General features: G+C 42.2%; 2 protein-coding genes across 2 annotated transcripts; one reads left to right on the top strand and one right to left on the bottom strand.

Moving 5' to 3' along the window:
* Positions 1–16031: 16031 nt before the first annotated feature.
* On the bottom strand, positions 16032–27128 carry NDUFB8 (NADH:ubiquinone oxidoreductase subunit B8). The gene is made up of 5 exons (XM_081953796.1): positions 26956–27128; positions 24534–24660; positions 22941–23040; positions 18859–19014; positions 16032–16355 (listed from the first exon to the last, which is right to left on the bottom strand). Exons 1-5 carry the CDS (start codon positions 27044–27046, stop codon positions 16263–16265), a joined length of 567 nt encoding a protein of 188 aa, XP_081809922.1. The 5' UTR covers positions 27047–27128; the 3' UTR covers positions 16032–16262.
* A 1921-nt stretch (positions 27129–29049) lies between these two features.
* On the top strand, positions 29050–51619 carry HIF1AN (hypoxia inducible factor 1 subunit alpha inhibitor). Its single transcript, XM_081953795.1, has 8 exons — positions 29050–29309; positions 30024–30274; positions 34270–34418; positions 36344–36489; positions 40113–40219; positions 42812–42875; positions 45308–45418; positions 48899–51619. Exons 1-8 carry the CDS (start codon positions 29115–29117, stop codon positions 48941–48943), a joined length of 1068 nt encoding a protein of 355 aa, XP_081809921.1. The 5' UTR covers positions 29050–29114; the 3' UTR covers positions 48944–51619.
* The last annotated feature ends 10883 nt before the right edge of the window (positions 51620–62502 follow it).

Here is a 62502-nt window from a genome sequence, read left to right as displayed (position 1 = left end):
ATCAAGTAAGTACTTAAGTCTCAGATACTTCCTATTTGTTACCTTAAAATATGTTTGTGCATCTTCTATATTTTCAGTATATTCCAGGTATTGTTTGAATTCATATTTATTGGAAGAAATAAACTTGAGTTGATTTAGATATCACTCTGAATTTATCTTGGGAAATTTTTTGACGTACTTGATTTGTTCACCCATTTCTTCTGGGATTACTATATTTGAATTTATATTTGTTTCCTCCCTTTTTTTGTAAACCAGGTTGGTAAATTGTGTAACCATGTTCATTCTTTCAACCTATGATTGTTTGTTGACTGCTGGCTTAAGGCATTTGATTTAATTTCCTCTGTTGTGCATCCTTTCCGTACCTCTTTGCCATATATTATGAGCAGGGGGTGGGTTTCAAAATGTTTAGTAACAGGTTCTCTGTCCAGTTGCTGGGTGGGCATGGCCATGATGGTTGTGGCTTAGTCGCCTCCTGCAACATGGCGGGGTGGGGTGGGGACGGATGGTGTTTTTGCCCTCTCCGGGCTCCGGAGGGTTTTTTTGAGCCTCCGGGAGGGAGAAAACGGCCTCCCCTGGGCTCATCTGGGAAAACCCAAATCTGAAAGATTCCAGGTTTTCCCCACCCAAAAGAAAGTCCAACACCCACATGTCCGTCACATGGTCCAATTAAACCACCATCCCAACTGGAGATGCCTCCCAGTCACACCCCTCCAGGTGCAGGGCAGAATATCCTTGACTCTTGGAGAAAGGAATGTTGTTATGACTATACATCTCCCCAGCTCCATACAATCCCCCCTCCCAGTTTTCCTGAAGATCCAGTGCCCAAGATGGCTTCCAGGCCTGACACTATCAACTATTCATTAAAGCAATCTGTTGATTTTTCAGACTTCTGAGATGATAGTCTGGTGATGTGGCTGCTTTAAGAATTGCATTAAATATAACCAGTCAAGGCTTAACATCAGTGGCAGATTTCTTCAGGCCTAAAAATGGACTGGCTGCTTTAGTGGGTAGCTGAGGGGGTACTGTATTCAAGGATGAACTAAAATACTTCTAAATCATTTTCAATGTGTGAAAATACTATGCTACAAGAGTGCCATGAAATGAAATAAGAGTGAGGTCAACGCTTTCAGCACCTCAATCTAAATTGTAGTGGACAAATTCATGCAGCCATAGCTGGCATCAGAGATTTCTGAGAAAGAGACCAAACTTCAATTGGTAATATTCATTCCTGTTGGATCTTTTCTGTTTCTCAGATCAGGAGGCAAAGGTGAAATCCTCCCGGTTCAGCCCGGTGCGGCTGAACCGGTAGGGATGATTATCATTGGTTCTACAAACCAGTAGTGGGGGGAAAAGTTTCCGAATATCGCGCGGCCTCACAGCTGATCTTTGGAAGCTCCCCCCCCACTTTTTAAAGCATTTTATTCCTGTCAATGTGGGCGAATAGGCAGGAAGAAAAATGCTTTAAAAAGCAGGGGGGGGGGGGGGTTTCCAGGACAATCAGCTGTGCTGTGCGATCGTGGGAAAATTTTCCCCCACTTTTAAAAGAATTTGTTTACTACCTATTCACCTGAACCGGTAGTAAAAAAATGCTTTAAAAATGGAAAAAAAGGTTCCCATGATTGCACGGCAGAATTGAACCTCCCCCCCCCCCCCTTCTTAAAGCATTCTTCACTACCGGTTCAGGCGAATAGGTAGTAAAAAAAGCTTTAAAATTTTAAAAAAGTTGGCCACGCCCACCCAGTCACAAACCACGCCCAGAGAACCGGTGGCAAAATTGTTTACATTTCACCACTGCTAAGAGGTCTCCTTTAATATGAGACCATACCATACATTTCAGAACAGCATTGATCTTGATCTTGACAAGGGAATCACCTAGAAAAAGGAATGTCAAACTTTTGGCGCGCAGGACAGATGCATCATGTGCTGGCCTCACCCACCCCCGGTTTTAGCAAAGGGGGAAAAAGTTGCGCTACGTCACATGACAACGTATCGTCATGAGTTTGACACCCCTGACATAGAAGCAGATAGAAAATGTAGCACATGATGAGGTTGCCAGATCTAAGCTTCAAAAACGTGGATAATCACTGCAAAAAAGGCAGATATAACTTTAAGCTGTACCAATATGCCCCCCACTCCCCCAGTCAGAGAAATAATAATTCCACTCTATTCTGCATTGATCAAATTCTGCTGTCTAGTTCTGGGTATTTGACTTCAAGAAAGTTTCTGACAAACTGGTTGCAAAGGGAGACAACAAGGGTGAGAGTAATGGAGCATTGAGAAAAGACAACGGTAGGGAGAATATGATAGCTGCACCCAGTGCCTGACGAGGTATAGAACAACAACAACAACAAAGAAGATGTTTTTATAAAAGGACGCGGTGGTTCAGTGACTAAGACGCTGAGCTTGTCGATCAGAAAGGTCAGCAGTTCGAACTGCTCCAACTATCATCCTACAGGTACTCCTTGACTTACAACCATTCGTTTAGTAACCGTTTGAAGTTACAATGATACTGGAAAAAGTCTCTTGAGACTGGTCTTTGAATTTACAATACGTTACAGCATTTTCATGGTCATATGATCAAAATTTGGGCATTTGGCAATCAATATATATTTACAATAGCTGCAGCATCCCAGGCAGGGGTGGGATTCAAATAATTTAACAACCAGTTCTCTGCCCTAATGATTTCTTCCAACAACCAGTTCACCAAACTGCTCAGAAAGTTAACAATCGGTTCTCCCGAAGTGGTGCAAACTGGCTGCATCCCACCACTGATCCCAGGGTCATCTGATTGACTCTGTCAAGGCACGCAGAGGCCAGACAAGGAATAATGGATGGAGACTGAGCAAGGAGAGATTCAACCTAGAAATCAGGAGAAATTTTCTGACAGTGAGAACAATCAACCCATGGAACAGAAGTTGCCTTCAGAAGTTGTGGGAGCTTCATCACTGGAAGCTTTCAGGAAGAAATTGGACTGCCATTTGTCAGAAATGGTGTAGAGTCGTCTGCTTGGGTGGGGGTTGGACTAGATGACCTACAAGGCCCCTTCCAACTCTGTTAATCTGTTAAACCTGATCACTATTTGTGACCTTCCCCACCAGCTTCCAACAAGCAAAGTCAATAGTGGAAGCCAGAATTCCATTATGACATCATGATTCAGTTCACAATTCGAGTGATTTATTTAACAATCATGGAGAAAAGTTTGTAAAATCCACTGTGACACACTTAGCAACTACCTTGCTTAGCAATAGAAATTCTGGTCCCAATCATGGTTGGAAGTTGGGGATTACCTGTATATCTTAATGAATGTAATACTGTAGTAGAGTTTAAAAAATTGCCCTCAAAATTTGTATGAAGGGAAAGATGGGTCTGATGATTCCAGGGCATCCAGGGTTCCTTTCAACTTGAGGATCTTGTGAAGGGAAGATCACGAGAGGTCTTTTCTCCCACGTGAGCTCTTTTCAGCTAGAAGCCTAATTTGGAGTTATGGCCCTGAGAGATCCACTTTCTAGATTTCTGGTCCGCAAAAAAACAATAGGCACAATACTCTATGATACTGCTCCATTCAGATGTGTTGTGGCTCGCCAGCTGCCAGTGGAGCTGGCAGCAGAGTCAGACAGTGAGGAGGTTGGTGAGGAACATGGGCCAGTCCTGGAAGCTGGGAAAGGCTCAGACGAGGGCTCTGCATTGGAGGCAAAGATGGCGCCAAGGCCGTGTGGCAGTTCTCAGCTGCCCTCGGAGCTAGACAGCAGTGAGGCAGAGGAACAGCTGGAGCCTGTTCCCAGTGTGCGCATGCGCAGAGCTGCCATAAGAAAAGAACAGCTGAGAATTCAGGAACGACTTGGGAGTAAAGTGACAGATGGACGGCGAATGGCTCCTCCCATAGGAAATAAAAGAGGAGTGAAAGGGGAGTGGGCTTTTGCAGGAAACAATTCATTCGTTCATTCGTTTCAGGAGTGTGAAGATCTGTCCAAGAATCTCAGAGACTCTGTGCCAAGTCTTTCCTTGCACAGCACTGCGTTTGGAGAATATTGACATGGCAGCTTTCCAAGCTAGGTAAGGTCTGTGTGTGGTCATAAATTCACCTTTGAAAGACTGCTTACCAGGCTTTTGCTGAATGTGAATGAGAGGAATTCACATTCGTTTAATAAAAGGGGTTTTGTCGGGACCAGGAATCTGCTTCGTGCTTTTTGGGGAAGCCTAGGGGCAGAACAAGATGCTCAAATGCAGAAAGGGTTGGTTGCTACCTGTGTCTTCCACCTATGTGGGGAAGAGTCTTGGCTTAGCCCAGTTAACAGGTCTTAAAGCAACAAGTCCAACCAAAAACAAGTGACATGGCAATACATTAAGAAAGGCCCCAAATATTAGGGAACATGAGAGTATCTCCCTCTTCAGAAAGCAGGCCGGCCGAGTCCTGGACCTTTCAGGGCCCACATTCTTCTCCCCGCCATTGTGGCCTCAGTCCCATTCATACAGTGCCATCTGCTGGTAAGGGGCAACCTCTCCCCTCGGGGCTAATGCCAGAGGGACGAGATGCTGCGGGGCTGCCCTTTCCCTTTTCCCTAAAGCGGAGCAGAATAGCTGCACCCCAGGTTGACCCGCGCAGCAGGCTGGGGCCAGCCTGGGGTCGCCTGGAGCAACAACTTTCCCAGTGGCCGAGGCAGTGGCCCATTGTGCTCCCATATTGGTTGTTTCCACGTATTCATCGCTTAATGAAGGTGGATTCCTCTGAGGAGAAATATTTACGTTGGCCTCCCCAGGTGGTCACGCTCATAGCCAGCAAACACAGAACCAGCTGCTCCCAATCAAAACCTCTTTAACTGGCTTTGAGGGGCAAGAGAGAGAGAGACAACCAAGACTTTTTCCCCTCCCCTCAGTGGAGTCGGTGGAAAGTCCATTTCTCATGCTAATCCCCTGGCCTTTCTTCAGAACACCTTCTCCAAAAGTGTTTGGGAAAAGTCCCTGTGGCAAGTACACAGCGTCCTGCTGTTTAGATTCTTCCTTGTTTAGTCCTGTGGGTCTCTGACTCCAGCAGGGCCATTTATAAGGGGGAAGGAATTAAACAAAGCTTCAGGAGTTCATCAGCCTCCCACTGAAATTCACAGCTGCTGAATAAACTAATCCCCTCTTCAGGGCTTTCTCTCTTTCAATGGGGCTCTTGCTTCAAAGACACTTTGGGAAAGGACTTTGCAGGAACTCACACTGTTCCCTCAATAGAAGTTAGTGCAAGTATTGTGCCCAGAGCAAGTGCCTTTACAAACCCAAATGGTCGGAACAATTCAGCCCCTTCTGCCTTTATCCGGCTGAAAAGCCTCAATCTACTCTTAAGACATCATCTTATTTTCAGACACTGTTGAGTGTGACGATAGGCTCACATCCCCAGCTGGCTTAATGGAGGCAGAGACACCCACACCGGCCTTGGGCTACTTATTGAGAGCCTACTGTTACAGGCAGAAGGGAGGTCCACGCGCGTCTAGCTATTAGTCAGCAGCATTACCTCAATGTGAAGTAATGAAGAAAGGATCATGGAATCCGGCCCTGTCAATTCTTGGCAAATAGATGGGGAAGACATGGAGGTAGTGACAGATTTTACTTTCCTGGGCTCCAAGGTCACCGCAGACGGGGAGTGCAGCCAAGAAATTAAAAGATGCTTGTTCCTGGGGAGGAAAGCTATGGCAAATCTAGACAGCATACTAAAAAGCAGAGACATCACATTGCCATCAAAAGTGTGTATAGCCAAGGCTATGGTTTTCCCAGTTACAGATTCTCTTTTTTGCCCAGGACCTAAAACCCATGTGATCCTGTCCACCATTAAACCATCTTTCCAAGCAACCTTCATGTTTCCAGTGTCTTTTCCCCCAGATGGACATTTCTTCCAACACAGGTATTCAAAGAATGGTCATTTCTGTAAAAGGGAGGAGAGTTTGGGATCTTGAATAGGAACAGGAAATCAAGAGCAGAGATGGGCAGCATCAAACACTTCATTCAATGCCTTTCTTGCTCAAACTCTCGTACCCATGTTCTTAGAAGGTCAAGAGTTATGCCAGTGCCATTCACAAAATCCCAAGATGTGAAGACTCTAGAAAGAGTGCAGAGAAGAGCAACCAAGAGGATTAGGGGACCGGAGGTTAAAACATATGAAGAACGGTTGCAGGAACTAGGTATTCCTAGTTTAATGAAAAGAAGGACTAGGGGAGACATGATAGCAGTGTTCCAATATCTCAGGGGTTGTCACGAAGAAGAGGGAGTCAAGCTATTCTCTAAAGCACCTAAGCAATGGGTGGAAACTAATCAAGGAGAGAGGCAACTAAGGAGAAATTTCCTGACAGTTAGAACAATTAATCAGTGGGACAACTTGCCTCCAGAAGTTGTGAATGCTCCAACACTGGAAGTTTTTAAGAAGATGTTGGATAACCATTTGTCTGAAATGGTGCAGGGTTTCCTGCCTAGGCAGGGGGTTGGACTAGAAGACCTCCAGGGTCCCTTCCAACTCTATTCTATTTTAATCCCTACTTCCCTGTGTGTGTGTGTGTGTGTTATTATTTCTCCCCCTCCTGCAGATCAGTCCTTACAGCCATGAGGAGTACAGTTCAGTAATCTTCATTACTGACCAACAGAAAATATATTGCAATATAGACACTCCAAGAACAGTTATTCTCAAGTACACAATTATTTTTAATATTAAAACTATAATCTGCAAGAGTAGAGCACAATATACCAAAAACCATCACCAAAGAGCTCTTAAGCCCACAAATGTAACATTTTAACATAACCATAATTGGTAATGCAGCCACACAATGAAACTGAAGGGGGGGGGGGGGGAAAGATCAATTAAGTTTTCCCTGCACTGCCTTTTGTCTAATTTTCATTGCTGCAGAACAAACCAAGCACAAGCCATCAGCTGACATAGGGACAATTTCTAAGCCACCTGGGAACACTAATCCTTCTATCTGGATGCCAGGATGCAGGGGACAAACCCAGGACACATTTGAGACAAGTCGCCCACTTGTAGTAGGCCCACATTTCTCCACAGAGGCCACTTTCTTTAGCCAAAACTCCTTATTAACATCTATCTCAAAGCAGGCAATTGACTCTTTTCAAATGCCTATTCAATCTCTTTGCTATCACGGAGCAAATTGCAGGCTGGGTAGGATACTCAAAAGATCAATCCTTTTTTCTTTTTTTTTGAGCACTTTTCAAAATGTGATATCCTTTTGTAACAGGAGACTGGGGACCACATCTGATTTAGAATTGGATGGATTTGGGGTTAATTCAAGTCTGGCAATTTGAAGCAAAGACTGGAGGGAGGATGAAAGGAGGATTAGCAATCCTGGCTAGGACAATCCTTTATCTGAAACATGCTTCTTTGCTATCTTTAATTGGTTTTAACGTCTCAGTGGAATCTCAAACTATCATCTATTTTATCCTCTCTCTGTCTCTCTCTTTCTGTCTGTCTGTCTGTCTCTCTCTCTCTCTCTCTTTCTTTCTTTCTTTCTCTCTCTCTCTGTCTATCCTGTCTCTGTCTCTCTCTTTCTCTCTCTCTCTCTCTCTGTCTGTCTGTCTCTGTGTCTCTCTGTCTCCCTCTCTGTCTCTCTCTTTCTGCAACTCTGTCTCTCTCTGTCTCTCTCTTTCTGCATCTCTGTCTCTGTCTTTCTCTGCCTCTCTCTTTCTACATCTCTGTTTCTCTCTCTCTCTCTCTCTGTCTCTTGTCTCTGTCTGTCTGTGTCTCTCTCTTTCTGCCTCTCTCTCTGTCTGCCTCTCTCTTTCTGCCTCTCTCTCTGTCTCTCTGTCTCTGCCTCTCTCTCTCTCTCTCTCTCTCTGTCTCTCTCTGTGTGTGTCTCTCTGTCTCTCTCTTCTCCCTCTCCCTCCCTCCTTCTCCTCATCATGCACCTAATCTATCATCTATCCATATTCCACACCCTTTTAGGACACATGCGCAGATTGACTAGAGGTAGGAGAACATAAAAATCTTGTAAAATGCGTTGATATCTATCAATCACCAAAGGAGGGGGCTTATATGCTATAATGAAGCCAAACAATCACTCCCTCTTTCAGGGAGGGAGAATTTGAGAAGGAATTGCTAGAATCTTTATATATGGAAACAAAGGCCATAAGAAGCAATTTAGCAGGTTTTTTTTTAAAAAAACAACAACACACAATTGGCTATGAGCTTGGATTTATAGCTATGGAGAAATCTGAAACTTAGGTTCAGTCTTCTCCTTATGGCACTGGTGCCTACCTAGCTTAACCTTGGGGCTCTCTTTGAAAAAAAATGCCAGGAAGGCAACTGCTCTGTCCTTATAAGCGTTCGCAACTGTCATGCCAGTCCAAGTAGACATGACATCATCATGGGAAGACATGACTAGAGTTTTTTCAAAGTTGGCAGTTGCGTTAGCAAAGCAATAGGTGTTTAGTGCTGAGTGACTGCTGGCTTCCAGGGAAATGAGAGGGGTGGCGTTTTTCTCAGGTGCCCCCCCCCCAGTTACCTTCCCTGCTAAAGTCTTGTTTTCCCTCCTGATTACTTAAACCGCCGATTCTCAAACTACGGCCCGCCAATGCAAAGTATCTGGCCCATGGAGTGGTGGGATTCAGCCCTGCCCCTCACCCTGCCCCACCCTTCACCGTTGGCCTTATCTTCCAGCGAGCATCCACTCCAGCTGCACTTCTGGTTAGTTATTTCACTGGTTGAGCTGCACTTCTGATCACACCGCTGCTGCTGAAGTAAGGCTGAAGGTGCTGGGAAGACCAGCTGACTGAAGGGTGATCTCGCCAGTGCAGCCACGTGATCCAGGGCGATTAGGGGAGGGGCTGCTGCTGGCTTGCTCTGATGTTAGCTTGTAAAGTAGAGCTTTAAAGGTCTTTAAAAACGCTTTAAAAACAGCCTTTCAGGGTGTTTTTCACAGCCATATGATCCAGGGCCAGTGGATGAGTAGGGGCAGGGCAAATACAGCAAGGACAAAGGCAAAATGGACTGCTAAATTGGCCATGCCCACCCAGTCACATGACCACCTAGCCACGCCCACGCAGCTTCTCCGGCCTCCCAACAGTCTGAGGGACCGTGAATCGGCCCCCTGTTTAAAAGGTTTGAGGACCCCAGACTTAAACAATGTCTCTGATTGAATCTACTCCCTTTTTCTTTCACTATCTTCATTCATCTCTTTTCCATATCCAATCACCAATTCCCAACTCTCATCGCTATTCCCTTCATTGTGGGAACAGAGAACGTTAGTCCTTTAGTCTGTCATCTGCACCTCTATAAATGTCTGTTTTGGCTCTGTAACCCAACAAGGCAGCCACAGGCTTCAATGGATAATTAGAACTGCAGAAAAAACAATTGCTACCAACCTGCCTTCCATTGAGGACCTGTCTACTGCACGAGTCAAAAAGAGGGCTGTGAAAATATTTACAGACCCGTCACATCAATTCCTACTCTCAAAACGACGCTATAGAGCACTGCACACCAGAACAATTAGAGACAAGGACAGTTTTTTCCTAAATGCCATCACTCTGCTAAAGAAAGAATTCCCTCAACACTGTCAAGCTATTCACTAAGTCTGCATTATTATTAATCTTTTCATTGTTCCTATTACCTATCTCCTCCCACTTATGACTATAACCATGTTGCTTGCATTTTTATGATTTATATTGTTTTATTTGCTTCCTAGTATGATTTGATTGCTTATTTGTACCTTATGACTGTCCCTAAGTGTTGTACCTTATGATTCTTGACAAACGTATCTTGTCTTTTTATGTACACTGAGAGCATGTGCACCAAAGACAAATTCCTTCTGTGCCCAATCACACTTGGCCAATAAAGAATTCTATTCTATTCTATTTAGTGCTGATTTGTCACAATCAAAGTCAAAATTAGCCCAGTGCAGGGCACATTTAGTTTCAATACCTTGTTTCCCTGAAAATAAGACCTCCCCGTATAATAAGCCCAATCAGGCCTTTGAATGCATGCACTAAAATAAGCCCTCCCCGAAAATATTGCAATACAGCAGCAGCCATGAGGTGACCACGCTCGCCACCTCCTGCACCTCAAAAATAATAGACCTTCCCAAAAATAAGGCCAAGCGCTTATTTCAGGGGTCAAAAGAAAATAAGACCCTGTCTTAATTTTAGGGAAATACAATAGCTTGTACTGGTTCTGGACTTTGTTATAAGCAGGCCTACTTCAGTCTTCTGGCTAAAGGGATGGTTGATCAGTTTGCCCTGAAGTGAAAAGAAAGAACTAGAGAATTTCTGTACTGACAATTACTTGGTATTAATGGGTACAGATTTCAGGCTTCATGAAAATGCCCAGTTTCTGTTATACCTCTTTAGGAAATGTGCCAGATAGGGGCAGATAAAAAACATAAAACTGCAATAGTTTCTGAGACTCCTGGATGAAGGGAATTATCTGAACGACTTCCAATCTTGATTTAGGACTTGATATGGGACCAAAATTGCACTTGTATCTTTTGGTTGATCTTTTGGTATTTTAACTTACTGCACCTGTGTATGGTTTGCCAATTGCACAATGGCAGATAGGACAGTGCTCCAGAGGGTCAACGTCTTGCCCAAAGGATCATGGATTGCCCTCTCCCCCGTTTGGGAGACCTTTATAGCTCTTGCTGCCTTAAGAAAGTTCAAAACATTCTTAAAGATCCATCTCATCCTGGGCACCCCCCCTTTTTTGAACTATTACCATCTGACAATAAAAACAAGGACAAATAGGCTGAAAAACAACTTCTATCCCAGGGCAGTAACTATATTGAATTCTATGGTATAGTGCAGTGATGGCAAACCTTTTTTGGCTGCCACGCCAAAAGCGGAGGTAGCACAGGGGGGACGTGCACTGGTGTACTGCATCCATAATGCTATGTGCGTGACCCACCCCCATGCATGCGCATGCATGCAATCAGTGACCCCCCCATTTTTGCTTCAGTTTTTTTCACCTTCCCCAGGATCCAGAGGCTTTCTAGGAGCCTAGGGAGGGCAAAAACAGCCCCCCCTCGGATGCCCTAAAAACTGATATACGGGGAACCCGGAGGTTCAGGAATGGGGACTTCTGGTTTGTCCGTAGAGCTTATTTTAGACCTCTGGAGGCTTCCCTGAAGGCTCCAGAGGACGAAAAACGGACAAACTGGAAGTCACTTCCGGTTTGCTCGTAGGGCTGGTTTTTGCACTCCGGAGGCTTCAGGGAAGCCTCCGAAGGCCCCTGAAGGCTCCTGAGGTTGAAAACCGGCCCTATGGACAAATCAGAAGTCACCATTCCTGAAGTTCCGGGTTCCCCGTAGGGCCGATTTTCGACCTCCGGAGCCTTCAGGGGCCTTCAGGAAGCTTCCCTGAAGGCTCCGGAGGGCGAAAAACGGTCCTACTAGCAAACCAGAAGTCTGTTTCTGAACTTCCGGTTTGCATGTAGGGCCGTTTTTTCGCACTTTGGAGGCTTCAGGGAAGCCTCTGGAGGGCGAAAAATGGCCTCAAAAGAAGGCCGAAGTCAGTTAGCCAGTGCATGTATGTGCGCTGTCCAGCTGACAGGGCAACACCTCGCGTGCCCTGACAAATGGCTCCGTGTGCCACCTGTGGCACGCATGCCATAGGTTCGCCATCACTGCCCTAGTACCACGTAACGAAGTGAGCTCCTGTTACTTGTCCCATCTTCTGCTAACCTAGCAGCTTGAAAGCATGTAAAAATGCAAGTAAAAAAATAGGAACCACCTTTGGTGGGAAGGTAACAGGATTTTGTACACCTTCGGTGTTTAGTCATGCCGGCCACATGACCACAGAGATGTCTTCAGACAGCGCTGGCTCTTCGGCTTTAAAACGGACACGAGCACCGCCCCCTAGAGTCAGGAAGGACTAGCACATATGTGCGAGGGGAACCTTTACCCTATGAGGCCTAATAATGCATACAGAAATCAATTACTAGAACTCAGGTTCTCAGCTAAGTCAAACGTACAATTTCAAAGGAGATTGTCTCCATCATTCCCCTCTTCTACCCCTTAAGCCTGCCTGACTCTTCCTCCTCTGTCAGGTCTGCTCAGCTAACACGATCTAACAATCTAATCTCTTGCATCTATTAGATCTTCCTCCTGTCCATCTTCTCAGTCCATCCTTAGCCACTCACCTGCTTTAAAGACCCAGTCTTTCCCCATGTCAAAACAAATCTTTTCATTAAATGCTAATTACACTCATTAACATTTATTATTTCTCTCATTAGTAATAGGAGGCTGCTTCACTGCTACATTCTCTGTCTAGCGGTTTGATTGTCTTTGTTGGGAAACAACAACAGCCTTCAACCAATAGCACTTTCTGCCACCCAAGGAAGCGCCAATACTAAAAGAATGATACTGCCCTCTACTGGACAAGAAAAGTGCAGCTAAGTGGAATTTTGACATGACAAGGCCTGGGTTGTGTGAAAACAGCAAAAATGAAACAGCACAATAAAAGACGAAAAGTACTTCCACCCAGTTTGACTGCCTGCATTTACTACCATTGGCAAGTAGGAAGAATGCCCAGGCCATTGGCTCTGTGGAAGGGCCTAAGCAGGACAATCCATTTTACTATCCCTTAAAGGATGATGTTTTCATTTGTTATTTTCTCTAACACAGCGATAATTCTAAGCACTTTTCTTAATAATGTTTGTAATATTTTAAAGTGATTTATGTAGTTTTGTTTTGTTTAAATCAGTATTCCTGATACAAACAGTTAATACCCTGTTTCCCTGAAAATAAGATCTCGCCGGATAATAAGGCCAGTCGGGGGTTTTGAGCGCATGGGCTAAAATAAGTCCTCTCCTGAAAATAAGCCCTCACCAAAAATATTGCAACACAGCCGCAGCCATGAGGTGACCACACTTGCCGCCTTCTGCACCTCAAAAATAATAAGACCGCCCTGAAAATAAGGCCAAGCGCTTTTTGGGGGGGAGAAAATAAGACCCTGTCTTATTTTCAGGGAAACACGGTAGTGCTTGACTTGTGACAATTGAACCCAAAATTTCTGTTGCTATGCGAGACAGTTAAGTGAGGTTTACCCCATTTTACGGCCTTTCTTGCCACAATTGTTAACTGCAGTTGTTAAGTTTGTAACACAGGTGTGAGGTGAATCTGGCTTCCCCACTGGCTTTGCTTTTTGGAGGATCGTAAAGGAGGCTCACCTGACCCCAGGACACTGCAACTGTCATAAATATGAGTCAGTTGCAACAGTCTGAATTTTGATCACACGAGCATCAGAATGCTGCAGAAGTTGTGTGAAAAATGCTAACAAGTCACCTTTTTTCAATGCTGTTGTAACTTTGGTTACTAAATGGCCCTATAGCCAAGGTTTCTCATTCGTGAGACAAATCCATATAAATCTTCATTCTGAGAAATTGTGCTCCCAGTATTTAATATTGGATATTTTGCCATAAAGGCAGAAGACTTATTAATTTCTAATTCAAACCTGCACAAAACTGCTGCAAGTTATTGTGGCACAATCCAGTACCAGATAACACATAATCTACTTGCTTGTTGGCTATATTAAGACTTAGCAATTTAAATATTTAAATCATTCAATTTAGTCTTTTGATTACAAATTTATACAATGTTAACCAAGGGTGGGTTCCTGCCAGCATCACTACTGGTTTGGTGCCTGAACAATTTTGCACCTAAAAAGGTCTGCACATGCGCATATTTAAAAAGGATTCTTTTAAAAACAATTTTTCAATGAAGATTGTTTTGTGCATGTGCAAAACAGAAAATCAAGATGGTGCTGCCGAGGATAGAATGGGTTTGGGCGCATGTCCGTCTGAGTTACTACCTACTCAGCTGAACCGGTAGGACCCCACCTCTGGTGTTAAGAAATTTAAGAGAATGCAGCATTTGTAATTTCCATTCTATAGCCTTGAATAATTTTAGTTGATTTTTAAACCATCATATCTACCCTTTAATTAATTCAATGAAACTCCGTGAAACTGGACAGGTCTGTTTAAAGCTGATCGTGAGTTCAAATGACTTAATGCTCAATACTGAGGAAAATTGTCCAGCCTTTCAATCAGGGTAATTTGGAACTTAGAATAATTCCTCCTCCTTTACCAGAACAATTTCAATGCTATTCTGACTATTTGAGTTGTTTAGGAAGCTCAGAACAATCCATTGTAAACTTAGAATAGCTGTGGTCATCTTGAACCTTTAGCTTTTCTCATCAAGGGAAGAGGCAGTAATTTAATTCAGTTATATATAATAATTGAAATGGCTGACCACTCAACATGTAATTCAGACATACAAGGGATACAATCTCTCTCTCTATAAAAATGACTGTGTGTGTGTGTATGTTCCAGCATAACTCTGGAACACCTAAAGCAATTTCAACCAAACTTGGTACACAGATGACCCCCCCCAACACTCTGAGGGGCATGTATTCTGTTAAGATACAGCCTGTTGTACCTTAAAATGGTTTCTACTGTACAGTGCAGTAGATTCGCCATAACGGCTTCCCAGTACTCCACAAGAGGTAAGGGTGAAAATCCAATATTAGGAATTACATTTGGTCCAGACAGTTCCCCCCTATAAATTAATACCTGGACAAGGCCGGATTATCAACCTAGTTGGTATATAAATATCTGGGATGGAATTAGAATTTGATTCAGAAACTCCATTGTCTCAGGTCTGACAGTTGAATATGCTTACTCAAATGCTTTCTCGTGTGTGTCTGTGTCTGTTGTTTATGGTTCTGGTATTTGGGAAGGCAAACTGACTTCTACAGAGCAAGCTGTCTGAAAAATTTGTATGTTTTTTCTAAAGACTAATTTAAATTATACCATACCCTAAAACTGGTCTCTGACCAAAATGCACAAGCAACCAATAACCTATATAAGTGATGGCTTTTAAAAAGCATAGTATAGTCTTTATTGTCATTGTACAAAATAAATACAACGAAATTGATTTTAGCCTCACTGGTGCAAAATTATAGCGGAAACGAAAAAAGAAAAAGAAAAAACTAGTCATACGTTTCCACGTGTGCATGGAGTGATAGTGGTTGTATTTAAAAGTCTGACAGCCCAAGGATAGAAACTATTTTTAAACCTATTTGTTCGACTGGTTAAATTTTGATGTCTTCTGCCCGATGGTAGAAGTGTGAAGAGACACTGACCAGGGCGTGAATCGTCTGAGTATCTTCCTTACTCTGTAAAGCAGTGAGACCTGGCAATGTCATCCAGTGGTGTTAGAGGGCAACCAATGGTTTCTTGTGCTGAATTGATCACTCTCTGTAGTGCCTTCCTGTCCGCAGCTGTTAATCCAGTATACCATACTGTAATGCAATATGTGAGGACACTAAAATAAGAATTGATCTATTTTACATTTACCCAACAGATAATTGTGACTGGGTATTCTTTCAAGTAGATATGATCTTAAATCAATGAAGCAACCGATACAGTAGTGCTTAAAAATATGTAGCTTTGAATAATTTTTCTCAATGAATAAATGAACAAGTATGTTTTTCACTTCTCTTTCATTATTTTGACTCCTTTTGTTAAATTGGCCACTTTATTTTGTTTTAGGACTTATGTGGAAGTTTGATTACATGTTAGGTCAGAGGTCGGCAACCTTAAACACTCAAAGAGCCACAAAGGTCCTAACCGGAAGCCCGCCGTTCAATTTTGGAGCCGACCGGAAGTCCAGTTTCCCCACCAGAGTCTCCTCCTAGCACGGCATCCTTTTTCCTCTACCTGTCCTAACCAAAAGCCCTATCAATTGTGGAGCTGATCAGAAAACCCGCCCCTTGCCATAGAGTCTCTTCCTGGCATGCTTTGATTCCTCCACTCTAACCGGAAGCTCCTCTCAAAATTGTGGTGCCGACTGGTGATAGGGAGCTGCAGCAGAGGGATGAAAGAGCCACATGTGGTTCCAAAGCCATGGGTTGCTGACCTGTGTTAGGTCATATTAATGCAGAAATATTGAAAGTTCAAAAGGATTCCCAAACATAAATTACTGTACCTCTGATTTGCGTATTTGGTGATGCCCAAGGATATATTCCCATCACTAGGAAGAATTGACAAGTGCAAAAACTCATACATTTGTATATCATTACATTTATTTTTCTTTTCCTTATGCCATTCAGACTTCTCATGCCCAATACATATTTGATGCAACATTCTGCAATGTTTCTCCTTTCTTTATGAACTAAGTGATAGGATACAGGTTACACCTGGAAAGAAACACCATTGTTTTTCCATGATGATCTTACAAGATCTTAAGGTAAAATATAGGTCTACCAAAGGTCAAACCAAACTCCGGAGACATTTACATCTCATAGTGCTTCACTGACAGTGGTTTAATATTGGGGTCTGATCTGTTCTCGAAATATATATCATCATAAGGAAACTGCTTTGGTCCCTGAAATGAAAGGAGACAGTAAAAATTAATTAATACCATGGAATGCTTAAAATGCAGAATCTCATATCAGAAGGCACAAATAACCAGAATTAAATCTGGTCCCATTATTCGCTCTGTATAAAAAACAAAATATTGCCTGCTGATGTAATGCAGTGTGTGATGTGAAACTTGATATGGAGGTGGAAGAGGATTCCTTCTTCTTCCTGGCCCATATTGCTGAGCAACAGGAAGGAGCTCCTACAAACAACCTCAGGACAGACTTCAATGAGGATGCTGGAGAGTGAAGGTGGCATTGACCTTAAATCTCAGTAGCAATCCTGACACATTCAACATTGTAGATCAGGGGTCTCCAACCTTGGCAACTTTAAGACCTATGGACTTCAACTCCCAGAATTCTTCAGCCAGCAAAGCTGGGAGTTGAAGTTCACAAGTCTTAAAGTTGCCAGGCATAGCAAATAGGTCAGCCAAATGGGCGCTTAAACAGATCTGAGTCTGGGCAAAGAATTGAAACAGAAACTTAAACAGTCTGCTGCTCTGAGAAGTAAACAAGCAGTCTGCCTGGGCTTGTCTGCTGAAATGAAACTAACTGCTTTTCTGTAACTCTCCTGCCTTGTGTTTACTTGGACGAACCAGCTATTGGTATTGTACATTTATTCATCTATTCTTATGTATATAAAGAAGTTAATGAATTCAGCTGAATCAGTTATGTGTATGCTTCTGGATTTGAATTTATGCAACAATCTAAAAAACCTACCCATTATTTCTATTAGTGATTTTTTTTTTCATTCAAAGAAGCAGGATACTTTCCATTTACCACAGAAAAAAACTTATGCTGGTAATTCCAAGATTCTACTTCCCCACCAGTAAAGAAAACATCCTTGAATTAAATGTGAAGTTTAAAAAGTTCCAAAGTCAGAAACAAGTTCTTTACAAACCAAAGTCACTTATCTCTTATGCACAAAGCTAAAAAAAAGTGCAAAGGACCACTAGCATCAAACCTTAAAGCTGACAAAATTTCAGCTAGTAGTAAGAAAATAAGAGAGGTTTGGTTTTTGGAAGCACAGTCTGAATTTTCTGGATCAACTTGCTATTTCAGTAAACGTTGCCCACAATGGGCACTCTAAACGATCTGCTTTAGCTCCACTTGGAAAGTATCTCCTCTCCCTCTCCCTTTTTAATTGGGAATGCATCTGATGTAGTGGCCAAAATTATGGAAACCTTTTGGGAAAAGTGTATTCTTGAGATTTGATGGCTAATACCACCACTTTGTTTGAAGTAGTACCATAAATTATATATCAATGGAAAGATAATGTAATCAAGAATGTAATGCAACAAAGTTTGTTCAATTGTATTCTATGAACAGTTGTAGCCAAATAACTAGAAAAAGGAAGCACAACTCACTTAGGTTGATATCGGGTAGCTTTCCTTCATCTGATTGTAGCCAATGAGCATGAGTGTGTAGAGAGCTAATCAGGTGTCATCTTGTTTTGGAAATGAGCCAATCAGATCACAGTAGGATTCAGTTATTGAGGTCATATATTGAAGCTGAGAGGGGAACATTTGTCAGTGTGTTATGTGGTCGCTATCAAGTTGGTTGGTTGGGTTTTTTTGTGTTCTTTCATTTACTAATAAAATTAAAGTAATAGTGCAAAAAGTTGACTGGTAACCCAGAAAGTGATGTAAAATAGTATTATTAAGTGAACAAGGCTGCCGTTATAAAGAAATTAGAAGAAAAATTGGTGGAAACTTAACCAAAGGTGGCATTTCTAAGTTTTTGACGAGGTATAAGGAGACTCAGTCACTACAAAACCACACTGGAAAGGGCAAGAAAGGGTGCACAGCAGCAAGTGAGGATAGAAGAATTAAGAGACTGTGCCTACGTGACAGAAGAAAACCATCTGGGTGTATACAAGATGAAATGGCGCAATGCAATGTGAAGTTGAGCGCAAGGACTGTTTGGTGCAGATTTCAGGAATGTGGTCTAAAATCTAGAATCCCACGAAAAAAGCTGCTATTCCAATAGCAAATCCTTCATAAAAGTTATTCATTAGATTCTTGATTAAATTATCTTTCCATTGATATATAATTTTATGGTGCTACTCCAAAAAAAAAATCAAACAAACACTGGTGTTATTAGCCATCAAACCTCAAAATTACTGTACTTTTCCCAAAAGGTTTTGGCCACTACTGTATGTTGAATAATGTCTGCCTATCTCTCTCCCTTTCAACTAAAGCAGTTTTTCTTCACTGGATTAAATGTTATGCATTCATATATACCATAGACACCCCACACAGCTGGGAGAAAAAATTAATGCAACTTTCTACTATTGTCCTACTTCTTGAAACTATAGAGGCAATTCTAATATTCTAGTTAAAATGATTTTAATAGATGAGAGTGTGTTTCTTTTTCCTGAATTGTATTGAGGCACTAGAATTTAGGCAGTAACTTTTGCATATCTCCTTTTCAAGATCTCTTGAAAAAAAAATTAGATTCAGAACTTACCACAGGTTGGTACACTGGAAACATTTCACCAACAAGAGCCATGACGACCATGATTCCAATAAACCCCCAAAAATACCTCTTCATGATATGCCAGGAAACTTGAGTCGGGGACGTATCAACCCGTGTCCGTACAAACAAATCGAAGCTCTGGTGCAACTGATTAAAAAAGATAAGAGACAGGATTAAACATTGTGGTAACAGACTCATACTGATCTCTCGATCTCTCTCTTCCTCCCTCCCTCCCTCTCTCTCTTCTATGTATAAAAAGCTGCATGTATCTATGTTCCAACATAACTCTGGAATGCCTCCAGCAATTTCAACCAAACTTTGTAGTTAGATGACGTGTGTTCCAGCATAATTCTGGAATGCATGGGCTGTTAAAGAGAGAGAGTGTGGCATCCTAGAGCAATGTGATGGGAGGGAGAAGGGAGAGCCTGGGCCATTAAGGAGAGCGAGTGCAGCATCCTAGAGCAGCAATTGTTTGTGATGTCAGTTCCTTCGCAGCTTCCTCTGGAAAGCCAACCGTGACGTTCACCCTCCAGTGGACCAGTGGGGAAGCACCTGATGGATTTGGGGCGAAGTGCCAGGGTTATAGACAGGGCGGGAAAGAGGAGTGCATGGAAGGGGGAAGAGAGAGGGCAGGGATGACGGGCATGGGAGTAGGGGGAAGAAAGGCCCCTTTCAATACAAAAAATAGCAGAGTTGGAAGGGACCTTGGAGGTCTTCTAGTCCAACCCCCTGCCTAGACAGGAAACCCTATACCGTTTCAGACAAATGGCTATCCAACATCTTCTTAAAGACTTCCAGTGTTGGGGCATTCACAACTTCTGGAGGCAAGCTGTTCCACTGATTAATTGTTCTAACTGTCAGGAAATTTCTCAATTCTAAGTTGCTTTTCTCCTTAATTAGTTTCCACCCATTGCTTCTTGTTCTACCCTCAGATGCCCTGGAAAATAGTTTGACTCCCTCTTCTTTGTGGCAACCCCTGAGATATTGGAACACTGCTATCATGTCTCCCCTAGTCCTTCTTTCTATTAAACTAGACATACCCAGTTCCTGCAACCGTTCTTCATATGTTTTAGTCTCCAGTCCCCTAATCATTTTTGTTGCTCCTCTCTGCACTTTCTAGAGTCTCCACATCTTTTCTACATCGTGGTGACCAAAACTAAATGCAGTATTCCAAGTGTGGCCTTACCAAGGCATTATAAAGTGGTATTAACACTTCACGTGATATTGATTTTATGCCTGTTTATGCAGCCTAGAACTGTGTTGGCTTTTTTGGCAGCTGCTGCACTCTGCTGGCTCATATTTAAATGGTTGTCCACTAGGACTCCAAGATCCCTTTCATGGTTACTACTGTTGAGCAAGGTACCACCTATACTGTACCTGTGCATTCCGTTTTTGTTGCCTAAATGTAGAACCTTACTCTTTTCACCATTGAATTTCATTTTATTAGATAGTGCCCAATGTTCAAGTTGTCAAGATCCTTCTGTATCTTTAGCCTATCTTCTGGAGTGTTGGCTATTCCTGCCACCTTGGTGTCATCTGCAAATTTGATGAGTTCCCCATTTATTCCCTCATCCAAATCATTGATGAAGATGTTGAAGAATACTGGACCCAAAACAGAGCCTTGGGGTACTCCACTGCATACTTCCCTCCATGAAGATGCAGTTCCATTGAGGACTACACGTTGAGTGTGGTTGGTCAGCCAGTTACGAATCCATCTGGTGGTGATGCTGTCTAACCCACATTCTTCTACTTTATCTAGTAGTAGGTTAAGGTCTACCTTACCAAATGCCTTACTGAAGTCCAAGCAAACTATATCAACAGCATTCCTCTGGTCCACTAATTTTGTCACATTATCAAACAATGCAATAAGATTAGTCTGGCATGATCTGTTTTTGACAAACCCATGTTGGCTTTTGGCTAATACTTTGTTTGCTTCTAGGTGTTCGCTAATTTGTTGCTTGATTATTTTTTCCAGAATCTTTCCTGGTATTGAGGTCAGGCTGATAGGTCTGTAGTTTTCTGCATCTGTTTTTTCCCCTTTTTTGAAGATGGGAACCACATCAGCTCTTTTCCAGTCCTCTGGTAGTTCCCTGATGCTCCACGATCTCTGAAATATATAGTTCAGTGGTTCTGAGATCTCATCTGCCAGTTCCTTCAGAACCCTGGGGTCTAATCCATCCGGTCCTGGTGATTTGAACTCGTCTAGGATAGACAGGTGCTCACTTACCATTTTCTTCAACTTGTGTTCCTAATCTGATTTTTGTGGTGCTGTTTTTGATAGGTTGGACTGTTTTATCCCTTTTGTGTAAAGACAGATGCAAAACATGAGTTAAATAGTTCTGCTTTCTCCCTATTGCTTGTTACTTTCTTGCCAGTTTTTCCCAGCAATGGACCAATTGTTTCCTTAACCTTTTTCTTGTTTTTAACATGTTGGAAGAAGCTTTTTTTGTTATTTTTTACTTTTGTGGCAAGCCTTTCTTCATTGTGAGCCTTAGCTTTCCTCACTTCATCTTTACATGCTCGGGCTATTTGCTGATATTCTGCCTTAATTATGTCCCCCCTTTCCACTTTTTATACTTATCTTTTTTGTCTTTCAGTTTGTCAGAGAGTTCTTTATGCAGCCATGCTGGTTTCTTTTGGGAGCTGTTATTTTTCTTCTTCATTGGTATTGTGCTAGACTGGGCTTTTGTAATCTCATTTTTCAAAATTTCCCAAGCTTCTTGAGTTGTTTTCTCCTTGAGGATTCTCATCCAAGGAATTTTTCCCAAGCTCTCTCTAAGTTTAATGAAATTAGCTCTCTTAAAGTCCAAGACTCTAGTTTCATTTTGTTCTACTACTTGTGTTTGCATAATGTTGAATTCCAATATTGCATGGTCACTTGCCCCCAGGGTTCCTTTCAATGGGTCCCTGTCAGACAAAAGCTTCGGGGCAAAGTACCAGGATCATAGGCAGGGAGGGAAAGAGGAGCTCATGGGAGGGGGAAGCAAGAGGGCAGGGATGATGGGCAAGTTGGCTTCCATGTTTTCTCCTTGAGGATTCTCATCGAAGGAATTTTTCCCAAGCTCTCTCTGTTTATTGAAATTAGCTCTCTTAAAGTCCAAGACTCTAGTTTCATTTTGTTCTACTACTTGTGTTTGCATAATGTTGAATTCCAATATTGCATGGTCACTTGCCCCCAGGGTTCCTTTCAATGGGTCCCTGTCAGACAAAAGCTTTGGGGCAAAGTGCCAGGATCATAGGCAGGGAGGGAAAGAGGAGCTCATGGGAGGGGGAAGCAAGAGGGCAGGGATGATGGGCAAGTTGGCTTCCATGAATGAAATAAAACAGGCACAGAGTCTCCTTGACCTACAATCAGTTGCTTAATGGCCATTCAAAGTTCCAGTGGACCAACTTGGGAGATATTTACGACCTGGATTCATAGTTCGGATGGTCACTCCCCCAAGTCATGTGAACACACTTGAGGTGCTAGGCAATCAAGCCTAATTTATGGCAGCATCCCAGAATCACATGGCCACGTTTTATGACAGTTTTGCTGAAAACTGGCCTTCACTGGTTTTGCCAAAAGCGAACCATCACATAATTGACACACTTTATAACCATCATAGGCAGGCTCCATTACAGTTGTAATTCGAGAATTAGGTGTAAGCTGAAATGCTGTTTCACAGCATATTTGTTAAAGACGCTTCATTTTTCCAAAGTATACTAGAATAGCATACTGAAGACATCACTTTACTATTTATATTGCTTCTGAGGCAAAATGAGACAGGCCAATTGCTGGCCAATAAAGAACTTTTGGTCAAGTTTAACAAGGACACAGTAATATTTTATTCCTTTCCAGGACACAAAAATAATGTCAACACCAGAATCAGAGTAGGGATTTCAGTGCTGATCTAAAGTATATCGGGGAAAGAGAGAGAGAGAATATGCTTGAGTATTGGACTCATGGAAGGATTGAACTTTTTACCAAATATATTATTGCACTTAAGGTATTCCATTACTAATGACTTTTAATGTGGGATTCTGTATTACAAACTGAATTGGTAGGTAGACCCCAAATTAATTCTTTATCTTACCGGTTCTCCAAAATTACGCCTCAGTTCAGGGTAATCCCACTCATACCATGGATTTCTTTCCTGTGCGGATTGATCTGGGAGTTTGGGATAGTCACCATAACTATGAAAATATGAGAACAGAGCTTTTTATGGACCCAAGTTATTTCTAAATCTTTTCAGTGCTTTAATCAAAAAACAATACAATTTACTAGTGATTTAACATAAGAAAATATAATAATCTGTCTACCAAACTTAAAAATTGGACAAGAGGACTGAAACTTGGAGTGACTGTAGTATCACACTACCATATTCCTTTGTCTCTTGCAGGTTGAATTGTGCATTTTTAAGAATGGGGATCGGACCACAAACATTTTGTCTATCCATATTATAGACAAATTAACTGCTGGATAAATTCTGTCCTCAAAAGTTGAGGAGAAATTAATTAATATAACCAACCAACTTTTGAATATCTTACACATTTATTTTCAAAAAGCATTCCTGCAAGGGATGTCTCCACTATCAAACATTGATTTACCCTTTTCCCCCTTGGCTGCAAATTCAACATGATACAGTCTTGTTTCAACATTATAAAAAGATATTGGAAAATGGTACAATCATGGTTGGAACAGATGGTGGGAGATCAAATTTTGTTCAAACCAGAAATTTTTCTCCTATGCATAATACTGGAGGGGTATAAGAAAGATGTGCTCTATCTAATTATATATGTATTAACTGTGGCGCGTATAACTTATGCACAGTATTGGAAAAATGAAAATATCCCATCAAAGTTGGAGATAATTAGGAAAATTCTGGCCTAAGCAGAAGCAGATAGGCTCACCCATGAATTAAAAGGGGAATCGGAATTCTATGAAGTTTGGAATAGATTTTACTATTGGTATAAGACAAGGTGGCAAGACTGGAACAAATTGTAAATAATGTGAATGGATAGAAGGATAATGGATTAAGTAGGCTAATAGTTATTGAACGAGATTATTTGTATATAATGTGATTGTATGGTCATTACAACTTCACTGTGCTGCATTGTTTTAAATGTAAAAACAATAAAAATATATTTTAAAAAATACAATTGTTCATCAAAGAAATATAGGATATTTATTACTTGAACAGAAGAAAAAAATTGTTTTTTGAAATCACAGGGCTAGAATGGGCCCCAATTTAATTCTAAGGAAAGCCATACTAACAATTTAATTAACTGATTAACAGTGTAATTCTAAAGCAACCCATACTGATTAACACACTGTTGTTACAAATGCTTGATGAGGGTAATAGGATCCCTTCCACGAGTTAGACAAGCACACTTGGTAGATGTACCATTGGAAATAATACACAAATTGCTAAGTAGACATTTATGTTTCTGATTTAAATAATGTTGCAGATGTGATTCCACTATTCTTTCCAAATGTAAATCTGCCTTTAATCTAGATTTATATTTTTAAAGATTTTACTCATTTCCCAATGAATGGCAACTATGAAAGTAATTTATTATGAGGCTATGATAAACTTATATAGACAATGCTCCACAATCCTGATATCACAACATTGTTCCTATCTTTGTACAATATTTGGTTTCTTGGATATATGAATACAACTTACCCCGTACCATCATCTGCATGTGTCTTATAGTCCTCCAGTGTCAGGTTGTATTTCTTTGCAGCAGCTGCCTGCTCTTCTGGGGTCTTGGGGTATGGCCCTGGAAGCAGATGTTTGGGCAGATCTGAAGCTAAAAGCAGAAATAGCAACAAATCAAAGATAGTGAAGACAAAAAAATGTGCAGTGCAGATGATAAAGTCTGGAATATCTATATCTATCTCCTGAGTTTTACAAATAAGTCAAGGCTTATACATCCAACACACCTTCCTCCTTCTATTTCTCCCACAACAACCATCCTGTGAGGTGAGTTGGGCTAGAGGGATTGGCCTGAAGTAGCCAACTGACTTTCATGGCTAAGGCAGGACTAGAACTCAGAGTCTCCAACTTTCTAGTCTGGTGCCTTAACCACTAGACCAAAAGTGTCTATCTTTACTTTTACTGACTGCACCAACAAGGTAATACGGAATAAAAGCCTATGTTATTTGTAGTAATAGAATACATGAATCCATTACTTAGTGCCATCTTAGAGTAAATTCAGATGGGATAATTAAAATTAGTCTGTCAATGAAAATGATCAAGGTTACTTTTAATAAAATTGTATTGAAAATAGAATTTTACAATAGAAACTACAGAAGCTACAGAAAGTAGAACAGAATACAGACATATTAGAAGACCTCCAAGGTCCCTTCCAACTTTTCTTATTATATTAAATATATAATCAAAAGTATATATAAAGTGTGTAATATAAAGTTAGAAACAGAAACAAAGAAAAAGGAAAATATTTAAAGAACTGCTTTCTTTAAAGCAGTTATTAGCATAATTATTACCACTTCTTCCCTCCCAAATTATGTATCTTGGTTTTCTTCTTCCCATAAGCCACATTTTTAAATCAGTAAATCCTGAAACCACTAACTCATTTGTGTCCATTTTCAGAAAAAAAAGTCCATGACTTTTATCAAAGTAATTACTGTTCCTTCCCTAAGTCAATTTAAACCCTTTTAAGGAGACCTAGCATTTTCACAATCTACTCTTCCATTGTGGGTGGTTCTGTATTTTTTTTTTAAATCTCAGAAGATTAAATCATGGCAGCTGGACTAGAGTTTATAAAATGCTTTTGGCCTGGTTGATTGAATCTTCATTTACAGGTATTTTTGTGTGTTGCCTTTGTCACTGCGTTTTTTGTTTGCCAGCTGTGCTTAAACTAAGACATACAGTAGACTGATCTGACTCTTATCACTAAGCTCACTACGCATGTCCACATTCCTTCATCATTATTATTTCATTTTTCTTTGTCTTTTGTTTGCCTGCCAAGGTGGTAGGCAGGAACGCTGCCAAAATGTAATCGAATTAATTATCAAATGTACTTCAAGGAAAGGCCACGGTTCATCTCTCATTAAATACAGGGCTGAATTTACACCCTGACAGCCTTAATCCCTTTTGTATGGGCTACCTGACCCCACACATCATGATTTAAACCACTAGAAAAAAGGCTTGATTTAAATCAACTTGATTTAAATCATAATTTTTAAAGAGCAACTGTCATCTCTGTCCCCCAACGGCTCCTCTAACCCGTTGTTGACTCACCAACAGTCCCATTCACTTTAATGAGATGGCTGGTGACACAGCAGGGACACAACATGGTGAAGGACATGGCAGGCAGCAGCTGAGTGGATGCCTGCTAACAGGCGCTGCCATGATGGATCTGAAATGACAGGAGCTCTTTAATATATGTATTAGCTGCTCAGAAGGTTTCAATTTCATTTTTACTGCTTGCCCTTCCTCTTCACACTGAGAGCCTGGTGGTACAGAGACATTTCTCTTCACACAATCATACTGCTTGTAGTGTACATAGGTTTGCAAAACAATGGGATAAAGGAATATTCCTGAACTTTATTTTATGGTTTATCTCATGGTTACTGTGAAATTGGGTGCATGCATCAATGTGGTCCATGTTCTCTCAGCTTGCAGAGCTTGGATTCATTGAATGAGTTCACCAAAAATGTAAATATTACAGAATATACAGCCTGATGCTACACAACTAAGCTCCATTTCATGCTGAATAAACTAAATTATCAATGTACCTTAAATAGAAAACTATCTTTAGATTTTTTTTTACCCCAAAAGTATTTTATTAAAATAAATTTGATAATAATAAAAAACCCCAATTTAAAAAAAAACCCACTTTCAATTTAAAAAATCTGTTTTATTATTTTTTAAAATTTATTTTTATCCACCCTGCTCAGAAACCCAGATGAGGAACTCTGGGAGTTGAGGCCCCTGAGGAATTCTGGTAGCTGAAGTCCACAAGTCTTAAAGGGGAAAAAGACAGCCGAGCTCCGCAAGCCCCTCCCCCCGCCCCCCATCTGTCCTACTCAGAGCCCAAGCTGCAAGGCCGCCCCCTTTCAGCGCAGAGGTACTCACGGACCGAGGCGGCGGCTGCCGTCTCCCGGTGCCAACGGCCAGGCGACCTGGCGGAGGAGAGCGCGGAGGCGGCCCCGAGTAACGGTGGCGGCCATAGCGTCTCTCAAGGGCGGCCGCCGGGTCGAAGCTGAAAGCTGCAGGACTTCCTGTTGGTCATAGAGTTTTCCTGAAAGAGAGCCGCTGTCCTCACAAGGGCTGATCCGGAAACAGCTTGCGACACTAGGTGGCGCCAGACGCTCCAATCCCATACTACGGTTCTTAAGCCAGAAGTGGAGACGAGTCTTGCTGGGCTCGATGGTGCCTTCTTCGGCCACGGAGTCATGTCTCTCCCGCCGCTCTCTCTTTATTACGCCGTAGCCACCTGGGGAGACCAGCGAGTCCCGGACATTTATTTTATGTATTCAACTTAGGCATCTCTCACAGAAACTTAAAAAGTATAGACAGAATACATGAAGTGGTGTGGGAGGGTTGACTAGAAGACCTCCAAGGTCCCTTCCAACTTCGTGAAATTATATTATATAATATAAAGTGTGTATGTGTGTGTGTGTATGTATTATAAAAAGAGAAACAAACAAAAAAAGGAAAATATCTAAAGTGACTTACTTGTATGTATGTATGTATGTATTTATGTATGTATGTATGTATGTATGTATGTATGTATGTATGTTAGAGAACCATTTGAAGTGGTGTAGGGGGTCGACTAGAAGACCTCCAAGGTCCCTTCCAATTTTATTAACAACAACAACAACAATAATAATAATACCCAGTGTTTATGGAGGGCACAGCAAAGCGACACATCTGCTCACAACTTGATAAAGACAAACAATAAATATAGGAAAAGTAGTAGCAGTCGTGGAAGCATCTGGCCAAGCTATGAAGACCAGGAGTGGGGCAATATCGCCAAATAGATCCTGGCAAAGTTCATCCACTAACTAGTGCTTTGGTCTCCAATCTTGGCTGCTTTAAGACCTATGGACTTCAACTCCCAGAATTCCTCAGCCAGCTTTAAGACTTGTGGACTTCATTATTCAAAAAATTATGGAATGTGCGGAAATGAGTAAATTGACATTTGAAATTAGAACAAGAAGATGAACAATTTTACAAGGTTTGGGATTTGTTTTATCAATGGTTAGATAAAAAAATCATGGTAATGAGAAAAGTGGGAGAACTTTTTATATTTTAAGAATAATAGAATGATACATGCAATACTATAAGGGTTTTAGCATTGTTAAACAGAGTAGAACGATGTAATGGATGTATGATTTTAATATATAGAATATTCTGTTTAAAATGTAGGAATAATAATTGGAGTTGAGTTATTGATGCAAAATGATGTTGTATGTATGACTCAATATTTAGAATACCTTGTTTAAAATTAAGGAATAGTAATTATAGTTAAAAAAAATTGACACATAACATTAATGTATCTATGTTTACCAAATGAACAATTTGTAACTCGATATATAATTGGTGATCATGGAAAGGACACACAAAATCTTGTAACCAAATGACACGCTATATGAAATGGAAGAAGGATGTATGTGTTTTACGTTTTTGTTCTTGTTTGTAAATAATTTTTTTTAAAAAAAAGACGTGGACTTCAACTCCCAGAATTCCTCAGCCAGCTTTGCTGGGAGTTGCTGGGAGTTGAAGTCCAACAGGTCTTAAAGCAGCCAAGGTTGGAGACCCCTGCACTAGGATATGATCCCATGTCCAGATGAGATCACTGTGAAAAGGATCTAATTCAATGGTTCTCAACTCTGGCAAGTTTTAAGATGTCTAGAGTTCAGTTTTCCAGAATTCCCTAGCCAGCCTTCCTCAAACCTTCCTGTACAAGTCTCCTGCGTGAGCAGAGGGTTGGACTAGATGACCTCCAAGGTCCCTTCCAACTCTGTTAATGTTCAATGTTAAAGAAGAGACTCTTGACTTCAAGGAAGGCCTCTTTCAGCTCCTTTTTCCATGGAAATCTACCCCGGAGGGTATTTACATTCGCATTGACATATGTCTGTGTAATACCTAATCAGTTTCCAGGGGGGCGCTGAGAACCCTCGGGTCCCGATTCCTAGAGTGGCAAGTTCTGGTCCGTCAAGCCATTGCACCGGATGCGCGTCGCGCCGGCTTCCGGGCGCTGCGGCCTCGGAGGCGGCGCTACATCCGGTAGCGATGGAGGAGGAGGCCTCCGGGTCTCGCTCCGAAGCCGCCCAGGCGCCCCGCTCTCCGTCAGGGGCGGCCGAGGAGGAGGAGTTGTCCCCCCGCGAGTGGAGCGAGGCGCAGTTCCGGCACTACGGCTTCGCCACGCGGCCCATCGCCCGCCTGCGCCACGGAGACCCCCGCGCCGAGGAGCTGTTGGAGAAGGAGGTGAGGCAGCATCCGCCGCCTCCCCCCCTCTCTCTCCCCCCCCTTTGGGGAGGAAGGGGGGATCGCTCCTCCCTCTCCTCCCTCCATTCCTTCCTTCCTTTATTTCTTTCCCTCCCTTCTTCCTTCCCTTCTTTCTTTTTTCCTTCCCTTCTTTCCCTCCCCTCCCTCCCTTCCTTTCCTTCCTTCCCTCCCTTCCGTCATTCCCTCCCTTCCATTCCTTTTCTTCCCTTTCTTCTTCCCTTTTGCTTCCTTCCTTCTTCCTTCATTTCCTTTCATTCCTTCCTCCCTTCCCTTCCTTCGTTTCTTCCCTTCCTTCCTTTCATATCTTTCCCTTCCTTCCCCTCCCCTCCCTCCCTTCTTCCTTTCCTTTCCTCCCTTTCCTTCCTTCCCTTATTTTCCTCCCTCCCTCCCCTTCCTTCCTTTCCTATCTTTCCTCCTTCCCTTCTTTCCCCACCCCTCCCCTTCCTTCTTCCTTTCCTTTCCTATCTTTCTTCTTTCCTCTTTTCCCCTTCCTTCCCCTCCCTTCCTTTCTTTTCCTCCCTCCCTTCCTTTCTTACCTTTCTTCCTTCCCTTCTTTCCCCTTCCTTCCTCCCTCTCTTCCTTCTTCCTTCCTTTCCTCCCCTTCCTTTCTTCCCTTCTTTCCCTCCCTTCCCTCCCTCCCTTCATTCCTTTTTATCCATTCATCCGTGACCTCCGCTCTGTGTTTGCTTCCAGGAGCCGGTGGTGCTCACTGACACCAATCTGGTTTTTCCCGCCTTGAAATGGGATCTGGATTACCTTCATGAGAACATTGGGAGTGGGGACTTCTCGGTGTACCGAGCCAGCACCCACAAATTCCTGTACTACGATGAGAAGAAGATGGCAAACGTGAAAAACTTCAAACCGAAGTCCAGCAGGGAGGAGATGAAGTTCAGGGATTTCATGGCACAACTTCAGGAAATCGAGCAGCAGGGAAGCGGAGAAAGGTAATAACAACACCTGGTGGACCTTTTATAGTCGGAGGAATTAAGGGGCTAAGGTGGGATTTGCTTTTGGCTATAAATGATCTGCCAAGTTCCTGCATGGCACAGTGCAGTAGCTCCTTTGAGTCCTCCAGGGCAGAAAGGGGCCTGTTCTAAAGCAGAAGGACCTTAAGCTCCATGTTCTGTGTTTGGAATCTTTTGGAAATTGAAGAAGTAACATGGGTACCCTACTTGATTCATTGGGGAGCAAAGCCAGCAGAAATTCCAAAATCTCTTAATAAAGAAAATGGACCTAGCTTGGAATTTGAAACAACAGGCTGTTATAGAGATCTAATGAGATGAAGGAGTTAAACATGGTAGTATTTTTCAGGCACAACTGAAATATCGGAGAAGGGAACAATTTTGAAATATTAAATTTAATTTTTGAGGAAGTCCTTCACAAAATGAACCTTGAATCTGGGGAAGTTCATAAAGAACATGGGTTCCATTGAGGGCAATGGTTCATATGCATTGAGAAGGAATATTTTGTACTACTTAACATCTTATTTCATTGAACAAAGAGCTTGTTTAACAGAGGGAAAAAGTGTATAATTCATAGCATCAGAGTATGCATCATATTTTTCTTTCATATCTGTGCTTTGTGAGGCATGGCTATTTTGCCTCTTTGTAATCTGTCTATCCTAAAAGAAAGTTAATCTACATGCAGTGGATGGAATTGGAGAAGTTTGTTTACTCCCTGGATGTTATGTCTACAAACAGAATCCAACTAATATTTTACCTCATTATATTTAACAACTTATCTATTATTAAATATTTATATTATTATATACATTATATACCGTATTTATCGGCGTATAACACGCACAGGCGTATAACACGCACCTTCATTTTAAGAGAGAAATTTCAGGAAAAAAAATTAAATTTCAAGAAAGAACTTTGAAGCAAAATAAGGGTAGCTCAGAACTTTTTTTTATTAACTTTTAGTCGGGAGTCCAGGGAGAGGAGAGACGGCTCATCCATTCTCTCCTCCTCTCACCCACACCCCGCTGTCTAAAGCGCTTCCTTTCTCCCGCCCGAACTCTTCCGTGGGCGAAAGAAAGCGTTTTAGTCGGGTGTCAGGGAGAGGAGAGACGGCTCATCCATTCTCTCCTCCTCTCACCCACACCCCGCTGTCTAAAGCGCTTCCTTTCGCCCGCCCGAGCTCTTCCGCGGGCGAAAGAAAGCGTTTTAGTCGGGTGTCGGGGAGAGGAGAGACGGCTCATCCATTCTCTCCTCCTGTCGCCCACACCCCGCTGAATAAAGCGCTTCCTTTCGCCCGCATGAGCTCTTCCACGGGCGAAAGAAAGCGTTTTAGTCGGGTGTCCGGGGAGAGGAGAGACGGCTCATCCATTCTCTCCTCCTCTCGCCCACACCCCGCTGAGTAAAGCGCTTCCTTTCGCCCGCATGAGCTCTTCCACGGGCGAAAGAAAGCGTTTTAGTCGGGTGTCCGGGGAGAGGAGAGAATATTCAGCCAGTCTCTCCTCCTCACGTCACTGCGGTACTTGTTAATACTGTAAAAACATGGCTTCTTAACATTATATCAGCGTATAACACGCATACATCATTTGCCCCCTATTTTTCGGGGAAAAAAGTACGTGTTATACGCCGATAAATACGGTATTAAAATATATTTAATGTCCGATACGTAACTGTAATGTGGCCCCTAGATTGTTTTGTCCTCTTATGAATTTTTTCCCCAAAAAAGGACAGTAGTGTGTCTACACAACAATCTGATATAGTGTAGGCCATATAGTACACCCAACATGCTAAGTCATCATCCATGCACACACACACAAACACTCCCCCCCCTTTTCCTCCCAGTTCTAACACAAATAAACACCAATCAGGTTTAATACACCCATTGATCTTTAACCAAATTGTGTTGTATAAGCACAGTAAAATGTATACTTACATAAATGTATACTTACATACATATAATGCCTTGGTAAGGCCACACTTGAAATACTGCATCCAGTTTTTGTCGCCACGATGTAAAAAAGATGTGGAGATTCTAAAAAGAGTGCAGAGAAGAGCAACAAAGGTGATTAGGGACTGGAGACTAAAACATATGAAGAACGGTTGCAGGAACTGGGTATGTTCAGCTTAAGAGAAAGAAGGACTAGGGGAGACATGATAGCAGTCTTCCGATATCTCAGGGGTTGCCACAAAGAAGAGGCAGTCAAGCTATTCTCCAAAGCACCTGAGGGTAGAACAAGAAGCAATGGGTGGAAACTAATCAAGGAGAGAAGCAACTTAGAAGTAAGGAGAAATTTCCTGACAGATGGAACAAGTGGAACAACTTGCTTCCAGAAGTTGTGGATGCTCAAACACTGGACGTTTTTAAGAAGACGTTGGATAGCCATTTGTCTGTAGTGGTGTACGGTTTCCTGCCTTAGCAGAGGTTTGGACTAGAAGACCTCCAAGGTCCCATCCAACTTTGTTATTCTATTCTATAAATGCATCCTAATCATACTCTGCTTTCCCAGTGTTGCTTGCTATTCTGGTAGTTGCTTTTCACCATGTATTGATCCTTGTGATTCTAGGTGCAGATACATTTTCCTATTGCTTTTTTTAAAAAAAATCTGTCAGGTGTTTCTGCACTGCCATTCCAAATCCCGCAAAATTGCCCAGCATTTAAAAGCGAACTTGTTTCCTTTCTTATGTTTCAGTTTTTGACAAGAGTGGAAGGCAGCAGACCTCTGGCTGTATGCTGTTCCTTCCTGTCCTCTCTCTTTCCTTTCTGAGGTATTTTCTGCACTCATGTGGTGGCAGAGGAGGAGGAGGCAGTGACACTGCTGTGTAGGCCCAGAACTCTGTTGCTTTCCTGCTGCGAAAGGTAAACATTATTTAGTTTTATTTTTTAAAAAAAAAACCAGAGCAATTTTTTTCAGTTGGGAACTGGGCTTAGCAGGTAAAAATGCTATTGTCTCCTGTCCCTGCTTTGCCCAGTGTAGGTTAGTGATATTGAAAGTCCAGAAGAATTGCTACATTGAATTAATTAAACTTCTGATCACCATAATTTATACAGGACCCCAGGAACATAAGATTTTATTCTTTTTTCCATGGAACAGTAGTTATTTTTGGTACCGTATTTTTCAGAGTATAAGACACACTTTCCCCCCTTGTTAAAAGAAGGTGAAAATCTAGGTGTGTCTTATACACCGAATGTAGCCAAAAACGCGAGGCATGGAGGAGGCGATGGTCTGTGGCAATCCCTGCAGCCTGGAACAGCTGACTGGGGGGCATTCCGGGAGCCCGATCCACCCGCCAGTCAGCTGCTCATGCTGAATCAGGCTGCAATAATGTGCTGAAGCGGACCTGGCTGTTTGCTATTTGCTGCAAGGATGTGTCAGAATTGCAGCAGCAATCACATCCAGAAAGCACAGACAAGTAACTGATTCAGCAGGATTCAATAACTTCTCTTTATATATAGTATAACACATGAAGTAAAAATATACAATACCAAAAGCAGGTTTACCAACCTGGTAAATACAAGCAAAACACAAGCAGAGGACTTTCAGTTTTAAATTCAGAGATCAGCACAGCATGCAGTTTTAGTACAGAACAAGTCACACCCAGGCTCCTTGCTATCTCCTTCCTTGTTGCTCGCACAGCAAATACTGTTTGTTTCCAAACACCCTTCAACTCTCTCACACACTGACAGGATGCTAGCCAGATGAATACCATGGATGCTGGAAGGCAGAGGCAGAATGTTTTTTTCTTATTTTTCTCCCCAAAAACTAAGGTGCGCCTTATATTCTGGATATTTATACTTATACTCTGAAAAATACGGTAATTTAATACTTGTGACAATTCTTTTTCCAGCTCTGTAAGCTATGTTTTGTTATCATTTCTATAAGAACTATACAGTTGATTGATGGATAATGAAAGAGCTAATTGGATACAGCTTTGCACACACATTTGCATTTCTTTTTTTCATTATTTTCTGGTATATACAGGCTATATCTCCAGCAGACCTTAAATGACACGGTTGGAAGGAAAATTGTGGTAGATTTCCTGGGTTTTAATTGGAATTGGATTAACAGACAGCAGACGAAGCGAGGCTGGGGTCAGCTGACATCCAACTTACTACTGATTGGCATGGAAGGTAACCAACCTGCCTCTTTGGACAAGTAATTTGGTTTTAATAGTCATGTAGTGCTATCTATTGAGTCATTCCAATGGACAATATGTCAGTATTAGGTCACTGAATTTGGGTATAGTACTTTCTTCTCGATTATAATCGTACCTAATGCAATATCCTCAACATGTTCCGGTTAGACTAAGAGGAAGAGTCCCGAGATTTTTTTTTCCAAATAAGTTTTTTTATTTTATAATATTTATACATATCAATATCTGAGTGGTGTGATACCTGGGTATCATACATTTCAACACAAATAAGCATAACATTGTTACTCATAAGTATTACTTTTCATTCTCATTATTTCATATTGTTTACACATTCCCTTAGTACCACACTTCAATTCTAAAACCTCCTCCTTAACTTTGCTTTCATTAGCCTCTGCTAACATCGTCAGAGTGTAAAAACCATTAAAGAGATATCTGTCTTTATACACTATTAATCAATTTGGCCATTGCGCTCCTGATAAGGCCATCAGACAGCTCAGTGTTATTCCCTGGGGATGAACAGCTCAAGCTGTGCTCGATAGGGGAGGAAGGAATAGGAGCTAAACCTCCATCAATTAACATGACTGTTGTAAAAACAACAAAGCTAATTGCAGGTGGGAGGTGGATGGATGGTGCGCAATGGCCAGATTGATTAATAGTGTATAAAGGCAGATGTCTCTTTAATGGTTTTTACACTCTGACAATGTTAGCAGAGGCTAACAAAAGCTAAGGAGATCGCAATGTCTGTTTCTTCTTTTATATAACTACACCTGGAACTCATATTTTTAGGATAAGTCGCTACACATGCCCACATACTATTATTCCTCTCTTATTTCTATCTCTATTAACCTCCCTCCCATGCCACTGTAATATTCAAAGATGTTTTTTTCTATTTCCAATGTTCAGCTGTTTTATTGTTCATATTTCCCTTATTTGTCTCTTTGCCGCTATTTATGTTAAGGTTTCATCCATCCTTCTTTCATTATTCAATGTCTCAGTGTGCACTTCTAATACCAATCACAATCATTTGAGCATTTAAAGGACATCTATTCCAGGGGTAAAATGGCCTGAACCGGTAGTAAAAAAAATGCTAAAAAAAGTTTTTTAAAAAGTTCCAACGATCAGCTGTGCGACGATCAGCTGTGCTGCGTGATTTATATTCACTAGAAAGCAGGAAATCCTGCTTTCCAGCAAATCTAAATCATGCGGCACAGCTGCCCCTCCCCCTGCTGTTCTACTTACCTTTGCAGACTCCGAAAAGGCTTCTTAGCACCTGTAGTATGCGTGCGCTCGAAGCGAACCTGTAGCAGACTTCGGAGCATTTTAGCCATGATTCTGTCTATCTATCTATTCATATTCTTTCCAGTCCAGAGATTTGATTGATGCAGTTAAGCTGGAAGCTGACAAACAACAAAAGCTAAATTTCGGTAAAAAGTACATGGTGATAATCAGATATGATCCCAGACTTCTGGGATTTACAGTTAGTTCTTTGACTCTTGGCCATTCATTCAGCGGCCATTCAAAAATATGGCTCTGAACAACTGAACTTATGACCCCTGCCTGATGTTCTAGCCATTGTAGTCTCCCCATCCTATTCTACTGGTTCCCTGCAGATCTTGGGGCAGCTGTCCACTCCACTGGGACCACCCCCCCCTGCCAATTACAGATTGGTCGCTTACCTTTTTGGTAGATCTTTGGGAAGCAGCTGCTCCATCACACAGTATTCCTATACAATGGAGGCTGTGTGGCACCATCCTGGAAGTGGGGTCATTTTGGTAGCATTCTCAATTGTGGGATGAAATTTGTGCACCCATTCCCAATAATTTGTACTTACAGACCTGTTGAAAATCAAAGTTTCATTTTGTAAAATCGTTTCGAAATTTGTCTTGGCTTTTCTTTGTGCAGGAAATGTGACCCCAGCTCACTACGATGAACAGCAGAATTTCTTTGCTCAGATTAAAGGATACAAACGGTGTATTCTATTTTCACCAGACCAGTTTGAATGCCTTTATCCTTATCCTGTGCACCATCCATGTGACCGGCAAAGCCAGGTGAGATGACAACTAGGCCAAATAGCATTTTTTTTTGCCTAAGACCACAAAGCATAAACTTTTAATGCTGGTTTATTACAGAATTCCTAGATAGGTTTATTTTCACCTAACCATCTGCCTGAGGAGGAGTCTAAACCATGATGTCTGTTTTAAAGTTCTTAGATACAATATATATATATATGGTCTTCAAATGATCATACAATGCATTTAACTCAATCATGGAGAGTTAATGTATCATACCCTGTTTCCCCTGAAAATAAGACCTCCCCAGATAATAAGCCCAATCGGGCTTTTGAGCACATGCGCTAAAATAAGCCTTCCTGAAAATAAGCCCTCCCCTAAAATATTTAAATGCATGCGCAGCCGGTCCCCGCCATTTCTTGGGGCGAAGGGAGGGAACTTGCCACACGCGCCCTGTATGCATCTGCCATCCACGCAGAATGGCCTTGCGGAGGCCGTTCCCGCAAACCCCAACTACCACGCCCCTTCTCTTAGTGGCAGCCACAAAAAGAGCGCAGGCCCAGCGACGCTAGGGCTGGCAAGAGTGTACCAGAAACAGAGACAGAACTTCCGGCCCTCTCTGGATAAACTGAACCGCCGGCCGAGGTTAAGGGGCCTCCTGCATCTCAAAAATAAAAAGACCTCTCCGAAAATAAGACCAAGTGCTTATTTCGAGGGATCAATAGAAAATAAGACCCTGTCTTATTTTCAGGGAAACACGGTAAGAATATCCTTATCCAGACAACTAAAAGGGTCAACCAAATCTTTAGTGAGGTAGGCCGGGAAGTGCCTCATACAACTACTTCTTTAGTGCTAATCAGCTCTGTGGCTACCCTGTGTTTCCCTGAAAATAAGATCTCCTCGGATAATAAGCCCAATCAGGCTTTTGAGCGCATGCGCTAAAATAAGCCATCCCCCGAAAATAAGCCCTCCCTGAAAATATTGCAACACAGCAGCAGCCATGAAGTGACCACACTCGCTGCCTCCTGCACTTCAAAAATAATAAGACCTTCCCGAAAATAAGGCCAAGCGTTTATTTTTTTGGGGGGGGCAGGGAAGGTATGTCAAAAGAAAATGAGACCCTACCTTATTTTTGGGGAAACACCTCTTCCAGACTCTCAAGAGGGTACTATAGAAAGAGTGAGACTGGATGAATCCTCCTTATTCGATCTGTAGGTGTTCCAGGATTGGACCTTCTAACAGAGATTTCTATGTAATGTTGCCTGTTGCTGGATTAGGAATTGACAGTTTCCTTCCCAGCAGCTGAAGAGGCTACAATAACAACCACAACCGACCAACAGTTTCCCACATGGCCTCGCCTTAACTGTATACTTTTAATGCTCAGAAGTACATGAATTAACTCCGGACAAAGATGACTGGTCGTTTGCTACATAAGGACAACAATCTCATTTAGCACCTTGCTTGAAAGGTACAGTTTAGGCCAGTGATGGGGAATCTTTTCGGCACTCAGTGTCCAAACTGGAACACGTGCCAGAGTACTGGAAACCCAAAGACCAGCTGACCAGGGCGCACTTGCCTATTTTTGGGCTGTTTTTCAGGCCATTTTCAGGCCGTTTTGGAGACAAAAATGGCCTGAGAAGGGCCCTAAAACAGCCCTCCAAAACAACCTGTTCTTTTGGCCATTTTTCAGGCCGTTTTCTAGCATGCCGGAAACCAGAAGAGCAGCTGGCGACGGCGCATGTGCATACAGCAGGGGTGTCCAAACTTGGGAACTTTAAGACTTGTGGACTTCAACTCCCAGAATTCCCCAGCCAGCTGGCTGGGGAATTCTGGGAGTTGAAGTCCACAAGTCTTAAAGTTCCCAAGTTTGGACACCCCTGGCATACAGAGATGGTGCAGAGAGCGTGTGCCAATGGTTCGCCATCACAGGTTTAGGCCATAGAGCCCCAGCCCCCTCCTGGAATATAAATTGAAGCTGGACTGAATCTAGATCGTGAGTAAGAAATCTGTCCACATCATGTCTTGAATTATACATTTCATCACCATTAACTGTTAGCTGTATATTGTTTTCAGCTGATGGGATTTGGTCTAGTTCCCAACAATTTGCTTCATCCCAAAATATTTGGAGATACATTGTCTCCACCTTCTTCAAGAACTCTTGTCTCCAACAGGATGTTAATATACTAATTCCTGTTGTAGAAGAGTTGGCCATCTTTAGATTTCACCCAGCCAGTCACCTGCTGGCATTCATTGAAGTCCAACTTAGGCAAGAGTCAAACACTTGAGAAAAGTAGCTGCAGCTTCCATACAATTTGTCCGTAGTCTTGGTCACTTGAATTTGCACATGAATTAATAAAATTAGGGGAGATGCCAAGCATGCACCAATGTCCCCACTTTTCTTATTGGAACTGTAATAATGAGAACGGTAACAGCCTTCTCTTTGAAGTGCCAAGTGAGATTGACATGCCAGGTTGGCATCTAAGGATTCCACCAATCAATCAGAAAGTCTATGCCAGGGGCCAGCAAACTTAAAAACTCAAATTGCCACAAAGGTCCTAACTGGAAGCCCCCCTCCCCCAGTTCAATTCTGGAGCCGACTGGAAGTCTGGTTGTCCCCCCCCCCCCAATAGTCTCCTCCTAGCAGAGCGTCCTTTGTCCTCTGCCAACCGGAAATCTGGCTCCCTCTCTCCTCCCATAGAGTCTCCTAGCACGATATCCTTTTTCCTCTTCTGATTGGAAGTCTGGTTCTCCCCCCCCCCCCCACCATAGAGTCTCCTCTTGCGCAGCATCCTTTTTACTCTACCTGTCCTAACTGAAAGCCCTATCAATTATGGAGCCGACGGGGGACAGGGAGCCGCAGCAGAGGGATGAAAGAGCCACGTGTGGCTCCAGAGCCGCAGGTTGCTGACCCCTGGTCTATGCAATGGATATGGATGCTGTGCTTTGATACTCTCATGCTTGTTTCAGCATCCTGGTTCCTCAGTAATCAGGGTACCCTGCAATAAAGGAGAGGATATTTGAGGGCAACTATGTAGATCATCTCTTCCATTTCAACAAACTGCTGGTGAGATCATTGTTAATCTCCAGTTAGCTCTGCAGTTCATTATATCCCTCTGTTGGTCTTTCTAAATTGGTGCCGCAATCTGTGGAGTTTAAAAAGCTCCAGCAAATTTACACTTTATTCGGAAGTTATATTAGCGGTTAGCAGTGCTGATTTATAGTCCTTCCAGGCTACTGTCATTAGCTTAATTGTTTGCATTTATTTCAGACATCTTCAGAATGGTTTTCTTGGTTGTTAGATCAGATTTAAATAAGACTAGATTTAATCTTGATTTTTATCGGTATAGCAGAATCCTCCCAATCAGTGCCATATAAATACCTGGTATTTTATTATACATGTTCTGTGCTTTTCTTTGGTTGATTACATCTTAACTTAGTAAATATAAATGCTGAGTATAGTGGTCCACAAGCAACAAAACCAGTAGCTAGTGAGAAGTGGAGTGCAACATCTTGAACATGGTGATTTTTATCTCTAGTTCTCTACATATTTGTTAAAGTTAGTAAAGGAGAGCATTTTCTTGGAAGCAGCTGGGTGGGAAGCAGAGGGAAAAATCATGTATTGTCTCCAGTGACTTCAGTGATGCCTTCTTCTCTCCTGCTAGGTTGACTTCGACAATCCTGACTATGAGAAGTTCCCTAATTTCCAGAACATAGTTGGCTATGAAACCGTAGTTGGCCCAGGCGATGTGCTTTATATTCCCATGTATTGGTAATACATTTAGGATGAGAATGGAACAGAATGAGCTAGTATGATTCTGCAGCAGAATCAAATTAGGGAACACACACACACACACACACCACACACCTATCTATGTCTGTCTCATCCCATCCACCCACCCACCCACCCACCCACCCTATCATCTATCTATCATCTATCTATCTATCTATCTATCTATCTATCTATCTTATCTATCTATCTATCTATCTATCTATCTATCTATCTATCTATCTATCATCTATCTATCTATCTATCTATCTATCTATCTATCTATCTATCTATCTATCTATCATCTATCTATCTATCTATCTATCTATCTATCTATCTATCATCTATCTATCTATCTATCATCTACCTACCTACCTACCTACCTACCTACCTACCTACCTACCTATCTATCTATGTTTGTAAAGTGCCTCCTGCAGGAATAGCAATAATCCTTGATACTTGTTCATATGCAGGAATATTGGTCCCATTCCCTGCTATAAGATTTACATTTGGGACACATATCTATCTATCTATCTATCTATCTATCTATCTATCTATCTATCTATCTATCTATCTATCTATCTATCTATCATCTATCTATAAATGTGTGTGTGTGTGTGTGTGTGTGTGTGTGTGTGTGTGTTCCAGCATAACTCTGGAACTCTGAGCAATTTCAACCAAACTTGGTACACAGATGACTTACTCTGTGAAGAAAAATACTGGGGGGGGGGGGGGACACCCCTAACACCTCTCGGGGTGTGTGTTCTGTTAAGGTACAGCCTGTTGTGCCTTCAAAAGGTTTCTACTGTACTGCTGTAAAATGGCTTCTACTGTACAGCGTAGTGGAGTTGCCATGGTAACTGCTTCAGGCTACTCCACAAGGGGGCTCCCTCTGGTAAGGGGGAAAATCCAACATTAGAAATTACATTTGGTCCGGACATTTTCCCCCTATAAATAAATACCCGGGCAACGCCGGGCTATCACTTAGCGTTCTTATAAACATGGACTTTGACAGTTTTGGGGAAGCAACTGAATGTAGCAATTGTTCAGACCATTATCAAAGTTATACTTACGGTTCTTGTTTAATACCTGCCCTGTTTAGCAACCATGTGAAGTTATAACGGCACTCTAAAAAGATATGTTACGACTGCTCATATGCACATATGACTGTTGCATGTTGCAACATCCCCATGGTCATTGATTGAAATTCAGCCACAGAGCAAGTAATCGTATGATTTGATCTGATTTTATGACCATTTTTACCATGGTTGTTAAGCGAATCACCGCCAGGGTGAATAAAAATCAATGTTTAAAAAAAAGGTTTTTTTTTTTTTAAAAAAACGGATTTTTAAAAAATTTAAATCAGATTTTTAAAAATCAAATTTATTTTAATAAAATGCTTTTGGAGTTAAAAAAAATCTATCTAAAGATAGTTTTCTGTTTAAGATACATTAATAATTTAGTTTATTTAGCATGAAATGGAGCTTAATTATATAACATGAGGTTGTGTATTCTGCAATATTTACATTTTTGGTAAATATTTGATTCTGAATTCAATGAATCCAACCTCTGCAAGCTGAGATAACATGCACTGCTTTGATGCATGCACCCAATTTCACACTAATCATGAGATATAAATAATAAAACAAAAGTTCAGGAATTTTCCTTTATCCATTGTTTTGCAAATCTATGTACACTACAAACGGTATGATTGTTTGAAGAAAAATGCATCTGTACCACCAGGCTCTAAGTGTGGGGAGGAAGGGAAAGCAGTAAAAATAAGTGAAATCTAAGCAGCTTATAAATGTTATATTAAAGAGCACCTGTCATTTCAGATCCATCATGGCAGTGCCTGTTAGCGGGCATCCACTCACCTGCTGCCTGCCACATCCCTCACCTTGTTGTGTCACTGCCACATCACCAGCCGTCCCATTAAAGTGAATGGGATGTTGGTGAGTCAACAGGGGTCAGAGGAGGAGCCGTTGCAGGACAGAGATGACAGCTGCTCTTTAAAAATTATGATTTAAATCGAGTTGATTTAAATCAAGCCTTTTTGTTAGTGATTTAAATCAAATCCATCCTGATCACCGAGGTTGTTAAGTGAATCACCAAGGTGGTTAAGTGAATTCAACTTCTGCCACTGACTCTGCTTTTTGGAAGCTGGCTGCGGAGGTGACAACTCGGGATGGCAAGATGCTGCTTTCACTGCAGAAGCAAACTGGCTGCTGAGCACTCAAATTGCAGCCCTGCCTGCAGAGTGGCCATATTTTTGAGGCTGGGTCGTAAGTCACTGTTTCGAAAGCCATTGTAACTTTGAACGGCCATTAGAAGAAGAAGGACTATCTGAATATTTTCCAATGAATATATGCATACAAGTAGTTGTTTGTTCATTGGATAACTAAGAACCGGAAAAAAAGTATAATAAATTCTAGAGTGTCTCCACCCTCCAAATGAAGAATAGAAGAAATAATTAAATCACTAATTATTATACCACATGCTTAGCATTTGTTTTTGTAAAACTAATCTTGGAAATGCTAAAATCTGCAGTTTTAAATGAGGAATATTAAAAGAGTTCTCTTCTGTGCCCTGATATAGGTGGCATCACATTGAGTCACTGCTGAATGGAGGAATTACCATCACCGTAAACTTTTGGTACAAGGTAAGTAGGTCTGAATTTAATAAAATAGGAGTATAAAGCTCGTGTTTTAATTGCAAAATTATACAGTACAGTATGATACTTGGTTACTGCATCATAAAAATCTATATATTGTGGAGTTGGGTTAATGTCAAGGTTCTAAGTAACACACACAATACAATAAAAACTCCGAGGCCTGGGGTTTCCTCAAAGTATGAATTTATTAGGCATGTCATATTGGCACAGCTGGTGAAAACCCGACTAAATGACCCAAGTGTCAGGGTTCCAAATAGTATCCAAAAATAAATCAAGAGTCCAAGGCAAAGTATTGCTCAAAGTTCCAGTTTATTAAGAGAGCCATGCTGGCATATCTGGGAAAACCCGAATCTGAAAGCTTCCCAGTTTTCCCCATCCAGTTGAAAGTTCAAGATCTTGCCTTCACACCCACAAGTCCATCACATTGTCCAATCTCCCACTGCCTTCCTGGCAGTTCCACCCATCTAGTTCCGGTCAGGTGCAGAGGTCTGAAGACAAAGGATGACACTTGCTTTCTAGAAGGAATTTTGTTTTGGCTACATAGCATCTAACTCTGTACAATCCCCCCTCCCAGTTTCCCACAATAGAAAAGGCATAATAGAATAATATAAAGTGTAGCAGGCCAAAGATCCAAAAGGAATATGGCTGCAGGCCTGACACCGAGGTTTTCCCCACCCAAATGAAATCCCAAAATTCTTGCCCCCAGACAACACGTCCATAATGTGTTTCAGTCAGATCACAGTCCCAACTCTAGTTGGCTTAAGTCCACGCCCTCCCAGCACCTGTTGAGAACGCCCTTGGTTCCCAGGAGAAAGAATTTTATTTTGGCTACACATCCCCAGCTATCTCTATCTCCCCCGCTCCTGTTCTTACAACTTCAGCTGGCCTTGCTGTGGCAACCCTGAAGATGCTCCAAAATGGTTTCAGGGCTGACATATATTATTTTTAGGTATATTTAGTAGCTTCAGCTGCTTAAATTGACTTGAATTCTTAGGTTGGTTTCTTAAGTATTATCTTAGAGATAACTTCGTTGAACGTTGTAATAGATAAAGGTAAGGTAAAGGTTCCCCTCGCACATATGTGCTAGTCATTCCCGACTCTAGGGGGCGGTGCTCATCTTTGTTTCAAAGCCGAAGAGCAAGCACTGTCCGAAGACGTCTCCGTGGTCATGTGGCCGGCATGACTCAATGCTGAAGGCGCACGGAACACTGCTACCTTCCCACCAAAGGTGGTCCCTATTTTTCTACTTGCGTTTTACGTGATTGCTAACTGCCAGGTTGGCAGAAGCTGGGACAAGTAATGGGACCTCACTCCGTTACGTGGTGCTAGGGATTCGAACTGCCGACCTTTCTGATTGACAAGCTCAGCGTCTTAGCCACTGAGCCACCGCGCCCCTAACCTTGTAACATTTAATTTGAAATAGTGAACTCCTATTCCTAGCTTTTCTAGAGGGAAGTCTCTGTGTGCCTTCGAGTCAGTGTTGATTCCTGGTGACTGCCTAGAATAGTCCCTGCAGTTTTCTTGGCAAGATTTCAGAACTGATTTGTCCTCATCCTTTTCTTTATAGTCCCAAGACAATGATTGGCCTAAAGTCAGTCAGTTGACTTTGTGCCTAAGGCAGGACCAGAACTCACAGTTTGTTAATTCCTAGCCTGATACCACTTTGCCAAACTGACTTCCTATAGAGCAGGGGTGCCAAACACAATTTCATTAAGGGCCGCATCAGGGTTGTGTTTGATTTCAAGGGGCCGGGTTGGGCGTGGCCAGGGTGGGTGTGGCCAGCTTGACATCACTCGTGTTGGGGGGCCCTGTGGTGGCCCGAGCACTCAGCAAAAATGGGCTTCTGAGCTCTGTTTTCAGCTGCGACGGCTTTCTGCCACATGCAGCCCTCCCGAGCTCTTTTTTCGCTGGCAGAGGCACTGCGGGATGGTCCTTTGTTCTTTCCAGGGTGGCCCCGCGGGCCAGATCTAAGCACTTCGCGGGTCGGATCTGGCCCACAGTCCTTGAGTTTGATACCCCTGCTTTAGAGAAATAAGCTTTTGTTTTTTTTAAAAAAAATTGAGTGATAGTATTAAAAATAGCCTTTTTGACCAGTCACTGACCTAAACATCTCCTTTTCATATGATATGTGCTATTTGATAGATAAGAAAATACCAACTCACCTTTTCTCATCTCTGACTTTTATTAGCTTCTTGCTTTTTTAGTGCTAGGTGTACTTGAGATTTTTAAGCACTGTGAATCACTGTAAACCTGTTGATCTTTTCAGTTTCCTTTTGATCTTCCTGATGGTGCCTCAGAACATGGGATATGAATCTTAGGGTCCAGATAATTGGTTTCGGAATCTGTTTTTCAATTTCATGTTTGTAAATGTTGCAACTTGATGAGCTCTTGTTTAAGGAAGATATTTTTCCCCACTGCAGGGTGCTCCAACTCCTAAAAGGATTGAATACCCCCTAAAGGCTCATCAGAAAGTGGCTGTAATGAGGAACATAGAGAAAATGTTGGGGGAAGCGCTTGGAAATCCACAAGAGGTAAAGTCTGGGACTCAGGCTGGTTGTAGTAACCAAGTTGGCTGAGCTTCTTCAACTTTTGATCTTATAAAATAAAAATAATAGCAGAACAGTATATCACAGAAGTGAGGACACCTCTCACATTTTGTAAATATTTAACTTTAACTTTTCATGTGACAACACTGAAGAAATGACACTTGGCTATAATGTAAAGTAGTGAGTATACAGCTTGTATAAGTGTAAATGTGCTGTCCCCTCAAAATGGTGCAACACGCAGCCATTAATGTCTAAACTGCTGGCAGCAAAAGTGAGTGCACCCCTAAGTGATAATGAAAAGATATACTGTATTTAGATATACTGTGACAATGAAAAGATATACCGGAATATAAGGCACACCAAGGTTTTGAAGAGGTAAATTTTTTTAAAAAAGTGTTTGCATTCTGCAGGCCTCCCAAACCCTCTGCAGGCCTAATTTTTTGTGAAAAACCTGGGCATGCAGAGTGTTTGAGAGGCCTGCAAAGTGCTCCTGGGGGCTGGGGCTGGGGCAAAAACGAGCAAAAACAGCCTATTTTTTGCAAAAATGGGCCCATTTTTTGCAAAAAACGGCATGATAATGCTTTGGGAGGCTTGCAGAGTGCTCCGGGAAGGGGGGGACAAATACGAGCAAATTTTTTTTTGCAAAAAACAGGGCATACATTAGCTTTCGGAGGCTTGTCCATATTTTGCTTGTTTTTGCCATCCCCAGCCCCTAAGAGCACTCTGCAGGCCTCCCAAGCCTCTGTATGTCCATTTTTGTGAAGGGGGCGGAGTTTCGGTAGGCCAAAAATGCTGTATTCAGTGTTAAAGACGCACCCAGATTTTCACACTCTTGTTTTGGGGGGGAAGGTGCGTCTTATACTCTGAAAAATATGATACTTAAATTCAAAATATGAGGGGGTGTACACTCTTCTGTGATATACTGTACATATTTAACGCCTTAAAATAGGTAGTGATGGTGTGGGGATAGAACAGTATTTTTCAATCTTAGCAACTTTTCAGATGGGTAGACTTCAAATACTAGCATGCTGGGTGTTCTGTCCCCCAAGCCTCCAAATTATACTGATGCTGGCTTGGCCATCTGCCACGACTAATGAAGTAGATAAGCCACCCCTTGGCTAGGAGCCCAGAAACGTATCTCTATGAAAAACCAGACTCACAGAATTCACGGACTTCTTCAAACTTAAACTGATGTTTCCTGCAAAATTCCCCTCCCGTCGCTCCACCTATAAGCTCTCTGAGAGGGGCCAATCAGTAGCCACCTGTGTCCTATTTCCTTCTGCGAGCCTGTTTCCACAACTGCTGCCTTCTCCTATCAGCCCTCTGCATCCGTATGTCAGGGACAACCTCCCCCTGTTCTTCCTCACTGCTCCCAGACTCAGACGCCATCTGGTGGCCAACAGGGCTCTCTAGCCCCTGCTCTGACTCCGAACACCCCCCAGAGTCTTCTTCAGCCTCCGGGGCAGTCCCATAATGTTCATCGCTGTCAGATTCCAGCAACAGCTCAGCCGGCCGCTGCTGGGCCACAACACTGGGAGAGTTGGAAATCCATACATACTACCAAAATTGACACCGGGATAGAGCATTCAAAATGTAAGCAGCAATTCTCCTGAAGATCACGGTATTACTCAAATCTTTAAGAGGGATTTTGGTGTTTACTAAACTAGGCAATATAAGGTCAAGAACAAAAGTATCAAGAACAAAAGTTTGGACTTGGCTTAAACAAGCGTAAATCAAAGTAGATGCCTCATTCAACATCTAAATGGTCTCTGCTCTGGAATAGCTACAACTTTCAGGCTAATTAGGAGAGTGGCTAAAATGAAATTAACCCCACCATAATTTTAATTGTAAGTAATTTTCCTCACTTGTAAAGTGATTGTTCAAACATTAAATAAATTATGACTTCTGATATTTACATTAGCATACCTTTCTGCGCTGTTTGGAATATATAGGTAGTTTCACTTACTGACCATTCAGCAACTGTTTCAATAGCGCTGGAAAAGGGACTGGTCCTTGAATGTGCAGCTGTCACAATGTCTCTGAGATCACAGGATGACAGTTTAGGTATGTGGCCACCAGCATATTTTTACAATGATTACGGCTGTCAAACTTGCGGCCCACAAGGCTGGATGCATCATGGTCTGGCCACACCCACGCCCGGTTTAGCGAAGGGAAAAAAGGTCATGATACGTCACATGTCGATGCTGTGATGACACAAATTTGACAATCCTGGATTACAGCATCCCTCAGTCATTGCGGTTTGGAGACCTTCATAGCTGGTTTCCAAGAAACAAAGTCAATGGGGAAGCCACCAGGAACTTGGAAGTCATGGTTATGTGATGTCACAGTTAATGACTACTGTGATTGTCAGAGTTTGTTGCAGAAATGAAACCCAGAAAGCGCACACTGATTAAGCAGGATTCATTAACTTCTCTTTATGTATAATATAATGAAGTAAATATATAATACCAACAGCTGGTACACAGGCAGAGGAGAGAACAGTGTCAGTTTCAGTTTCAATTCAGCAGACAGACCAGTTTAGTTCTCAGCACAGACTTGCAGCTTTTAGTACAGAAAAGCAGTTGGACTAAGCCACGCCCAGGCACCTAGCCATCTGGCATGGCTCTCAGTCACCAAATAGTTCCCATTGGCTGACCCAGTTGCCATGCCTATACATCGGCTGACCTTGTTACCATGTCCTATTCCAGCCAGTCCCCAATGGCTGACCTGTTGCTATGTCCTATTCCAGTTCATGAATATTCTAACAGTGATACATTCTTAACTACATCTGGAACTGAGGTCTTATGATGTTTTACTTTAAGATAGCCTTTCTTAGCAAGAAATGAGGTTGCTGGTCCCAATTTTATTTATTTATTTATTTTATTATTCATATTTATAGACCGCCCCCTCTCCCGAAAGGGACTCGGGGCGGTGTACAGTCCCTAAAATACGTTATAAAATACATACAAAAACAGTTAAATAATTAAATACGTAGGTGGAGGAGGTTGTAAGACTGTACATAGAATAATAAATATAATACATTAAAAGCTTATTAAAACCCCAAACCCAATTAAAATGAGTAAATCCCCGGGAGGTAAAACTAAGAAAGTGCCAGGCCAGCTGATTGAAATAGGTGAGTTTGCAGCCAGTGAGGATAATTTGTATGTTGACCAGTTTTACAAAAAGTGTGTGTGTGTGTGTGTGTGTGTGTTGTGTATGATTCTAAGTATTCATGTAATGTTATCATTGAGGAAGACTTTTTGAAAAGATCACTGCTACTTGAGAGAGAATTGGCAGATGTTCTCATGAGAGTGAGCCCTTAAAATAGTTGATGTATATTGTGATGACATACTTAATGTTTATTTTCTGGTATATATAGTTTTGCAATTTAATTTGACTTCTAGCCTGTAGATAAATCTGTAGCTAAAAGAGCAATGTGTTTTGTGGTTTTTTTCCTTTGAACAGGTGGGTCCCCTGTTGAATATGATGATCAAAGGACGGTATGACTAATCGCGGACTTCCGCAGGATATTGGTGCTGTTTCACTGTAAGGGGGAAGATACTAAGCGCTAATATTGCACGCGGCACTTAAAAACAGATGGATTCCTGGTCCAGCTCCGATCCACTCTACCCATCAAGGGGAATGCCTAGAACTCTGAAATGTTCCATTCGTCACTCCATCAACTTCACCAAACCTTATAGAATAATTCATCCTTACTAAGGAAGAACCCGTCATCAGTCACTCCATGATCTCCGTCTGCCTAGATACAACCATTGGCACCTGGTACTTGACGATATTTATTTGTGAATAGCACCTTTGTGATTGCCTACATAAGAGTTACCTAGAGGAACAATTTTGATTTCCTTTTCTCTATTTCCGTGTTAGGAATCAACATGGATAACTTCCAACTTTAAATCAACTCATATCAGTGGTGGGATTCAAATTTTTTTTTTACAACCGGTTCTGTGGGCGTGGCTTGGTTTGGTGGGCATGGCAGCAGAAGGATACTGCAAAATCCCAGTTCCCTCCCTACTCCTGGCGGAAGGATGCTGTAAAATCTCCCATTTCCACCCCACTCCAGGGCAAGGGTACTATAAAATCCCCATTCCTTCCCCACCCCACTAACCTGCTTTCCAGCTCCATTCTGCTGTGCAGGGCAACAGAAGAAGACCCAGCTGATCAGCTGGGACTTGGGAGACAGCGAATAGATGGGGGCAGGGCCAGTCAGAAGTCGTATTTGTCCGAATTACTCAAAATTTCTGCTACCGGTTCTCCAGAACCAGTCAGAACTGGCTGAATACCACCTCTGACTCATATCTATAATTAGCATATTTCTTTAAAGGCAACCTTCTCTTTGATATTGCAACTTTTTAAACTAAAGCCCGTCGTGGGATACAGAAAGACGAAGGACAAAAGAGATGGAGACTTTTAAGAGCTTTCAAATCCATTGTGTCATTTTTTGTCATCAACAATACATTGATTTCTAATTCTATAAAACCAGGCCAAATGGCTATGTATAGAAATTGACTCCTCTCCCCCCCCCCCCCCCACTCAGGATGTTAATAGAATGGGACAAGCCATAGCGAGTGCCCTTAGTCAATAAAATCTGTGTGTCATATTTTCAACTTAACCATGCATGGTTATGCTTCCTCATTGGACTCTACCTTCTCTAGGTCAAATTAAGCGCCAGATCAGTTGGTAAAGAGAGAAGGACAGCCATTCTTTTGCTCTTTCATATGTCTGGAAAGAAATGCGCGTACAGGTTTTGTAATTGTATTTCATTAAGCTAGGAATGCAGATTTTAGAGCAGTGTTGGCAAAAACTTTCTGCACTGAGTGCCGAAACGGGGGGCACGTGTGTGTGCAGGCATGCTGGAAACCGGAAGAGCAGCCGCCCGGTGTGCATGCGCGTGCCAGGAAGATGATTTTCTGGTTCCCGGCACATGCATGCGCACTGGCCACCTGGTCTTCCGGTTTCTGTCATGCATCCGTGCACGAAGGCCAACTGGCTGGTGCGCATTTGCGTGTTGGAAATCAGAAGATCATATTCTTGGTGCGCATGTACTGCTCTTCTGGTTTCCGGAGGTGCCGCGCACATGAAGATCAGCTGGCCGGAACCCGGAAGGGCCAACAGGCAATGGCTCGCATGCCCAGACAAATGGCTCTGCATGCCACTTCCGGCATGTGTGCCATAGGTTTGCCATCACGGTTTTAGAGTTGAGCTCCTAAATAACCAAGGAAAAGTTTCTTCATTTGCCACAAAGTCACTTTTCTAAGAGAGTTTCTATGACCCTGGGTCATTGATTTTTTTTTGAAGATCATTGATTCCCCCCCCCCCCCCAGCAAGATAGATAATAGTTAGATATTGGAACAACATCTCCATATGACAACCAGAGTTTCTGGGATCCTCTGCATTCCTGTTTACTGTGAATTCTATACAGAGCTGAATAAGTTGTCCGAAGCCAGGATTCTTGGCTTCCTTTTTTGGGGAAGGCGGAACCTGAAAATACCATGCAGCTTTGTTTACAAGTAACACCTTTGATATCGTTTCGAGGCACAAGGAGGCAGAAGAAGACTCCTGATGCTATCACATATAGACGAGGAAGACGATGGCTTCGGGAAGGCAACGTTGGACTTGATGAATAGTAGTATCAATAAAATCCTTCTGCCTTTAGCTGAAACAAACCAATTCTTGTGTTTAGTTCTTGATGTGAAATGGCATCTCAGACTGGAACTCTGGAATATTGTGCTATATAGAGAGCTTCATGTAGAAAAGCCCGGTGTCTCAAAGAAGAAGAATTGAAATGCAGCCTTCCAACATGTTTTTCTTTTTTGCCAAAGGTGTAAAAATTTGAAAATGTCTAAAATAGTTGGGTTTGGGAAAAAAGGATACATTGCACTTTAGTAGTGCAGAAGCTTAGTTTACAATGCACTGATGAAAGACAGTTTTAGGTACTGTTAACTTTTGTTTTTTTTTTAATCTTGTGTTTTGGTGCCTGCTATTGGGGAAAAAATGTGTCTGTGATGTATGAGAATATGTGGGAAATACAGAATACCTTCTGAAATGTAGTTCCTAATATACAGCTACTGTTGAATGACACAAATACTTGCTCCCCTTCATTCTGTATGATATGTATTCCTCATCTTATGGGAAGGGCAATACTTTGAAATTCATTTTGAAAATTCAGTTGTTCCCATGGTCTTGTGATTTATATATAGGTTAAAAGATGATAATTGCTACTGGTGATATTTTCTCCTTTACTTTAGTGTACTGTATATAATTAGGGAGAAATAACCTCAGATACGCAGATGATACCACTCTTAATGGCAGAAAGTGAAGAGGAACTAAAGAGCCTCCTGATGCTGGTGAAGAAGGAGAGTGCAAAAGTTGGCTTGAAACTTAACATTAAGAAAACTAAGGTCATGGCATCCGACCCTCTGAATTCTTGGCAAACAGATGGGGAAGAAATGGAGGTAGTGACAGATTTTATTTTCCTGGGCTCCAAGATCACTGCAGATGGGGACTGCAGCCAAGAAATCAAAAGGCGGTTGCTCCTGGGGAGGAAAGCTATGGCAAATCTAGCCAGCATACTAAAAAGCAGAGACATCATCCTGCCAACAAAAGTGCGTATAGCCAAGACTATGGTTTTCCCAGTTGCAATGTATGGCTGTGAAAGTTGGACCATAAAAAAGGTTGAGTGCCAAAGAAAGGAGGCCTTTGAACTATAATGCTGGAGAAGACTCCTGTGAATCCCTTGGACTACAAGGTGATCAAACTGGTCAGTCCTAGAGGAGATCAACCCTGACCGCTCTTTAGAAGGCCAGATCCTGAAGATGAAACGCAAATACTTTGGCCACCTAATGAGAAGGAAGGACTGACTGGAGAAGAGCCTAATGATGGGAAAGATTGAGGGCAAAAGAAGAAGAGGACGACAGAGAATTGGGGGGGGGGGGGGGCTGGATGGAGTCACTGAAGCAATCAACGTGAGCTTAAATTAACTCCAGAGGATGTCCAGGACAGGAAGGCTTGGAGGAACGTTGTCCATGGGGTCACGATGGTTCGGACACGACTTCACAACTAACAACAGCATATAATTTGATTAATCAATCATGAAATTGTCTTGCAGATGGAGCAGTGTCTCCTCTGGACACCTATAAGAGCTTGCCCCCTGCCAATATATTTGGCTTGATGCTTTCTTCACACACCCCTTATGTCCCCAGCTATTTGTTTGGGAGGGGGGAGGGGCAGATCCCCACAACTTGTCCTGCTCCACAGAAGAATTTCCAACTACCTTCTTTCTTTCATAACACGAATCCTGCCCATTGCCTTTACAAAAAACAAATGTTAAGATGCAATTAACAGATTTCCTAAGAACACTTAATAATAGAATTTTGATATTTTAATACATACTTCTAAAAGGGGGTTAATGCGTAGGAATGTGACAAGAAGTGATAATATTCAACTGACGTACTAGTTAGTTCCCTGCACCACCCCCCTAAAAAAAATCAATATGCAAGGCTAACTTTCCTTATTGCTTTCTTATGATGTGAAAAGATCATCTCCATTATTGCATCAGGCTTTTAAATTGTGCTAGATTCAAGGTGGATAAGCCCTCCATCTCAGAAAATTACCCGCTTTTTACATCTGAAAGCTTTAAATTCTGACAATAGTGAATAACTAAACATGCTTTAAAAAAAAGAGAGAAATAGAGTCATTCCACTGGACAGACTTAATTTATAGGTGATGGGAAATAATTGCCACTGATGACTGTCAAACAGGAGAACACATATTCATAACAACAACAACAAATACATGGGAAACAATATAAGGAAACCAAATGATTGAAATGGCATGCTGGCTGGGGAATCCTGGGAATAGAATTCCATACATCTTCAAGCAGCAGATTTTGAGAAACTCCTAAGAATATAGAGAAAAGAAAAATATTTTCTAAGTACAGGAGGAAATGTTCCGCCATCTCATTGGAACTCCCAAGATTTATCTTGAAGTATAAAAGCCAGCTAGAAATGAATGTAGAAAGTAATTTCATCCAAGGGTAGTTGAAATAGCTCGATAATCACTTATTCAATCACCCCCAAGAAAGGAATTTTAATCACCAACCATATATATATATATATATATATATATATATATATATATATATATATATATATATATATACACACACACACACACACACACACACACACACACACACACGTATATATATATATGTATGTATGTACGTACGTACGTACGTATACACACACACATACATACATATGCCTCCACAGCCTTGAAATGTGGCACATGTTCCTCTTGGCTTCTATGAGCTTGCTTAGAAAAGATTTTTCGAAATGATCATCAGATCATTAGTATTTATTATATTATTGTTAACAAGCATTAACATGCAAAGGAGTTCTACTCACCCCCACCCCCAGAAAGATCTCTGTTCAAACTGCCACTTGGGCATGGCCAGCGCATGATTCGTCCAGCCTACTGGCTGGGAGTTTGAGAGGAGCCTGAGGGAGGGAAGGGGATAAGATAGGAGAGGTTTCTGTGGGGCAAGCCTGAGGGAGAGAAGGGGATAGGATAGGATAGGGAAGGATTTGGTGGGACAAGGCTGAGGGAGAGAAGGGGAAAGGCTAGGGGAGGATTCTGTGTGCGCAGAGGTGGTGTGCACCCGCTCACATTTGCGAACCGGTAGCAAAGGTAAGTAGATTTCACCCCTGTGAAATCTACTTACCTACCCCTGTAACTGTGAGAGGGACCTTGGAGTCCTAGTGGACGATCACTTAAACATGAGCTAGCAGTATGCAGCAGCTGCCAAAAAACCTAATACACTCGGTGGTCGTATAAACAGAGGCATAGAATCAAGATCAAGTATTAGTGCCACTTTACAAAACCCTAGTAAGACCACACCTGGACTATTGCAAGAAAATTTGGTCACCATACTACAAAAAAAGATGTTGAGACTTTGGAAAAAGTTCAGAGAAGAGCAACCCACCTTTGACTTCTATTCTATTCTATTCTATTCTATTCTATTCTATTCTATTCTATTCTATTCTATTCTATTCTATTCCATTCCACTCCACTCCACTCCACTCCACTCCACTCCATTCCACTCTATTCCATTCTATATCGTTATTTAACCAAATGTTAGCCATTCAAGGAGAATCCTTGATTAAGGCTAAGATCAGAGCCCCAACCTATCATCATAACCCAGACAGAAGTGAGTTGCTGCTGGTTTGGCCTGGATCAGCTGAACTGGTAGTAGCGGCAGGGGGAAACTCTGCCTACCTGCCCAGACACTTCTGCGCATACGCAGAAGCATCGTGTGCGGGAGTGTGCCTGAGCTGGTAGTAAAAAGTAAAACGATTAGCAACCCACCTCTGAACCCAGACTAGTTCTCCCAGGAGCAGAGCTCATGGAACTTACACTCAATATCAAACATTTTGGAGGCGCACAAGTGATCCCTCACAAGGCTGCTCATTGCTCTGATTTGCTAGACAATCTGTCTGAGAAATGGAAGCACAGGCATGCTTGGAAGTTTTACCCCTCCACAAGCAAATCTCTTAATTACTGCTTCACAAAGTCAAATATTTGTTGCAAGCAGAAGAGGATGAAGTGGCAGGGGAGGGAGCAGCTATGGCTGCTCCTGCAGAATAACATGAACAGATGCCCGTATGCCTTAGGGAAACACAGTTTTCTTCTCCAAATCAGAGCTTTAAATTACAAGGCTTTTTACTGATGCCAACAATTGTGGAAAGTCATTTACGTAATGATTTTTGTCACTGCTGATTAGACAGTAGATGAAAGAAAGAAGTTTGACAATTAGGAATGAATGGCCATTAATCAGAAACTTGGTTAAGAAAAGAGCCCCTTTTATATTTTATGTTCCAGAGCAGCCACACTTTTGCACCTGGCAGTCCACTGAAGAAGAAAACAACCCAGCCTTTTTGTGCTGAGAGATACCTTCCCTAACCTGGTAGGATCTGATATATCTATCTATATCATCTATATCTACCTACCTACCTACCTACCTACCTACCTACCTACCTACCTACCTACCTACCTACCTACCTCTATCTATCTATCTATCTATCTATCTATCTATCTATCTATCTATCTATCTATCTATCTATCTATCTATCTATCTATCTCTATCTATCTCTATATCCATCCATATCATCTATATCTATCTATCATCTATCTATCTATCTATCTATCTATCTATCTATCTATCTATCTATCTATCTCTATCTATCTCTATATCCATCCATATCATCTATATCTATCTATCATCTATCTATCTATCTATCTATCTATCTATCTATCTATCTATCTATCTATCTATCTATCTATCTATCATCTATCTATCTATCTATCTATCTATCTATCTATCTATCTATCTATCATCTATTTAGCTGTGTGTGTGTGTGTGTGTGTGTGTGTGTATGTATATTCCAGCATAACTCTGGAATGCCTCCAGCAATTTCAACCAAACATGGTACAAAGATGACTTACTGTCTGGAAAAAAAATACTGTGCGGGATACACACCCCTCCGAGTGTGTGTTCTGTTAAGATATAGCCTGTTGTGCCTTAAAGTGGCTTCTACTGTACAGCACACTGACGTTGCCCTAGTAATGGCTTTACAGTATTCCACAAGGGGTCTCCCTTTGGTAAAGATGAAAATCCAACATTAGAAATTACATTTGGTCCGGATGTTTGTGAATGTCTAATACAGGATTGGGATAAACAAATACCCAGGTAACGCTGGGTTAACAGCTAGTAACAGATAAAATAACTCAAACAGGTTGAACCATGAGCAGGGCGACCGGGGGGGGGGCAGGGATGAGACAGGACACAATTTTATTCAAGCAGAATTGGATGAGGGGTTTTCAGACCCAACTAATCTAAATCTTAATTAGAAAACATTGGTTATCCTAACCTAAACTGTTCCCGGTGATAGAACTGGGGTCAGAATGCTTTGACTATCTTAGTTCTTTTCTTTTTCTTGAATCACTGTTGAAGACTCTCAGCAGTCTTCAATATCATCAACCATTATACATTTCTGGGGATTTGGTTTGGGGAGCATACTACTTAGATGCTTCTCTTTTGTCTGAGTCAGTTGAAGTTGGTCATGGCCCGTGAGGAGAGTTTGGGCTACAATCTCTGATATGTGGAGTGCAACAGGGCTTGATGCCCTTTTATTTAACACCAACATGAAGCCTCTGGGTGTGGTAATTTACAAGTTTGAGGTTACTTGTTACTTGTTACCAATATGATAACAATTCCCAGTTACATACAGTGTCCTAACCCAAAGTTAATAAAGCAATTCTTTTTTCCCCCTAACTGGATCCAAAGACATTCATAAAAGCCTTCTCTTCCCTTCCCCCTCTCTCTTCTCTTCTCTTCTCTTCTCTTCTCTTCTCTTCTCTTCTCTTCTCTTCTCTTCTCTTCTCTTCTCTTCTCTTCTCTTCTCTTCTCTTCTCTTCTCTTCTCTTCCCTTCCCTTCCCTTCCCTTCCCTTCCCTCTTCTCTTCCCTCTTCTCTTCTCTTCCATTCCCTTCTCTGAAGTACAGAGAAGTACATCTTCTCTACCCATCTTCATTTATATCACGAACTAGATTACTCAGCTGAAAGTAAGATTTGTGCAGTGGATTCAATTTTACTCTGAAAACAACTAGTGAACATTTATGATCTCTTAAGATAAATGCAGATGACTATCAGTCATGAATCCAATGTCCATAAATACCTTTATGCAAAAATACTATTTGCTGTCATTCAGCTGATGAAGGTTTGCTGAGAAGGCAGTGTATCAGAATACCAGTTTGCTTATTTTCCACAATTGGCATCCTTGGAACTACTTTCTGTGCCAGGATTCCCAGTGCTGTATTCCTTGCATATTAGAAGTCACAGTTTAGGGTAGGATGACTTCATCTGACCTCACAATAGATGCCAAGGTCTATAAGTTAGGTTTTCTTTCTTTTTACTTGCTGACTGCCTTCAGTCCTGGACTGCAAATGCGAGGCTGTTAGCCCCAGTTGCGATGGTGAGGAGAATGGCTGACACTGAGGGCACCACCATTTTGTCCCTCATTGTTGGGGATATTGATTTCGTGTCTTTTTGCCTCTAAACCGCAGGGTTTAAAGAGTAGGTTGTGAATATTTGGCCTCGTTGTTGTGCTGCAGAAGTAATCTTTCTCAGCCTGGCATTAAGTAGAGGATAAAGACTTTCCCACAGGGTATGTTAGAAAGGGTGGGAGCAGCAGTTCTGGTGGCTTGTGACCTTTTCCCGCCGAGCAGGTATTGACACAAGCTAAGCACAGTAGTGGGGAGGAAAGGCACTTCTACTGTTATAAAGTTTTCTTGACTGCGAAAAAGGGGGGAAAGCCCTCTAGTTAATTCTCAAGTCTTAAACATTTTTGATGCCACAGACAGGAAGAAAGTTTCCTGCTCTTCTATATTCCCGAGTGCCTTATGCCTTTTATGCACCAAGGACATTTGCAATCAGTGGATTATAATGAAACACTTCAGAGGTGAAACAAAGTTCTTGGTATTACTGTATTTTTCGGAGTATAAGATGCTCTGGACTATAAGGCACACATACCTTGGGGGGAGGAAGACAAGAAAAAAAACCTGCCTTTGCCTCCCAGCATCCATCCAGTATTCATCTGGCACATTTGCCACAGCCCGTTCACTGCTGTTGCAGCCCACTCACCATCACTGCCCATTCTCTGCCACCCATTAGCTGCTGCCATGGCCTGTTCCCCACCACCATGGCCTGTTTGGCCCTGTGGCCTGTTCAGCACGGCCCATTCGCCGCTGCCCATTTGCCATGGCCTGTTTGTCACAGCCCGTTCGGCATAGTCCATTCGGCATGGCCTGTTGTGCCACAGCCCATTTGCCACTGCCGATCGCTGCTGCCTGGAACCGGCTGAAAATGTGACGTGCGGAGGTGAGAAATGGGGCATGTGGAGGCTGCAAAGGCGACGTGCGGAGGCCGAAAACAACCAGCGGGTGGGGACTGGTGGGTGCGTAGGGCTTTGGCAACATTTGGTGCATAAGACACACGACAATTTTCACCCACTTTTGTGTGTTTGTGTGTGTGTGGGGGAGTGCGTCTTATACTCCTAAAAGTACGGTATTTCATTACTGGCATCTCCTGATGCCTTCCAAGCAATCAGCACCTTCTAAGGAAGGAGATCTCTTTTGCAAGTGGCAGCATTCATCACCCCCTGTACTTAAGAGGATTTAGAAGGGGATTTACAGGATTCCTTACTCTTTCCTGAATTTAGGGAGGGGGAAACACTGGATCTTATTCCGGTACAAACTGTGGCTTTCTAATTCAAAGTTAGACTCTTCAGAAGATGCTGGAATGCAACTTGTATCCATCTTCCACACGAGCCATGCGGGTCGGATCTTAACATAGAGACCCACATGTGGCTCACTTTTGCTTTAAATTTTTATTATTTTCAAAAAATGAACATGGATTTTGAAAGTGCTCCTATAGTGGCCACATTCATTTCATGAATAAACATTTCTACTATTTGTTTTATTGTTCATTTATACAATACCCTTAATATGCAAAACCCTTTATTTTTATTGTCGTTGGAATAATCTCATAAAGTAGATAAACATTTTCCCCATTTTACAGGCGAGAGAGAATGACTTGGGATAAAGTGAGATGTACACCCAATTTTTCTATGCCTTCAGGGCTTTCACATTAAATTAAATCCACTGGGAACCAAAGACGAAAGCCCTGAAGTAACAAGTTCAGATAAGGACTTCTGCACTGCAGGAGTGAGAGAGTAACTAAATGGGGGCCTATTAAACCACTCTGTGAAAAATCAGGGAGAACATTGACTAATAAAGTTCATGGCCTTTGTTGTCTATGTACTAATGCTCAGATTACGGAAAACGAATAAGATTATTAGTACAAAAAAGCAAATGCCATTTAAAGCTATAATTGAGACGATGACGTCTATGCCTGGACTACAGCAAATAAAAAGTAGGATTTGTTCAAAAGAAATTTCGAATTCTAGGAATTCCGAGTTGCCAATGAGAAGCATAACCAGGAGGGCACTGTCTCAGGAAGAAGAGGTCATTTGGTTAAAATTAGAGGAAAGAATTAGAGAAAGGGAGCAAATAAGCTACCATGTTTCCCTGAAAATAAGACAGGATGTTATTTTCTTTTGAACCCCGAAATAAGCGCTTGGCCTTATTTTCGGGGAGGTCTTATTATTTTTGAGGTACAGGAAGCGGCGAGTGTGGTCACCTCATGGCTGTTGCTGTGTTACAATATTTTCAGGGAGGGCTTATTTTGGCGCATGCGCTCAAAAGCCTGATTGGGCTTATTATCTGGGGAGGTCTTATTTTCAGGGAAAAAGCGTATGGTGAAAAGAAGAAAGTGGGTGCTCTTTCAGGAGGGGACTATGGCAACAAGGAGAAGGAACAGGGTGGGATACGACCGGTACGCCCCATTATGGGAGTACGGGTGCCTGAGTACGGTGCTCCAGAGGGCCCACCCGCCTGCCTGCCATCCCTCCTTACCTGTATTTGAGCCGATTGGGGCTTACGCACACACAGAGTGTATGGTCCCTGTGCAACGCTCCGCCGAGCAGCTGGAGTGTCTCAGAACCGTCGCAGAGCATTGCGGACGGTAAGTACGCACGCGCGCATGTGGTGGATTGCCGGCCTCGTTGCACCGTACCGGTGGCACCAGGATCCGGAACCCACCACTGAGAAGAACTATATTGTCTGTATTCATGACAAAGAACTCGTCACCATTAGCAGGCAGCGTTCCCAGCCAAAACCAGAGATTGGAAGTCCGTTTTCTCTAACATAGGCACCACAGGCTTATCCTTTGCTCTTTTCAGGGTGGCCCCGCAGGCAGGATCTAAGCACCTCACAAGCTGGCTCTGGCCCCCAGGCCTTGAGTTTGACACCCCTGCTCTAGACAGAGTGCAGAGAAGAACAACAAAGATGTTTAGGTGGACTGAAGACACAATGAAGTATTAAGAGAACTAGGTATGTCTAACCTAATGAACAGAAGAACTAGGGATGATATAATAGCAGTCTTCCAACACTTGAGGTGTCACAGAGTCACAGGTCAACATATTCTTTAAAGCAGGAGTCTCCGACCTTGGCAACTTTACGACTTGTGGACTTCAACTCCCAGAATTCCTCAGCCAGCTGGCTAAGAAATTCTGGGAGTTGAAGTCCACAAGTCATAAAGTTGCCAAAGTTGGAGACCCCTGCTCTAAAGCAACTGAAGGCAGGACAAGAAATAATGGATGGAAGATTGTTAAAGAAAGATCCCACCTAGAATTAAAGAAAAATTTCCTGTTGCTGAAGACAATCAGTGGAGCAGCTTACCTCCAGAACAGGGGTGAAATTCAGCAGGTTCTGGAGAACTGGTAGCAGACATTTTGAGTAGTTTGGAGAACCGGCAAATAACACCTCTGGCTGGCCTCAGAGTGGGGAGGGAATGAAGATTTTGTAATATCCTTCCCCTTACATGCTCACCAAGCCACACCCACAGAACTGGTAGTAAAAAATTTGAATTTCACCACTGCTCCAGAAGTTGTGGTGCTCCATCACTGGAGGTGTTTAAAAATAGATTGGACAGAATGGTTTAGAGTCTTCTACTTGAACAAGGGGTTCAACTAAACGATTTTCAAGGACCCTTCCAACTCTGTTCATTAAACATTAAAGGGATAAAGATTTCACAGATTCAAAACTTCAGCTAGTGGGGAATTATTTTCCATTGTACTGATTCCATAGGATAGGAAGCTCCTGTTGAAGCAGTTCTAGGCAGCCACAATATTCTGGTTAAAGTGCTGCATTAGAATTAATTTGGTTGGAATTGATTCAAACATATTTTTAAGGGCCATCTTTCCCAACATGGTTGCACATCAGGAGTGGGTTCCTGCCAGTTCTAACCTCTTCTATAGAAGAGGTTCCACAAATCCACAGTGCCGTTTAGAACTGGTTCCAGCTCCCTCCCCCCGCCCGTCCGCACATCATCAAGATGAAGAGCGAGAGGAGGAATTCTGGGAGTTGAAGTCCATAAATCTTAAAGCTATCAAGTTTGAACACCTCTGGGGTTTTTTTCTAAAGGGTTAGGGGTGCAAGGGTTTTGTAACTTGACAGCTTTAAGACTTGCGTGCTTCAAATGCCAGAGTTTCTGAGCCAACATTTTGGTTGCTAAGCAAGAGCGTTGTTAAGTGAGTTTCACCACATTTTACAAGTTGGCCACGCCCACCCAGTCACATGGCTTGCAAGCCACTCCCACCCAGTCACATGGCTGGCAAGCCATTCCCACCCAGTCACATGGCCGGTAAGCCACTCCCACAAAGCAGGCCACACCTACAGAAGAGATTCTAAATATTTTTGAAACCCACCACTGTTGCACACCCAGGAATATCTGGATCATCATTTCTCAACTACTACTGAAAGCACATTTAGCCACCTTGGCTTTGACCCCATCCTTCATTAATGGAACAAAAATCAAAATGGTGGCCACAATTAAATAGCACCTTTGTAAAATGTGCGATGCCATCTTGATTTTTTTTAAAAAAAAAACCACACTCTGCTTACAAACTCTTTCCTTGCTATCACTATTTCTGAAGGTTAGACTTCACTGATGTGGCCTTTTCTCCAGGGACAGACCCGGCATTAGAGATTGACATTATATTATGTAAAGAATAAGAAATAAGAAACATCAATAACAATAGCAATAGCACTTAGACTTATTTACTGCTTCATAGTGCTTTACAGACTTCTGTAAGCTCTTTACATAGTCAGATATTGCCCCTAACAATCTGGGTCAGTTGGATTGCCATTGCTCCCAAGTGACTTTAACTCAGGGGTGTCAAATTTGATCTCATTGAGGGCCGCATCAGAGTTGTGTTTGACCTTGGGGAGTGGGGGGTTGGGAATGGCCAGGGTGGGCATGGCCAGCTTGACGTGATTCATCAAGGCTCCGTTTTGGGCTGCGACGGCCTCCCGCAGCCCTCTGCCAGCGAAAATGTAGCTTGGAGAGGCTATGTGCGGCCCATCTGGACT

This window comes from Natrix helvetica (assembly GCF_964273705.1).
Source record: "Natrix helvetica genome assembly, chromosome: 5".
In the NCBI taxonomy this organism is placed as follows: Eukaryota; Metazoa; Chordata; class Lepidosauria; order Squamata; family Natricidae; genus Natrix; species Natrix helvetica.
The sequence above is the reverse complement of the archived record's forward strand: the minus strand, read 5'-3'. Positions and strand labels throughout refer to the sequence as shown.

Excerpts from the sequence above, each read along its gene's own strand:
- NDUFB8 (XM_081953796.1), bottom strand. The coding sequence starts at position 27,046 with ATGGCCGCCACCGTTACTCGGGGCCGCCTCCGCGCTCTCCTCCGCCAG. Across the intron at positions 19,015-22,940 it reads GGCGTAATTTTGGAGAACCG|TTGCACCAGAGCTTCGATTT; the intron begins GTAAGATAAAGA and ends TTTTTTAATCAG. Across the intron at positions 16,356-18,858 it reads TTCCAGTGTACCAACCTGTG|GGACCAAAGCAGTTTCCTTA; the intron begins GTAAGTTCTGAA and ends CTTTCATTTCAG.
- HIF1AN (XM_081953795.1), top strand. The coding sequence starts at position 29,115 with ATGGAGGAGGAGGCCTCCGGGTCTCGCTCCGAAGCCGCCCAGGCGCCC. Across the intron at positions 30,275-34,269 it reads CAGCAGGGAAGCGGAGAAAG|GCTATATCTCCAGCAGACCT; the intron begins GTAATAACAACA and ends TGGTATATACAG. Across the intron at positions 45,419-48,898 it reads CGCTTGGAAATCCACAAGAG|GTGGGTCCCCTGTTGAATAT; the intron begins GTAAAGTCTGGG and ends TCCTTTGAACAG.